At 47.9% G+C, this 72,089-nt stretch overlaps 1 protein-coding gene across 1 annotated transcript; it reads left to right on the top strand.

Annotated features, from left to right (window-relative positions):
• The first annotated feature begins 12,713 nt into the window (after nucleotides 1–12,713).
• LOC149336771 (salivary peroxidase/catechol oxidase-like) lies at nucleotides 12,714–63,438 on the top strand. Its single transcript, XM_089554770.1, has 15 exons — nucleotides 12,714–13,177; nucleotides 31,708–31,862; nucleotides 34,031–34,187; nucleotides 37,099–37,322; nucleotides 40,842–41,039; nucleotides 44,591–44,743; nucleotides 46,152–46,253; nucleotides 46,863–46,973; nucleotides 47,732–47,867; nucleotides 48,158–48,361; nucleotides 49,275–49,406; nucleotides 50,937–51,155; nucleotides 56,853–57,022; nucleotides 59,597–59,705; nucleotides 61,378–63,438. The coding sequence occupies exons 1-15, from the start codon at nucleotides 13,170–13,172 to the stop codon at nucleotides 61,439–61,441; spliced, it is 2,142 nt and encodes a 713-aa protein (XP_089410896.1). The 5' UTR covers nucleotides 12,714–13,169; the 3' UTR covers nucleotides 61,442–63,438.
• The last annotated feature ends 8,651 nt before the right edge of the window (nucleotides 63,439–72,089 follow it).

Genomic DNA, 72,089 nt, shown 5'->3' with positions numbered 1-72,089 from the left:
GCTGAAGGAATCTAGGGACACTAAAGCTTGGTCTATTCTCAATTGACACCAGCCCAGCTAGCGTTGAAGGCGATCTTAAAACCCTTCAAGCCTTTTCAGCGAGTGTTTTAAACCACTGGACTTAAACACGAGCTATCGACTGAGCATACAAGCGAAGGGAAAAGAGGCGCTCGTTATGGCATACATGACGGAAGACAACAGCCATCGAAACCAAGTGTTGGTTTCCGTCATAACGAGCACCTATTTTTCTCTTCACTTGTGTGCTTAATAGTTCAGCGAGGGCCTGAAATCCAACAGCCTTGATGCCGTAGGTAGCATAAGGGGTTTCTCACACAGCTTCCACCCTCGCCGTTCGATCGCGTTCCTACGTGGGACTTCGCGGTAGTAGAGGAAGTACCACGTCCGCCGCTATGTACGCGGGTGGCGCTGGTGAGCACTCTCAAGGTTCGCTACACTACACATAAATACCCGCAAAAGCAGCAGATTAGACAGCCGTCGCTCTAGGCTCAGTTGGTAGAGCACCGGACGCGAAATTCGGAGGTCATGGGTTCGCGTCCCACCGGTGGCATGTGGTTGATTTTTCTTATGCTTTTATTAATTTCCCACTGATGAAAAACTACAAATAAAAAAAGCATCCCCTATGGTACTTCGTTTCGGTGGTTGTTGGATTCCGTCATGTGAGCTATCAGCTGAGAGTAGATTAAAATGTTCGGATTTAGTGTTAATATTTTCGGAAAGCCATGTGAGTCAGTGCTACCAACTGCCAGCTAACAAACCGCTTCTTTCGTCCCATTCAAAGCCTGCGAAGAGGGATATAGCAAAAATGGACTTCGCCAACGCATGCCGTTTGACCTTAACTAGCAAGCGAATCGGCTTATTTCGGCGGAACACCTTAGCAGATACTCGTTTCATTTGCGGAAGGCTCATTAAAAGAGATCCGCAGGATCGATTCCAAGCAGTCCAGAGAAAGAAAACGGAACACAGCGGTGATACTACTCGATATGCAAGATACAGCTCAAGAGGCCTGCCAGTAGAGTCACTCTGAAATTGGCTTTTTCTGCCCAGACAAGATGTAAAGGGTTGCGCAAGATGACGAACCCGTTCTGCAGCAGTTCGTGGGGGTATAAGAAGGAACATCAGGAACTGCTGAATGCGCGCAAGGAGTGGCGTGAAGGATTCCATTCACATGTGGCAATGCATACATTGCACAAACCGGAAAATGGCTGATGAAAGGCTCAAATAAGCGTAAATTGAACAAGCTATAAATGGTCACGTGTCCGCGCACTTTGCGAGCAAATCCTGCAAGCCGTTGTTTAGAAAGTGCGCAGACGAAGCTACATCTTAAACATAAATTAGCCTGTATAGGTGTAGAAAGGGAGTAACCTATCTTCTAGCCCCCTCTATCTTAGGGGCCCAAGCGCTGATGTAGATATTCATCAGTATAAATACGGAATACTTACGGTTGGCAGCGAAAAGCAAAATTTGCAAGGACACTTTGGCAATTTAAGTGTTGAGAGGCGAAAGCCGAGGACACTATGCCGTGATGACTTCCGGTGGATGTGACGTCACACCGTTCCCGTGGCTATATCGATACCCACATTGTATATCTTTCGGGGATCGTAAGTGTTAATTACGCTTAATTACACAATTGACGCAATGACACAAATCCGGCGTTTTTCCCACCATTCTGTGAAAATTTTCACTATGCCGTGACGACTTCCGGACGTGATGTGGATGTGACGTCACACCATTCCCATTGCTATATCGACCTCCACACTATTTCGACGCAATTTCAATATTCTTGCCTATAGTTAATTAACTAATTAATCTACAGCCATCAAACTTGGCTTCTAGGTTCATGCTTTACTCCTCTATCTGAAGCAACCATTGCTTTTCTTCTATCTTTCTTAGTTTCCGAGTTAAACGCGTGTGACAGGCTTTGTTAACGAACGACCGTATGAGCCATTAAAGAGTTTCGCTTTAAAATTCACTCACGTGAATTTCTAGCCCTTACGAAGATACTAACCGATGTTTCAGTCTCATCAGGCTGTTTGCCAATCTCCAAACCTCCGGTGTGGCGTTTAAAAGTCTCCTCCCATTGCTACCTGCATCCATTTACTATGCTTAGCAGTGGGAATATGCATCCATTGCTAAGAGTAAGCATTACGTATAGCTACTGATTGAAATCTGCTCCGGGACTTGCGCAGCACACCCTGCCCCTAAAATGAGAGCACTAAAGGCATAGAGTTTCTTACCTAGAGGGAAAGCTGGCGGCGCTGCATTTCAGCCACCATGGACGCTCAAAGCATCATGGGGCGGTGAGCTACTTCTTGCGAGACAGTCGTAGTTTTTCAGGAACACGGAGTGGCACTACTAAGACGTTTCATTCCGAAAACGTTGTTTGTGTGTGCGCAGACGACTTTCGCGCGAACGCAGTGTGCAAAAACTATAGTAGTAAAAACGCATAGACACACGACACCAATAAAAGGTTTCACTTTTCCGAAATGCCATTAAAAAAACTCTTAAAGTATCTAAGCAATAACATTTTTTTTAAACATATTTACTTTTAAAAATGCGCCTGTTAATTACAAAATATTAGCTTTTGTAGTGTTCATTACCTGGCCAATAGGAAAGCTAGCAATCTCATATTTTCGGCAAACTTTGCATTTACATGCTTTTCTGCTCGTTTGTTGCAATCTATAGGCAGGATATTGAACGTTAGGACATTCGTATTTATCGAACAGCTTTATTTTAGCATTATTTTTTGGCCAAAAGTTGCAGTTCCGCAACAAGTAGCTCACCGCCCCATGATGCTTTGAGCGCCCATGGTGGCTGAAGTGGTCTCGAGGGGTCTCCATGCAAACTCCCATAGACGGGGTGTCAGCTTTCCCTCTAGGTAATAGTAAGAAACTCTATGCACTAAAGGAGAGCTTACTCTCTTTTTAATCCAATATAAGCTAATCCATGTTTAGAGCGCAGGAACAGGGATCACGACACCCGCGAGAATATAGAGGCACGTCGGGTACACAAGAGTGGAGGGCATCAGTGCGGCATAGTTAATCTTTTGCACAAAATAAAATCGTTCCGATATGAAATTAGGAGGCGCATGCGTTGTCTTTTTCTTTATGTGCTCGCTTCTGCATATGATATGCTGCCATGCTATGAATAAAATTCAAATGGCAGTTAGAGCTATTCTGGGTCCCAGGCCACGCAGGCGTAGCGGGGAACGAAAGAGCAGACAGCCTAGCTCGAGGGCTTACATACCGAGCAGGCATGTCAGATGTTCTGGAGCTTCAGCTACTAGCATGCGAGGGGGGATACACAGAGACATTACAACTATACAGGGGGACTAGATTCAAGTACCCACCACCACACAAAGCCCTCACGAGGGAGGAAGCAGTCGGCTGGCGTAGGCTACAAACAAACTCCTTCCCCAACTTGTACATCTATAACAAGATGTCACCAACACAATACAGAGCAAACTGCCCCTGGTGCGGCGACACACCCACACTATACCACATCACATGGGAGTGCGAACGAAATAAAGCATTCCACCAACACGAATTCCCGAGTGCGGAGCAATGGGAGAGCCGGCTCACCAGCAGCGAGCTCGAGGCCCAAAGGGCCTTAGTGCGGCACGCTACTGATGCAGCGCGACTCAGTGGAGCCCTGGACTAGGGGCCCAACCTTGCTGAAGAGAAGCCTCAAGTCGCCGGCGCCACGAAAGACGACGGAGGCTTCGAATCCGCGAATCTCTTAAAAGATCTCAATAAAAGTTTTCTACTACTACTACTACTACTAGAGCTATCTCCAAGAGAGGAATAAGCCGGGATAGTTTGTACATTCTTTGCATAAAAACAGCGCAGCAGACGGGACCAAAAAAAGAAGACACAAACACAGGCGCTATCTGTTGTCCCAAACTCATATTCTCGTCGTTTCGTGCTATAAAACCTTGGGCAATATCGCAAACCAACTGGCTCAAAAATTTGGTTCTGTCGCACCCCATCAGGTTCCCGGTTAGCTTGAGGCGTAGAACTTCGGCGACAAGGTGCGAACTAAGAACTAACACCGCCGCAATGGTTCAGTGGCGATGGCGTTCGTTACAGGACAGGAGTTCAAAGGTACGATGCCGTCCTTGGTGCCCGAATTTCGATACAGGCGAAATTCGAAAACACATTTGTCTAGCGATTCTTCTAAAGTATCCAAGTTAGGCGAGATTAACCTTGCGTCCTTCTTTGCGACATGTCCCACACCCTGGAGTGTTGTTTTTCACACCTAGACATTAATTAGACATTAATCAATAGCCATGACAACCTGTAAAGTTGCGGTGTGGCTGATGCGTAGCGTTTACCCTGCCTCAGAAGACTTCACTCTTGGATGAAAAACTAGTTCTGGGGGAGCAAAAAATGAAAACTCTCCGGATAATACATACTGGCGACTATAGAGGAAAACAAAGCGGGCCACTTAGTGCGCGAAGTCCCTCTTGTGAGTGCCGATCGTTGTAAAACCCACTTCGCAGGCGTGTGCGCGCAAAATGAATGAAGGAGAAAGACTCGGTTACCACCTCGGCCACGACGGCTTCGAAACGGTCAGGGCATCCTGATGAATCCAACTTGCCGGGGTGAAAGACATCTCGTAGAATGAAGTCTAAGCCGAGCGGGAACGTGTATCACCACTTCTCCGTCTTAGACCTCTCTGTTTTAAAATTAGTCGCGCAGGAAAAACTGCCTCCTAAGAAGCTGTTCCTGAAGAAAAAGATCGAGTGGTGAGCAAGCCGGAACGGCACCGTTTCGGACGGTCCATTGCTCCGTTGCGTTTTGTCTATTCCGAACAGGATCTCAGTCCGGCGAGGTCTGGAGAACGACAAATTGCCGTAGCTTACATAGCCCGGTTGTTAGTCACCTCCTGGACACTTCGCTTTTTCTGCAGTGGCTCGCAGTGAAGGAAATGTGATGTTTACATCAAAGGTAAGTTTGCAACACGGAGGGCCACGCATGCGACGCTTAACGAGCATTTATCTTCCAAGCGTAGCTTGAGGCATCACACACGTGGCGCAGACCACGCCACCGGGAAGAGAAGGGAAGGGTGGTGCAGGTTTAATTAACGTCTGCACCATTTCTGCGCCTGCATTGTTGCGCAGTCCCCTGAAGGCATGACCACAGCCCTGTCGCCAAGGCCGTGGAATCTGCCGCTTCATCTGGAAAGCCAGTGGCGAGCTCATCGTTGCGTTGCATGGCAATGAAGGCAGGCGCTCGCTCCGCGATGCAGATCACAGCCGACAGACGTCTTGCCCTTTCCTTGGCTTGCGCGATCGCCGCCGCCGTCCCGAAGCCCGATGTCCCTGTAGACGCCTGAAGTGCTCCTCAGTATCGCTTAGCTGGACGATATAGTCAGTCTCGGTTAGCTATCTTCGCGAGAAGGTGCTAAGCCTAACAATGTCTACGACGTGACGGATACTGAGCGGGAGAGCGTCCAAGCGTCTGCAGAGTTCGCAGCAGACGTACTCAGTGAATTCTAAAAATATCTTGTCGCTGTCATTTCACCCTGACTACGTACTGCGCTGGTCTTCCAGAGAATCCTGCTTACCCTACGTCTTCTGCAGCGCGAAAGCTTCGACGGTGGCTTAGAACGGCATCGGATATGACGCGACCTCAGTGCTTTGTTAAAGGGTTCTACCATTGTGGCCATCGTGGACCTCTTGTCAGGTCATCGTTGGAGTCCGTCCTCACTATCGAACTCTGCAGTAAGCGGTGGGAAACGAGAAGTCATCGTGATTCCCTGGACTCCCTGGACAGACTGCAGCGTACGCATCGTGGACGCTGGTTTTAAGCGTCCGATAAAAAGTGACTGCGACTGGAGAAATCTCGTTTTAATTTCAAGTTTCTGAGTTGTCGGAGGTTCGGCACGTTCGTCAGCTAGATTTCCTCACAAGGTTTTATGGAGCGACTTCTATATGTCCTTGGGAAAGATGCTTTTTCTTCGCTGGGAAAGCCCTGAACATATTAAAACACTCCACTACAATCAGCCCTCGTGGCTGCGTTTTCTACTGTTGCAGCGATCAAGTGTGAATCAAATTTGGCTACAAGGGACTTTGGAATGCTGCTTCAATTCGGATACACAGCATGAATGAACTTCTCAGTGAGAGAACGCATGGTTTGCAATGCCACACTCAAAGCCGGTCCGTCGGTCTCACAATCCTATCAAAGGCAAACAGATGGATCAAGACGAAGGGAAACATCGTGTCAATCGTGCGAAGGAAGCGTTTCTCTCTATTGGTTTATTAAACCGGCCTTAGTCATGTTGGAATCCTGATGTAGCACCGAAACTCGTTTACAATAATAAGGGCCGTTATAATAAGGGCGACAGAGAAAACCCCGAATATAGTGGACAGGAAAGAGATACCAGACGTAGGCAGAGCTCATGCTCTCTTCGGGCACGCTGATTGACAAAAAGTTCACTGCCCTCAAGTGAACACGAATCCCAGCTAAGCACAAGCAGAAGTAGCAGGTAATTTTCTGCAACACGTGTATATAGTGCAGTCGCACACGCAGCACGTCGTAGATATAGAAGATATCGCGCGCCCCGCCGAACATTATAAAATGAGTATTTTCCTATCGCATTGGGGCCTTTCGAATAGCATTTTAACGGCTTGCAGGTGTCACCAATGGCCGTATGTTTTCTTTTTCTAAAAATTCGCTGTTTCACCCGCGGTCTGTAGTTCATCAGTTAAATTTAGCTGATAGGGGTATATTTTCAGCAATGTAATCTGATTCTTTAAAGCTAGCTTCCCTGCTTCTGCCTTGGGATGAGTTATGCCGTCAGTGGCCCCACTGCAACTCCAATCAAATTACAGTTCTCCAGTTTTCTACCATCAAATTACAGAAATTTCCTCCTGGGTCCGTAGGAAGCAGCCACTGGCAAGTGGTCTCAGGTTTCCAACGTGCGTGTCGTCGTAGGTGACTGCGCTCTCAGGTACCAGAGGAACCACCAGCTCTGGCGACTGTACTGTCGGGCAAAACTGGCCGGGACGCGGAAAAGGAGATTTAGATCCCCAGTTGTCAATCAAGCCTGCCAACGTACATCAGCTTTCACATCAGCACCACACTGGAGCACATGATTGTTGCTTCCTCTCGTTGGGCTTTAATCAACTGCCTAATAACGGGGCTATCGGCCTTTGTTGCCGTGTATGCGTACTGGAGAGTTTTGTCACCAGTAGTGCACCACGCCAAGATATGCTTTTAGAGCACCTTCTTTTTTTGTAAATGCTGCGAACAGTGTAGTAGGCATGAATATTTTATCAGAAAGAGCAAAAATAAATTACCGCGGGCATTGTGACTGAATCACTGAACGGTGGTCGCTTGAACTATACCGGGGAAAAAAAGAGTAGGGAACATGCAGAAACGATGTGGGACGATGAGATAGCATATGTAAAGTTTCCATTGTGCAAAAAATAGATAAAGTTCCATCTATTACGTACACACGCCTAAAATATGCAGGGTAGTTCATTGTGTACACAGCGTTACCAATTATTTTTTCAAGAGAAATAACGAATTCTGGTAACATACTATTTATGAAAGTTATTACGGTTAATGCCCTTAGAGAGAAAGAATGCTTATTATTTATTTCGTGCGTTGAATTTACACTGTTAGACCACTGATTAGTGCCTAATTATAACACAATGAATATGTGTAAGCACATCAAATATCATTGTTATAATGACCATACACCAACTGAAAGGAAAACTAATGGGCAAACCGTATTGCGATCCGACACCAGACGTTATCCACTGCGTTTAGGACGCTCGGTAACAGAAGTACGAATTTATAAATTATGAAAAAACCTGACCCTTCTTTCTTAATTCTTTATAGTTAATTAACACTGATTAAGGGTTATGGATGCCAAATAATTACAGCATATTCGAATAATGAGCGACTAGGGCCTTTGCACGCTATAGACTGTGACGTAAGTCTGTGACGTAAGTATGTGGCGTAAGTCTGTGACGTAAGCAAAATGCGATGGCGCTGCACTCGTGTAACGGGGGTTACGCCCCTTGAAACGCGTGCAAACAAAAGTTTTCAAAGTATTTTTTTTTCTTTCACATTGAACCTGCGAGATCGTCCTCTCATGAACAACAACCAAGTACATCGCATAATAGATTGTGAAAGTGTGAAACGAGATTTGAAAGGCGATGTATTTTTAAAACATTCGCGATATGTGCGCGTGCGAGTCGCCCCCGCCGGGGGTATGGGACGGCAGCGCGAATAATAGATACATCTAAATATTTTTCTCGTTTCACAGAGCACTCATGGAGTGGACCGTTCGTTTCTGGTTGGCGAGTACTTTCAAGAAAATTGTGACAAATTGTGCATTGTCATTTTGAAGATTTGTAAAACGCCACGGTAAATATATGCCACGAAGCCGAGCATACACCCCCCTCCCCAAGAGGTGTGTCTTCTTCGTCTCCACAACAATTAACCAGAGCCTGCAAATCTTTCTGGCTATCTGGTAACAGTGCAATAACATCCGCATACATTAATCCCGGGAGCCGTTGCTAAACGACCTTACCGTCTAATTTGTACGGCAGATAATAACCTAGATTACTTTCTTGTAGCCTTCTTTCCATTTTGATCATATGAAGCATGAACAGCAGCGGTTATAGAGGACAATCTTGCCTTATTCCTTTGTGTACCTCTAGAGTTGTACTTTTTATCTCTTCCCAAGTAATTTCACCTTTATTACCTTGGTAGATTTCCTGCAAAGAATCAATTATCTCATGACTGATACTTTCATCTTTGAGTATTGTCCACTGGAGCTCCCATTCACCCTGTTGGATACATCATTTATGTACAGAAAGGCTAAATACCGAGGTAATTTTTCGCCCTGGCTATTTCTATGCATTCGGTAAGCACGAAGAGGCAATCATTTAAGCTCCTGTCGCTTCTGAACACGTTCTGAAGTTCTGCGAGTATCCTATTACCTTCTCCCATGACTACACTTTTAGTTTCACCGCCTGCATTGCCAGCCTACACATAACAGATGTTATCGTAATCTCTTTTCTGTCCATAAATAAAATTCATTTTACTCTGCCGCCAGCTGTCCGGAATCTGATTATTTGTTTCGACTTTTTCAAATGCTTTCAACAAAGTTTCCTTGCTTTTTGGACCAAGTTCATTAATCAGCTTGATTTCAATTTTGTCTATCCCTGCGAATGTGCATTTGGGAATATTTTTTTCTGCCTTTTCCCACTCAAGATTGGTCACTTCTAAGTTCCTCTCTGTTATGCTGTCCTGTGTTGCGCACTCATTCAGGGAGATTGCCCGGTCCTCTCTCCTAAATGACTCAGTTATAACTGATGTAAAGCATTTCAGAGTGTCGCCTCCTTCTAAACATTCTCCCTCGGCATCTTGAATCCATTCCTTCTTTCTTTGATTCGTTTTTTTTTTATGCAGACAGCTTATACGGTTCCAGAATTTTCATGGCTCTCCTTTAGTTGCATCGTGTACATACTTCAGCCATCTAGCGATCAGCGGACGGCTTTATTGTTCCTGGACGAGGAACTGTTCTTTAAGTTTTTTTTTATTTTTCCACTACGATTCACATTTTTGGCCTATTTCTTCTTTAAATAACTGCGCCTTCTTTACCTCTCGTAATCTCTCGAAGCCACCCGTCGTTGTTCGATGGCCTCCTTAATTTACTTATTAATGATGGTGATGATGATGATTATGTCCTCAGTCTTAATGGCAAATACCCACGGCGGGGGATTGGTCAGGGTGCATAGCGGATACAAACGCACTCGTGTACAATGAACTTCCTTATTCCACCAGCTACTTGGCTTTCTATTTCTTTTCTAGCTGTTTACTCCTTTCACTTGTTTCATTTTCGTACTGATAAGCAGTTCTAACAGGTTATAATCCCACTTTTTCATGGGGCGTTTCTCGATTGCTTCCTCAATGCTTGCTGCCATTAGCGCTATTCGTTGTCAAGTTTTTCGTTCCCTTTTTGTGTTTTCTGCACTCGCTTTTGATCAGGGCTCTTAACTGCAGACTAGTACGTGTATGATAACTTCCCAAACTGTACTCCCCCTCCTCGTCTATTTACATCTCTGCGAGCTTTTTCCACAAGCGCCTCCTATGTTTGTAAACACGGCGTTATTCGATACACGCACACCAGGTGTAGAGGACTTCGAAGAGCACTTTTTAAAAAAGCCATTTACGAAGGAAATTCGCTGCAACAGCATCAATGTGTTTCTTCTAGAATGAAGTTATTCATTGAAATAGGGCATTTGTAGTGTTAACTCAGAGAGCAAGTGTCGTTAACATAGCACGCAAGATCATTTTTCTTGTGCGTGATTCTCATAAAGATGGTCTTTCTGAAAATTAATGGACTTCGCCACTGGCCCCACAAACAATCACTCTGAATTTTTAAATCACAGCGGTTTTTTTTTTTCAGTATCCCGAAACATCCTTCTTGATTCACCCTACCGCGTACAAGCCCACAGTAAACTTACACTGAGCGTGCACCAACCGTCTGACCTCCGCCCTCAAGTAAATGCGCCGCCATTGAGTTTGAAGCAGTTTAAAGCCAAGAAGCTCGAATCGTGCGTGTCTCCACGGCGCTCAGGAGAAATCAGCGTCGTTGCTCAAAACGTGCGCTTTGCACGCGGACGCTTGCACCAAGGCGCATCATCTCCATACAGCCTTCGCTTTACCTGTTATCGTGCGCAGTCAAGGCACGTCCAGTTACAGCTATGCATCCACTGAAGACGCCATCCTGTCGCCTAAACCACCGTGATCTAGCCACACGCGTCGTCTGCCGGGCGTCGACGATGTACGGCTCTTTCCACATTAGACACACATTAGACACAACCATTCGACACACTACTTTTAAGGCGAAAGCCTTTAATGGCTCATACTGTCGTCCGTTAGCAGAAGGTGTAACACCTTTGCCACCATTTAACTCGTGTTAACTTGGTAATTAAAATAGATAGGAGAAAACGAATGGTTGTTTTAGATAGAGGAAGAAAAAATGAACCTAGAAGCCAAGTTTGATGACTGTAGATTAGTTAGTTAAGTAATTATAGGCAAAAATGTTGAAATTGCGTTGAAATAGCGCGGACGTCGTTATATCCACGGGAACGGTGTGACGTCACATCCACCGGAAGTCGTCACGGCTTAGTGAAAATTGCCACAGAATGATCGGAAAAACTTCGGATCTGTGTCAAATTATACGAAAAACTGTGTAATTAAGCGTAGTTAATACTTAAGATCCTCGAAAGATGTATAATTTGGGTATCGATGTAGCCATGGGAACGGTGTGACGTCACATCCACCGGAAGTCGCCACGGCATAGTGTCCTCGGCTTTCGTCTCTCAACACTTTAGTTGCCAAAGTGTTCTTGCCATTCTTTCTCTAGACTATGGCTTCGTGGTTTCACCTTAAGACATTTTGCCGGAAAATTAACTCTAGTCAGCTAGCCTCAGATAGTTTACTAACCTCAGAGTCCATCTATAAGAATTATTTCGCACTTGCTTTCGTCTGCACCAGCTGTAATCAACTCCCCTGTACTGTACACTTCGGTGTAGTGAAGTCGTTTCACTGCCCCGCTGTTCGGGTTCCTGTTGTCATCCTATCGGCGCACCCGATTTGCGTTATAGCAAAGCACTGGGATGACAAAACTTTTGAAGCGGATTTTTTCTCGTTGAAAGCAAAAGTTTCTACGCAGCAAATGACCACCTTTCGCCTTACTCAGCGAATAATGCGTTATCGCCCACTGCGCTTTCTTGCCCGTTATTTCCAGTACACATGCGACGAGTCTGTTGGTACGAACGGGGGTAAACGCATCTCAGATGACGATCATGCATGGCCACCCGCCAGAACTCAGCTGAGAAATGTACAAAGTAAAAAAAAAGTTCGCCTAGTAACTGTAAGACGCAAGGAGGATTGAGAGATACCTAAATACCAGGTCCACTACCTTCGTAAGCACGAAACAGTTTTGCAGGCGTTGCTTGTGACTACATGCCATGTTGTGCTACCAGGATGTCAAAGAGGCCTTAATATGCATGCGTTTGTATAGAACGAATGATGTACACAACAGAATTAAAAATAACATTTTGGCGAAATTCGAAAAAACACAAAATTTATCCTTCACTCCGGCCATGAAGAGGCGTTGTGAATGATGCTTTGGCAAAGTTTCATCGTCGTGACTTAGCAATGAGAGATGCGGACTTAATTCTATTGGAATGCATATCACAACCGCGCAACCAATAGGGACGCAGAAAATAACAAGGCCCACGCCCTGTCCTGTCTCTGTTTTTCCGTGTTCCTTGTGCTTGAGAAGTTTTAATTGGAGTCATGGTTTATACGGGACGCTTATGAGCGGCTAACATCTCCCTGCCTTTTCTGCCGAGCACACTGTTGCCCAGATTCTTCGCGAAGTCTCTTCAAGCAGTTAACGACCTTGACTGGAAATAATTCTAGCACCAATCCAAAGAGGATAACTGTGGAAATACAACTGGGAAATTGAGATTATAAATGGACAACCCTTCCTCCTCTCACCGATTCTCTTGTAGTGTCACAGTACTTTCGAGAACGACCGGCCAGTCATCTTCCTAGGAACAGCTCTTACAAGCTGTTGCAGCGGAATCGGTTAACACCTTCAGGATAATCCTCGAGAGGAGTCACGGTTTGTTAACTGTTCTACACAGGCGACCTCAACAGGTTGTACGGACGGAAGCTACGGCCGACTGCACTCTGTTGGTATGTAGCCCCGTGTCCGGACTTCCTGGCCACAGCGTTGACGCTAGAAGGGCAGCAGGCCTCCAACGTCCGCTACCTCTTCGAGACTGCGCCCTCTCCCCCCTCAGGTCTCCTCACGTGCGAGGGAGGAGGCCGCGTTTCCGACAGGACGAGGTCGGCGACGACAAGCAGGACTGTGGCGACGAGGAGGTGTCCGCGAGCACGTCGGCGGCGGTCGATGACGTCCGCAGCGTCGGCGTAAGCACTACGTGGCGGAGAGGCGCCCTCCTCGTCCGTCGCGGCGCTCTTTAAGCCCAGCGGCGAAGGCCAGGGTCAAGGCTGGGAGAGGCGCTGTGCATCCTCCGACTCGCCGCGCCAGTCTGCCCGCTGGCCGCCGCCGATCCGCACCTCGACACACGCCGTCCACACGCTGCCATGAACAGGTGAGCTTTCGCCTCTTGCATCCTTCAAGCACGGACGCACACCTCCCCGCTGCTGGACTTGGACCTTCGGAATACAGTCTTAGCGCAAAAGGGTCCCAGGCCGATTTACCACGCGGATTCATCGGTGCATCCTGTTGGCTCTTGGACTTTGCCTTTCGGAGTTAGTCGGGAGGTTGCCTGCGGATAACGGTTTTGTTAGCTACTACGGCGACGGGACTTCGTCCGGATGCAAAGAGGGTCTACGCCGCGGGCTCAACTCGCGTCTCTTCTCCGACGGGGACGTATGCAGTCGTACGTGACTGCTCGCTGATGCTGCCGGTGAAGTGTGATCTACTGTGATTTTGGCAGTGAGACATCGCGCGAGAATTAGAGCTAGGGGCACAGGGACCCGTGGGGTTGTGCGTCATGATCCGTGGCTAACGGTGCACTAAATGAAATATTGTGGATCAAATGCCCGTCTACAGCAAGGTCTAGGAAAACAGAAGTTATGAGAGATCCTATATCTAGGGTTCTTGTCCCGGCTCTAGGAAAAGCGTCAGGTTACATAACGCGAACTCCGAATGGACTTTGGTAGCGTTCACATACTCTCTGACTTTAACAGTTGATATTTCGAATTCATGATTTCGTAGTGCATTTATCCATGCATTTCTTAAGGAACGGAGTGGAAGGTAAAACATCCAAACATGTACAAATACTCGTATCTTTATTGCACCTAAAAGAAAAAAAAATGCAAACGTTCCTAATCCGGGCATCACGTACATAACTTTTCTTTGCAAAGGCAGCTTTTGTGTGGTTGGATCCGTCAGAGATAACGGTTGTCAACCGCTGTTGCGATGGAAACGAAAATCACTCGTTTTTTTTTTTTGCTTGCTTTGAGATAATTCAGCCAGCAGGCCAAGTTACGCGCGGAAGTCGGGCAGCTGGTGTGCCGTCGAAAGCGCGTCCCTAACAGGTTCTGGCCATCAGTTCAATCTGCAGCCGGCCGTTACAACATTTTTTCTCCTTTTTTTTCCTCTCTGCCTCTCTCCGTTGCTTTTATTACTCTTCAAAGCCCTACCGCCGTAACTGTTTATCTCAACCGCCCCTAGAACTGCCGTTGTTAGAAGGACCAGCCTAAGCCACCCCAAAAAATAAATGCACCGCGCAGTAGCACACAAAGCCACGCACCATCTGCATATCTGAAAATCGCAGCCGCTGCTACGCGAATCTGGGCTGCTGTCATCTTGCAGGAAACGAGTGGGACGGTAGAGACCGTACAGACGGCCATTAGTTGATGGACTCTTTCAGGCATCGATTAGTGGCGCGTTCGACCGCCCAATGGACGATCAGAAAGCAAGGTTACGGCATAGTCATCAATGACGACTAGCCAGTCTACGTCGGACGCACAGTTATCGATGCCAACGGACACCCGACAAGCGCTCCAGATGCCGAGATGATGTCGCCCATGTGGCCGTGACCTTCGATTAGCGTTAGAGACGCCTGTCTGACGAGTTGATGGCGGCCTAAACTCGCATCAAACGCACTGTTCTGTGTCCTCGCATACAACGGCGGCCCAACACTTGACGTGCCTTGCCATACCATGCTTATTCCCTGCATTTTCGTACAGTCATATATCCTGGAGGTGCAAGCCCTTACAAAATTGGTGTATGGGCATCTATGGACAAACTTTATTGTAAGCCATGTCCGTCTATGGCCTTTAATGATCATCTCTACGTTCCCAAAGAAGTTCTTATTCTTACGGCCAGCTATTAAAAAGTCTATGCCACTAAAGCTCTCGTTTATGGTTTGGTTTGGTTTATAGGGGTTTAACTTCCCAAAGCGGCTCAGGCTATGAGAGACGCCGTAGTGAAGGGCTCGGGAATTTCGACCCCCTGGGGTTCTTTAACGTGCACTGACATCGCACAATACACGGGCCTCTAGAATTTCGCCTCCATCGAAATTCAACCGCCGCAGCCGGGATCGAACCCGCGTCTTTCGGGTCAGCAGCCAAGCACCATAAACACTGACCAACCCCGGCGGCTTATCGTTTATGAACAATACAGCTATGGACGATACATCTATTTTAGCTGTCTATTGAAAAGTATGCTCGCCTGAAACTACTGCTAAAGACGGCAATCGGAAAGGTTATAGCTATTTGGGCTAATTACCTACAGCCGGCTATAGTATATATTTGTATGGGAACATCCGGCAGCATTCTTATGTATGTACACAGTCATTCACGCTTTAGATTCGTCGTTCGAGGGCGTAAACGACCCATACGACAGAGTGTATACTTCTCAAACATGACCCGCCAGGCCAGTGCAAGAGAAGGAAGGCACTGTACTAACCCATAAGAGCTAACGTTGTGTACCGTTCTGGCTTCGACGGAGCGTGCGCTCGCCTTGCTCGAGACCAAAACAGCGCGGCGCCCATCATCACCTGGCACACACCGGATCTTCCGCGGCCGAGTGATCTGGCCGCTCTTTTTCCTTTGCGTAACGCGAGGAGCGAGAGTGCTTTGCGGCGACACATTTTCTCAGCCGGGATATAAGCGGAGATAGAAGCTGTTTTCCCCCTCCGCCATAAATCTCCGCCCCTTCCAACGCTTACGCGAATCGTGGCCATAAAACCTCCATTCTGCATACCTTCGTCTCCGCGTGCCTGTCTCTCTCTTCTTTTCTTACCCTTTTTCTTATCTTTTTCCTCTTCTTTTCTCTTTCTCGATTCCCCTTTAACTTTCCTTCTCGTCGATCTGCCTCGGAGCCGGCGGTTGATAACATACCAGATTCAGCGATGGCTGCTTCTTGCTTTTTTCTTTACTCTTTTTTGCTAGAGCCAGTGATTCCCATGATGAGGAGGGTAAAAAAAGCGGGGGAGGGGGGGGGAGCGGGCGCTAAATGGTGCATGCAGTATTTGCCGTTCCTGTGCATGAACAGTGCGGTAGGATCTTAGAGAAAAAGAATTCCCATTAAGGAAATCCTTCTCGGCTTCTCATACCATCGCTCAGAAAAAAAAGATTAAGAGAAAGAGAGACTAATCCGTCTGGAGTGGTGGTCATGCCTGCCTTTTTTCTTTCTTTCTTCTTTTCTTATCTTTATTTTTTTTCTCTTACTCGGTTTTCATGTTCTCGCGGCAATCGCATTTGTATTCGCGGTGATCAAAACCGCCCTCCAGCTCCGACAAGATGTTCCCGTCACTAGCGCTAAGATACAGGGTGATGAGCGTAACGTAGCTGCGGAAACAAAAAAAAAAAACAAACTCCGCGGATGCAAAGAACGTTCGATATGCCGGGTATTTGGAGCGTGCACGGTCTTTACGGCCGAGAGTCATTGTTGTACGATAATTGCTATTGCAAAATGGTGCGTTAAAGCGGAACGATCTGGCCCGCTATTTACCGTGAGCTGATGCTCTTTTGACCGAAAAGGAATGCTTCGCCAGGCTCATGCTTGTTCCTTCAATTTCTTTTTTTGTCGTCTGGAATCAGAAGCGCGTAGAAAAAGGAAAAAGAAAGCTTGAGCGCGTCGTTTTTTGTGCGGACCAGAACCGTCGTATTCAGGCGTGATACGGCCGGCGGGAAAAAATGCGTTCCGGCAATGGTCAGCCTGTATTAGTGCACAGACCACATTATCGGAACGAGTCAGTAGTAACACACTATCGAAGCCAACACAAAGGAAGAGACTTAGAACGACGTCTTTTACGTTAACCTATACAGCTTCGTATTTGAAGGCTAGAATTGAGAACAAAAATTGAAAGTTTAATTCAAGCAGTCGATATGAATGCGAGTACAAAATCTCTCCGTGTAGCAGACACTACCCATTCATGACTCACTTGCCTTAATGATAATCAGTAGCAATCAAACAGTCTTGAGTGCATATCTATTTGATTAGCTTGATGGCCTGTTCGTCCCTTCCTCGAAAGAAAAATGTAAAATAATAGAAAATTTTAAAGCGTTACAGTGTAAAAGAAAGCTTAATGGGTTCAGTGTTAGATGCACGTGTAAAGTGGTACCATTATGAACGTTCAATTATTCACCTACGTCGAGCAAACATTTTCGCACGACGCCAGTTATGTTCATTCGTTCACTATTCAGGATCCGTTCTGAGGAGGCAACTGAATTTTCCTACTGAAAGAAAATAATACAAGTAATAAGTGAGATGTACACAGGGGCGCCTCAGGAGATAACGTGTTACCTCAGTCGATCACGCAGTTGTGTCGACACTGTTCTGTCGAACACTGATGGACTGCCATTGCTGCCACGCATTTTAGAACCTCCCCACCTGCGGAGTCAACTTTTCTTCTTTTTTTTTTCGTATTGTCAGCATGACGACAAACCCGACATACGGCTTATTTTTTTTTTTTTTTCAGTTACAGGATAATAGGAGACAGATTATAGGGTTACAGGCTAGGCACAAAATTGGTGATGCTGACTTAATGCCTTGATTTTATTGGCGTTAGGACGGCGTGGCTAAAGAATGTCTTGGCTAACATGTGTAGATTTCACAAGGCGTGATCAGGGACCCGCCGACACTGAGGATCGAACAGCCCCTCCACTGAGTGAGACGCGTTTGCTGAAAGCACTAGGGCACCGCTGCGGTCAGCCGCACACACGTTCGCGACCTAAGGCGTTCATTCCAGGTCAGTGCCAAAGGTCGACAAACGCAAGCTGCTCTGTATGAGTGACGCCTACTAACAAGGGGTTCGCTTTGTTTGTTTATTAGGCGTCGAGAAAATGACTGTACCGGTTAAATTGTATCCACTGTATTTGGCTGAGTGTCCTGCGGCTGTGTCGCGTTTGTTGATACAAGTACTCCGAGTGTGAAATGTCATGTCATGGGGAATGACAGTGTCAGTTATGTGTTAACACTTTAGAGATGCACGATCCAGAACCCATATGGGTATACTTGACTGCAGTCACCTCAGTTCAGTTTCTCTTAGTTGTCAACAAAACTGTATGAAGTCAAAGACAAAACACTGACCTTCAACAAAAATTTACAGTTGCTTCTTCTTATTCAGTAATGGGCCATATGAGTGGAATTAAGCACGCCTGCATTCATGGCTATAACGCGCAAATGTTACACTATAGCACGCGCGAATGCTCCACTCCGTCAGTTATACGATTCTGGCTTCGCATTTATGAGCACACACTTAGGCCAATGAACGGAGTTCCGATAACAGGCTAGGTCGAATAGTTGGGACAGTAGGTTCTCCCGTTAAACCGGTTGCTTTCAGCCCAAGCAAGTGGTCTTGAAGAATATTTTCCTTGCCTCGGAAGTAAAGATTGGTCCCAGAGTTGAAACATTTCGAGACCATTGCCTAGTACCTGCTAGTCACATGTCATGTCGCATTAGCAGGTGTAAGGTTACTGAACGTGACGTCATGACAACAGGCAGACTCCATTGGCTGGAGGCCATCCGTTGAGGGGCCTTTGCCACTTCGTTCTTGAGTTTTATCCTACCGCAGCTCATTTCACCGACACGCTGACAAACCTCAACTCTGAGCCATGAGCATGGAGTAGCCGGGTTCAAAGCCAACCGCGGCGGCCGCGTTTCGATGCAGGCGAAACGCAAAAGGCGCCGTGTGCTGTGCGATGCCAGTGCACGTTAAAGATCCCCAGGTGGTCGAAATTATTCCGGAGGCCTCCACTACGGCACCTCTTTCTCTCTTTCTTCTTTCACTCCCATCTTCCTCCCTTCCCTTACGGCGTGGTTCAGGTGTCCACAGAGATATGCGAGACAGTTACTGCGTCAATTCATTTCCTCAAAACTAATTTTCCTTTATTTTTTCATGAGCGTGGCAGTTAAGGACTAGCATAGCCTAACCTGAATGGTCTTGAACAGCCATCGGGTTATTTTTCATCACTGGTTAGCCTTGAAGCGGTGTAAAAACTTTTAGAATCAAAACCTAACTTTGTCATGTTTGACTAACAAGTTTCTAAACGCAGGAACATCGGCAATAATTATTCGGCGAGAAAACTGCAATAATCGGTGAACTGAACAAGCAGCAGGAATAATCCTTTGTTCGTGGTCACCACTATATTACATTTTTGCCCCTTGTGCCCAGGGCACTGCAGGGTTTTTGAGTGTGTAAGGTATAGAAAGCTAAGGTTTGAGAGCACAGGAATCGTTGTACGTGTTTATTTCTATTCTGCCAACTCAGGGAGGAAAAGCCAGCTCTCCCAAAGGCGCAGACATAAAACATCTTATTAAAGGAAATAAAAAGCATAGGCAGTTTTCTTTTGGAGGTCTTTTCAAATTTTTTTGACAAGCCTCTATTTTTATTATCTTCCCAGAGCTTCTACGATGAACTTAATATTTACGGATGCGTCATCAAATTTACATCATTCTGCGACCCATAAAGGTGTTTGGGCTGAACTTCGTCAGGATCTGGTGGGAAAGAAGCATAAAACAATCAGTTAACCTACTCACTATAAAATGACTTGAAATTATATAGGTTGTGCTTTTTTAGATAATTTATTTTTGCATAGAATCCCTATCACTTCCACTTTACTGTATACCCACTTTACTGTATATTCCACTTTACTGTATACCCACTGTCAAAACTTTATGAAACGCAACTGTGGCGAGGAAACTTAAATTTCTTTGCATTCAGAACGCCAACTCTTACCGCCGCGATGGCCCAGTGGTTTGATTATCCTGCGGAGTGCGGGGTTACGATCCCACTGTCTCCTGGTATCCACCGGTGGTTCAGTGGGTGCAAGCGTTTTCCTGGCCTGGTGCTCGGGGTGAAAATTCCTGAAAATTGGGTCTTGGAACCCACCTTGCGTATAAGAAAAATATATGCAGTCGAACCTCGCTATAACGAAACAGTTTATAACGATATAACGGAGGAATGACGATTCCCCTTGGAAGCTCGCTCAACACGGGCTATAACCAAGCTATGGCTACAACGAATTAATCGTCGGGCCCCTTCAACTTCGTTATACGAGGTTTAATTGTTGTGCCATAGTGCTCTATCGCCAAGCTGCCTTTGCTCTATTAAAATCCGCCATCATCATTATCATCACCCTAACTGTTAAAGGTTTATTAGTGTATTGAGTATTTCGTATAGCTATAATCAGCTGAATGCATCGATTACAGCCCGCATGCTGAACGGTGACGAAATTAGCTTTCTTTTTCTCATGAATAGTGTTTTGCATAGTTCATTTCATTACAGGTGTACTTGCTAATTTTCGTGTACATTTTTTATATTTTCCCAAATATTAACACACAAGGTTTCTCAGAGCATCATCCAAGACCACGGGGCAGGTGGATAGAAAGAACCACGCCCGCTTAAATAATATCCAGCCAAAGGAACACCACTACGTCTCGGTTCATTATAGTTCCCCTTATTTTTCTTCTTTCTTTAATGCACTGTACGTTGCTACCCATAACCAGTTTCACACAGACAGAGCAGTCTGTCTCCGGAGAAAACTATTGTCCCCCAGCGGAGACACCCGGTTAATTTCCAGGGGCAGTAGAGCATTCGTAGCCTGTACGCCGCGTTTAAGGCTGGCGGCCAGTGCGGCGCGGACTTCGTCGCTCGGCCCCGCCAGCTCTGGCCATATCCACGTGTGCAGTGAGACGGTCGGCGCGGTCGGCATACTGATGGCGTGCTTTTCTCCGCACCGCTATATGCCCGAGGCGAACCGTAATCCAAGCACGAGTAAGAATAACAAAAAGCATGAGGATAAGACCAGGAATGCGAAGAGAAAGTGGGGAGCATACGAATACAGAACAGGTTACCCATTTCTGTCCTTTGCGATCGCTGCTTTTTTTTTCTCTATTTCTTTGCAGTTAGCTTCGCATATGGGGCTGTACGCGCGCCGGATTTGCACAGCTTTTCTTTTTTCGCATTTTTTTTTATTAATTCACTTAGCTCCCGTCGAAGCAAACAAAATATAAGCAGTCCCAGAAGGGAAGGCTGGGCTGTATATAGCTGTTCTGCCAGCAAAACGTGGCCGAAGCCGTAACGGAAAGTCTGCGGGTGCTACACTCTAAACATAAAGGCGTAACAAGGGAGTAAATCCTCTACAGCACTCCCTTTCATGAAAGAGAGTACGCTAGAAGACAGCTTATTCCCTTTTTACTACCATACAAGGCGTATTTGGCTTTAGAGTGTAGCGAGTGGGCTGAAAGTGCAGAATTAACGCGGCCAGCGTAATACGAGAAAGGGTGAAATGAATTGAGCCGCCGATATCTGGCCGGATTAAGCGTTTTTGAGGCCTGAGTGCTTTGCGGCCGCCGGCGAAATACTCCTTTCCTTCTCTCCATCCCACCGTCAATACGTCACAGTTTAGAACAACGCTGTGCAGCGCCTTTACGCAACCTTCGGATATGTGTCGTCTGCTTGCTTCGTCTGCGACGCTCGGCAGACGATTGCGTAATCGTTGCGCATGCGAATTACCGCTTTTGAAGGTTCTGCGCAACCGCGATGGCGCCGAGCCCGATTCGGTGCAGAATTTTCACTCGGTTGTAAATATTTATCACCTTTTCTGAATACGTGAGAAGACGTTCAAGGCTGTCGCCATGATTTCAAAGCTGTCAAATGCAGGGAGAGGCAATATGCGCCCCTGTTCGCTCATGTTTATGCGCATAAAGGACGATGGAGTTAAAGTGACACTCAGGACTACATCTAATTTTAGTTGTCAGTAAGGAATCTAACTATATGTATCTTTCTTGGTACGTTGTTGCTTGTCCGACAGAAAACGACGCATTTGTTGCCGATAAATTTTCACTGTAAAAATGTTCCCGCCGCTCAATTTATAGTCGCGACGTCCACACCGTTTGAAATGAATGGCGCGTAGCCAAGCACCTTGAATACGCGCAAGAAAAAAGCTTTGTCGACGCGCCCAGTTTAGTTGCGAAATCTGCCGGTGATGGCGACACTTGTCGTTCATTTTTTTTTTATTTCAGCTGCGCGAATTTTCCATAAAAGTAGCGCGTTTATCATTGGAATTCGGTAATCAATCGATACAGGCCAACTGCAATTTTCCGTCAGTGTTCCTTTAAGGGAAAAGAGTTACCGTGCTGCAGATGTTGCCTCTTAAGTGCAGAGAAGCGTTTTTTATCATTATTGTTTTACTGTGATATATTAATCAGGTATAGCCTTCTGCAGAGCACATTTATGCTGTCAATAGCGAAGCTCTTCATCGGGCCTACGTTTCAAATTCCAGCTCGCTGACTGATCCAGTATTTGGCCGTTAGCTGATTGTCGCCATAATTATGGCATTCAAAAAAACTGCGGGTTCATAGGGTTCATAGGGTTCCAGGGTGCCAGTGATAGCCTGCAACACCGCTCATAGGTGACGCCTTCGTCTGATGTCCTTTTCTTTAGGGCTTTCGTGAGAGCTCAAGCGCAGAACTTCGTATTTCGTTAAAGACAGGATCCTGTCTTATTGCAAAAGTCTGATCGTTTGAGTGCAATAGAAGATATATGTGGTGCAAAGCGTGACTCCACTTCGCCTTGCAATTATAGTTTTTGCTGTGTCACACCGCTGTTGCTATGGCCAATGAGGAATTGTTGATTGAGCCCTCGCGTGATGCACCGAAACCCGCAGAAAAGTTAGGGGCGCGTTCCTGCATTGTGCGGTATAATCAACAGATGTCCTTGGAGAGCTATCGCTTAGCCCTGATGCAATTTCAAAATGCATCACTCTGCAGACTCAGCACTGTGCTGGGTTAGTCACGCCAGTCTTTGATGACGTCAGAAAGATGTTCCTGGTGCTCAGGTCTCTTTCAAAGCCTTCCTTATTACGCGCACTCTTCAAACATTCCTGGAGACAACAAAATCAACAAGGGAATTCTGCGCAGCTTGCTATCAACGTGTTCCGTCAAGTCAGTCCCCTTGTTTCTTATGTGAACTGGTTAACAAATACCCGTGGTCGTGCGCTAGTCGTACAGGAACGCACTGTGACGTGATACTAGAGCCGGATCTTGCCTCGTCTCGCTTAACAAAGACCTGTTGCTGCCATCCTTGCAAAACGATGGAAAGTCGAACGAGCTGGATGTCATTCGACGCCCATGCACGCTTCTTACTGTTGTTCGCTATCTTGTCGAACAAGAGTAGAGCAAGAGTGAGCTGCTTGAGGGCGCGCAGTGCTTCGTCTCTGCTACCTGTAGCCGCCCGAACACTTCATCATGCCCACGGCCTAAGAGGGCGGAGGCGTTCCGAGCGCGCTGCTTTCGACAGTTGAAGCTACCTGTGTAGTCGGTGGTTGTACGTCTTGTTCTGTCAAATCATTCATTCCGGCTCGCTACCGTCTTGCGCATTCAACGACACCTTGCAACTTCTTTACTCCGCAAGCATACTCGTACGAGAGAAAAACAGAAGCCATTTCTCACACATAGATACGTCCGAGGGCGTGCCCATAGAACGTGCCCGCCCTGGGGGGTCGGTTTTAATGGCAATGTCCCGGAAACTATGTCTCCGTTCTGTTTGCATATATAGCAGAACGCGTCATTGATATATCCTTTTCTCCTTAGAGCGCCGCTCGTTACTTATTACTCATAAAGGTTAGTCTAGGCTTAGGTTTATGGGGTTTAACTTCTCATAGCGACTCGGGCTATGAGGGACGCCGTAGTGAAGAACTCCGGAAATTTCGACCACCTGGGGTTCTTTAACGTGCACTGACATCGCACAGTACACGGGCCTCTAGAATTTCGTCGCCATCGAAATTCGGCCGCCGCGGCCTGGATCGAACCCGCATCTTTCGGGTCAGCACCAGAGCACCATAACCCCTGAGCCACTGCGTTGTCCACAAAGACTAGTAACGTTGCAAAGTATTACAAGGTGTTGCCGTTTCTCTCAAGCCTAATTTGTACTTAGCGCCCTGTTAAGCTACGCCTGTGTCGTTAGACGAAGTTCACATTTAAGAAGTGCAGTATTTTGCGGAACTAAACCGGATGAAGTGCATTTCTGCAGCGTTTTGTCACCTCGCTAGAGATGTAGCCACTGCCACTGATGACACCTGGAGTTTGCTACTAGTGCTATAACTTTAAAAAATTCTCTTCGTCCTAAAAGAGTAAAAAAAAGACTACTTTTTTCTTCCGCTGTCCTCCGGACCGAAGAAGCTGCAGGAAAAGCTTCCGCTCTCCCTCCCTCCCTCCCTCCTCCACCTTTTCAAGCGGGGATCGTGCCCATCCTCTTCTCAATAGAGCGCCCACCCACTCAAAGGCCATGCCTGCCCGGAGACGTAACCATATAGGAGATATTCTCACCACTACTCGGCTCACCTGAATAATAGACTCATAGCACACCGAGTGAACGTGCCACTTTTCAAAACATCGCAATGCATTGTATGGAGTACCGCGCCAACATCACGCCACCTCGCCCCAGGTGCATTCTTTGCCCTGCACCACTAGAGGTATACAAGTACACGGCACTGCATTCACCTCCCAAAATAGCAATGCCAGTGCCGCCTGTTCGCAGCCGAAGGAGCTAAAAGGCGGCTCGCCCTCAGAATTCTTGCCTTATCGAAGCTCGCATCTGTCACGCCAGGGTGCGGCCTGAAAGGAAAAAGACAAAAGCGCAGAGAACAGAGAGGCTTAACGTCTCTCATCCTCTGTGTCTGGCTTGTGTCTGCAAACGTCGAACTGCTGCATTAACAAAGAGGCGCTGTTTGCTGGAGCCTTGTGGAAACTTTGTTTCTTCGCAGAACACAAGCAATGAGAAGATCGCGACCGTCTCGTTCAGTAAATTTTTTACATATGCTGCAGCCAAACTTAGCCTCTAGAAGGAGTGTAGAGAAAAATTACCAATGATTATAAAAGAGAAATGCCTAAGAAACCATGAGTCAAACAACCTAAACGGCTAAGTTAGCGAATCGAAACAAACTGCGGAATCAAAAGGAGGTGTATACGTATATATGCATAACATTCAATGCGAGGAAGTCAACGATGTAATAAAACTCCCTCGTAATATCCGGGTAAACAGCGGGATCTCTAGGTAAATGAATGCAAGAGGTCAGCTGTGACTGCAGCCCATGAAAGCCAATGTTATTTGTAATGGCTAAGTGAAATGGTAACGATTAGGTGTTGACTCACTCGGACCACGGATGAATTTATAGACGACCGCATTCACGCCCACACGTACAAATACAACGTACAACTACACGTACAATTACAACGGGCTTCAGTTATACGATCCACCTTTAGGGTGAGCTCCTAGTAACGGCTCTCGTAATAAAAGAGAGAGAGAGAGATCTGCTGTCACTTGTCATCAGCAACACCCACGTATGAAATTGTAAGGCAAAGTCCTCACACAACGCTCCCTGCCTTCTGGTGTCCCAGTATGCATAATCCATTCCTTGCCTTTAGAATGGCATTCCGTCAGCACCGCTAGTTGGTTATCTGCGTTCTTATAATTTTAATTCGAACATTTGGCTCCTGTACACTATGTACTTCATGATATTGCTGCCCTTCAGCCCACCCTTTTGGTCAACAACTGTGGGGGTCTAGTGTCCTGCCAAATACCAATTAAATTTCTTGTTTGGCTACAAGTTTGTCATGATGTTATTGCAATGCTGATATACTATATCGTCGTTCTCTCTATAGGTCTCATCTCACCAAACTCGTTTGTATTCTAAAATGCATCACAAGAGTAATTTCCTACTTCTTCCTAGATCTCCGTACTTAGGACAAGTCAACGATGCGCACAAAACATATACAACACGTCTTTCACTACCCCTCCGCCCACATCGCAGGAGCTACGGTACAGGTCCTGAATTTGTATTATGTTCACTCGGTTATACTGGACCGTGTTCGAGAAGTGTCAGGCTGACGGCCGATGCATGGTATGGTGCGAAACGTGTTATAAACTAGCTTGCGTTTTTGTACTGCAAGCGTAATTGTGAAGGCTTAGCATTTCCCTCGCTTTAGAACGCCGCAGCCTTAAACTGAGGTTGTGCACGCATCAGTCAGCTGTTCTTGAACCTGGAGCCCTTCATGGCGACCGTAAAGGTCTACGAGGCTACGAGGCTCTAGAGGCTCGCATTAGTGTTCTGTGGACACACCTGATCCACAGCTAGCATGAGAGAGCCTGGACACGAGCTGCCCACGGCGCAGTGCTGCCGACAAGAACATCCACTAGCACCGCCAAATGGGCGCTTAAACTTTCTTGGACGTCCTGGGGACGTTCGAGATGTCCTGCGGACGTCCAGTGAAGTTTCAGTGCCCACTGGGCGTCGTAATGCTCCGAACTAGAAAGAGCTTTTCAACCCGTCTCCGACACTTGCAAACCCTCTTTCCACCAGCACTAGGAGAAGAATAAACGTCTATTCAAGGATTTTCATAGTGGTCTGTGACCCAAGTCCATGGCTCCGTTGTATCCTGCCGCCTGTATGGCCCTGGATATCAGCTGTGGTCGTGTTTTCCAGGCCAGGCTTGGTCAGCGTGTCCCCCCCCCCCCCCCCGCCCTGCTAAGGTCGTCTATCTTGGCGATGTTCCGGTTCTTTTGGCACGCCCATACCATGTGGTGCTAATCACCATGTTCATGGCAGCACTTGCTTATCACCTGACCTTGAACAAGGAAAGAAAGCCTCCTGACTGGAAAGCTGTCTACGTTTCGAAGCAGGGGCTAAAGCTCTGCTGGCCTGCTTTGATTTGGCCTGATGAGCCCGAGAAGGCACAGCCTGCTTGATAGAAAATCCTCTTTCTCTCCTTTCTTTTATTTTTGACGTGATTCGAGGTGAGCTTGCGAATCGGCTGCAAAAAAGGGGGTATGGGGATCGGACACATGCGTAAACATCATCCTATAAACAGGCGATTAGTTACAAGCGGGTAACCAGAGCTCGTAGGTAACAGTAGGTATGGAACTCAGCTTCAATACCTGGCTATTCCCCGTGTGCACTTGCACTCGTTAGTAGATTCACTGGAAAGCTTTTCCAGTGACTCTACATGTTAGTAGATGGAGGCGCCAGCTAGGGGCGGCTTCTGAAAACTGTCGCTGTGTGTCGTCGTTAACTTCACAAGCCCTAAACTGCATTTATTGTCGTCGGTTTTCATTCATCTCTCGCACTGTCACACCTATGCATTTTTGTTACGCCACCTGTTTCAGAGATTTTGTTGCCAGCGCGATAATCAGTCATCTCGGAGTCCGGAGCTTTTCACATGTGGTGTAGTAAAGAACTCTGAAGCCATCGCTCTTTCTAGGACAATACCTCTAGACAGCATTTCACTTTTCAGTAGGAAAATAAATGTCAAATGAACCGAGTCTCATTCAGTTGAAAGGAGTTGTAGCGACTCGAAAGGCTATATTGGTGGTATCATCATCATCAGCCTGTCTACGCACACTGCAGGATAAAGGCCTCCCTCATGTCTATCCTATTAACCCGGTCCTGTAACAGTGGCGGCCTTATCTCTGCAAACTTCTTAATTTCGTCCGCCTATCTTTCTGCCGCCTCCTGCTATGCTTGCTCGTAGCCACATTATTCCACGAATACTTAACAATGGATACGGAACAAAAGAGAAGCACATAACAGAAGGCCGCATGCGCAAATTCTTGTTTCGTCCCACTGCGCTCTTAGGTATTAGCTACGGCTCATCCTATACACAGTTCAACCATTGAAAAGTTGAAAAGCGATGTCGTCGAAAAGTCTCTGGTTTGCGCGACCGCTCCTGTGTACTAACGACTGCGGCAACTTACGCCGCCACAGTCCTGGCAGGTAATTCAGTTCGCATAAAAATTGTTCGCGGTCTTCGATGACGTCTCGCCTGATTTATTATGCCTCCGCACAACAGCGCGGCCGCCCGCGCGCGCACACACACACACACACAGACACACGCGCTTAAGCACACAGGAGTTTGCGGCGAAACGTGACCGCCGCGTCAAGCCGCGTCGTATTACGTCACCAGAAATACCGGAACTCACATACCCCGCCGCGGCCTCTAAAGCGACGGGTTCAAGGAGAGACGCGCAACTACAGCCGGCTGCATAGACGGGCAACGATGTCGCCGCCTCCAAACCAGGAAGCGATGGCGGCGAGATCGAACAATTGGTTCGAGGCCGTCATTACCGTCTGCCACCCACAGATGACGCCGACGACGACCAGGAAGGGGGCCGAACGATGGGCTGACCCATTAAACCTCCCCTCGCACCCTCTCTTCCGTCCTTTAACGTCTTTCGCCAAATTCTGCCGATCGACGAAATCACCGGTTGCTTAACGCCCGGACCCAATCAGCTGCGCCTCGATAAAGAGGTCGACCCCGGAGTAGCACGAAGCAACCGGCGTACGCATCATCTTCAACTTATTTTCCTTCCTCCTTCATATTTATGCTCTTTTTCTCTGAACATTTTGGCTGCCCCCCCCCCCCCCCCCCCCTTTTATGTGGTTGTGCACGTGCACCTTTCGAAATACTCCTGGGGTGTCCTTTCGGGAAACCACGTGGCATCATTTACTGGCCCCTTTCGTTATGTCATCCCCGGGCGGCATGCGTATGACGTCAGGTCACGTGACACGCATCAAACGCGAAAAAGGAACAATGTGCAACAAGCGGTTTCTATTACCCTTTTTTTTCTTTTTTGTTATGATTCTTCCAGTAGTCTCGATTGCGTTTCATCACTTCGCTTGCGTCCGGTGGGAGGAGAGAGGAGGTGGGGGGGTATGAGGAACGGAATTCTGAGGAGATGCAGAGCTCCGTTCGAGAAAATGACTTCAAGATGGTGATGCAACGCACCGCCAGAGTCGTCTAACCCTTACCCAGCAAAAGGATGAGAAGGTCGTGTCGCGTCTGCGAGCTTCGGAAAGCGGCCGTCCCACCGAAAAACCATAAATCAGACGCGGACCTGAGAGGCAGCCGTCAATTTGGCGTCGTCTCGGGTCCCAGACAGAGCAGCAATTATAGTGCGGTCAGCGAAGTTTCCACAGCTCTTGGCCTGGTCTGCCCGACTCGAAAAGGAAACCGTTGCTTCGCGATTACCACATCGGCCGCTTTCAATCCTCCGTGCCCTCAGGCGAGGCCGCCGGCGGAAGCTCGACTTATCCGCTCGTCGCAGGAGGGCGCTACGAGTATCTTCTCCGCATAAAAAAAAAGGCGCCAAACATGAAGGCGACGGGACAGCGAAAAGTAAAGGCAGAGGAGTATGCCGTCGTAGACATCTCGCGCGGCGTTGCGCTCTGTATTTTTTTTTTTTATGCCGTCGCCTCTTTTCTGCGACACTAACCCTGTCCTGTCAGGGCGTATGGAACGGCAACGCACTTGTCAGTGTCAGGAAACCATTACCGTAGATTGCTCGTGCACCAGAATGAAGCTTTGAGAGAGTACGCAGGCGAGGTTATCAGCGTCGAGTGAAAGGCGCAGGAAGAACTGACACGGTGGTTCCGTGGTCTACTTATGTTCTGGGCAGTGTTCGGTGGCGGCAACGCTCCTGTCACGGGGGCACTTCAATTGCCTTGAGGATTTGGTCCTTTCATTCAGAGACATGATTCGCCGCTATACGGTAGCAAGTTACGCCTTTGTTGCGATGGACCTTGGGAAAAAGAGAGGGTGGAGGAGGGGGGGGGGGGGGGCTGTAGCGGCTGTCTGAAACCGTTGAAGCCCAACGGAACTGCCTTAGAAACTCGACATTTTTGTGATAAGTGGATCCCTTGATGTAAACGCATTTGAAAAGGGTCCTATGTCAGGGGTGTATTAGACTGCAATGCTTCCATGCTGGCGCTTACTTAAACCAATGGCGACATAGGGCAACTAGGTCATATAAATCCTCAAGGAGTTAAGGAAGTAAATTATTGGGGCGGCGGAACAATTTCAGCAGAGTTATAAAAAGGTATAGCAGCGACTGTATCTTAAAGCAACCTCAACCTCTAAAACCGCCGAGCTCGCAGTTGACTGTGGTGGCATGCAGTCATCTGGACAGCATAGGGCCGGTTGAACCCTTCACAAGCTCAAGGACACCTCTCGACCTTAATAAACGTACCTTCTCCTCAGCCTATGTGAAACGCAAGAGGCCGTATATGCCTGACAGTCTCGATGGTTTTTCGAAAACAAAAGTCAAAACTACGGGACCTCGCGGCTATGTGCGGCGTTCCTTACGTAATATCCTCGCGAATTCTTCGCGAATGTCAGACCTGACAAGCGTGAATCTGCAATAAAGAGCGAGGTTATCAGAGTGGCCAGGTAGTAGAGGCATCTATGGTGTCCAAAGTTATCGGTGCAATGCCGGCAAATCCACGGAGGTACTGTGTTTCTGGCGCTCATCAAACTGGAGTACGCTGACCCTCTTCAGGTACCGACTTAAAAGTAAAAGTCCGTGTCCCGTCTACTCACCAAGAAATACTTGTGTCAGGCTCTCCAACATTCAGGAAACCAAAGCAATCGCTCGGCCAGGACGTTGCTCATTTATGGTGTCTTGAGTGTTTGTGCGTATCAGGTATAGCTCCAACAACGTGGCATTTGCGAGACACCCACCGCGGTGGCTCAAGGTGGCCCATGCTTCCCTGAGGTTTTTTTCGTGGATTTTTCGTTCACGATCAACGACGTCGACGACGCCAGCGGCAACGCTGTTTTTTTTTTTTTTTGTGACACAAGCTCCTTAAAGCTATCGGGTTAAAATTCTTTTGTGATGTTCGATGTTAGGGTACGGTAAAGAAGCTAGGTGGTCTAAATTAGTCCGGAGCCCTGTACTAAGGCAACTCTTTCTGTCCCTGCTTCCTTTCACCACCTCATTGGGCCGCACATATTGCGACAATTACTAAGCCTTTCCTTTCTTTATAAGACGATGGGCCACCACATTCATTACAACATCGGCCCGACCTAGGCCTTAGCTGCAAGAAAGCTCGGCCAGTGACTGAGCGCTATGCGCAGAGCTATCCTGATACTGAATTCGCTTTATCCGAACTGCTCTAATTTCAAAGCGCTCCTCTGCATTTGGACAGATACACGCGCGCACGCACCCACGCGCGCACGCACACACACACACACACACACACACACACACACACACACACACACACACACACACGCACGCACGCACGCGCGCACGCACGCGCGCACACACACACACACACACACACTGCCCATGTGCGTGTACATGTGCCTGGCAACATGCACGTCATCATCATAATCATCATCAGCCTGACTACGCCATTGCAGGGCAAAGGCCTCTCCCATGTCTCTCCAATTAACCCGGTCCTTTGTCAGTTGCGGCCACCGTATTCCCGCAAACTTCTTAATCTCATCCACCCACCCAACTTTCTGCCGTCCCCTGCTACGTTTGCCCTCTCCCACTCCGTTACCCTTAAGGACCAGCGGTTATCTTGCCTGAACTAACCATAAACAAGTTCCAACACCACTTCTGAGTATCATTCTAAGCATGTTTACAGTCCTCAACTGTACACCCAATGGTGATTTTGTAAGTTGCCACTTCTGCGAAATAACAGAAATAAGGACCACTTTGGCTCCAGAATTTTAACCGCGCGTTCCCCTTTATTGACACTGGAGCGGAATGTCCGTGTCCTTACTGCCGGTAAACCCTCGCATTCAGCACCAACACGCTGCTTCACAGGGCGCCCTCTCCCCTCTCAACGCACTGCCCTTCCCTCTCCCCCGTGCACGCAGGTGGCTGCTGCTGCTCATGATCGCCGAGGTGGCGGTCGTGCGGTGGGCCGGGACCGACCGCTCCTCGGACGCCCGGATGCTGCGCGAGATGGCGCAGGAGGCGGCCAGAAAGATCCACAAGAGGGCAGCCTCCACGCCGCCACCACGACATCCAGGTAGTACATGTGGCGCACCGTTGTGCGCATGCGCACACTGATACGCAGCTCTAAGGGTGCTAACAGCACATCCCCGCCCTTTGTTACGATACTTCGTTCCGATTAATTAATTCCCTTGCTTCTCCCATCAGAGTTAGTCCATTAGCTATATCAGCTCGTAGCTAGTAACTATAGCTACTAGATTAACAGGCAATGGGGACCGGCTGGAGGGGAGAAAAGAGAGTATAAACAGATCACAAGATATGGTCTACTGTTCCCAACGTTTTTGGATCCCTTTCAGTTTGCAAGCACCCCCGGGCCGCGCCCGGGAAAGCGGCCCCCGTCCGCTTCCTCTCACCACGCGGCGCTGCTGTCGCTATCGGCCCGGAGCCGCCGGAGCGCTCGCGCTTGGCAGTTGCTGTGACAGCCCGTTCTCATCCGCGATAACATTGGGAACGAACACGTCGAACTCAAATTTGCTGTACTTCTGGAGCTGTCACATTGAAACTTCAGTCTCATGGTTAAAGAAATGTTTCGCCTGGCTAGTAAGGCTGCGATAAAGAGCAGGCTGATGCCAGTTCGCAAAAAAAAACAATTGTTTGCATTGCGCTTTATCGCATCGCGTTTGCGATGTTTAGCGCTGATGACATGCGTCTGTTGGAGTAAAGCTATCAATAGCTCTTCGGGAGAATGCACGAAACATTAATGAAAGGTTAAAACTAGCGATGTTCCGCTTCTAGATCAGTCACGAAATTCCGCGCTATGTTATCAACGATGCACCACAGAAACGAGCAGCATTTGGCACGTTCTTTAGAATGCCAATTTCAGTGAACACAAGTATAAATGCAGACACACTTAGCTGGTTGCAGGAAGGGAATAACCTATAGAAGAGCTTTTTATTTGCAATGATCGCACAGACGGGAGCAGCGTCCTGCACTTTCATTTTTAGAATGTTAATTTCGTTGAACACAGACAAGCATTAAATGCCGACACACTAAGTCGGAAGCACGGAGGGAATGGCTACAGAAGGCGAGCTTTTTTATTTGCAATGACAACCTTTTCTCTGTTCTCCAGCCGACCGCTCACGTCTCTCGCATAGAAGTGCATGCGTGTCACTATGACAAAATGCAGCACTTGGCACGTAAAAGTGGCCATATGCTCTGCACATCCAAGCCGAGCAACGTTTTGCAATTCCAGCTCGTCTACACCTCTCAAAAAACGTCCCCAAAAACGGGACCTTCTTTCAAAGAAATCGAGATTGCTTTGTTTACAATGTTGGTAAACTCTAGTATCTTTTTGGTGGGATGCTTTAAGCACCCTTGCTTGAAGCTTTTGTATACTGTAAGATAAGCGTCACTGCCAACAACTGGAACAGGGGAGCTGATATCTTCCATGCTGATATCTGCTGGCTGCTCTAAATCAGGCGGCGGCGACGATGGCGTAGACGCGAAGGGCCACTCTGGTCGGCCAAACAGCGTGGCGAGCGCCACCGCGCAGCAGGAAACGGAAAGGCGACAATCCGCGCACCGCAGCTTTCAAACTGAAAGGGATCTAAAAACGTTGACTGTTCCCATACGTACTTCAAGAGGGCTTTTTGGCGGGCTAGTTGGGGCATGAAGTCAAGGCAAGGAAACAGCGCAAAAGACAAGAATGTGACATGATACGACAGGCGCTGAACTAATGCGCTGAAGTTGTTCGTTCAGCGCCTGTCGTATTATGTCACGTCCTTGTCTTTTGCGCTGCTTCCTTCACTTGACTCCAATACGTAGGTACATACGTGAACTACCATTGGACCATACTATTGTACTGACGTCGTACTCAAACGCAGTTCGGACACCGGTGTCTCTGGCGACATGTTGTGAGAGTGTACCACTGCCTAACCATAAGTCTTTCAAGATTTAGAAACTTTATGCGATGTGCTATGGTTCCTGGCCTTAGGTATTTTAATCGCGTTAGTGCTCACGCAGCTAGGAGCGACGTTTATCCCATAGTTTCTTGTTATTTAGCATAGTATTATAGTAAACGTAGGTATTGTTGACGACGGTTCAGCAATGCTGCCTTCCGCTTTCGTGCTTGGAATGTGTCAGGTTTTTTTAACCAAATCCCTATACCTGTTCTACGCGCAATTAAGTCGTTTATAAAGTGCAGGGCACATACATTAAGTGGTTCCCCTCCCCACATAACCGCAGTGCAAATGAGGGGAGGCTCGTACAAGGGCTCGCCGCCTGCCGGCTGCCCTGGGGCCCACATGCGTCACGTGACCAGCCGGGGACCGACGGACACCTCTCGGCGCAAGGCCCGTGCCGCCACGCTCTTCGAGGAGACCACCCGGCTGCTGCTACCCAGGCAAGCTGGCCTAGTTTTCTCGTGCTGCAGACGCCTATGGACTACATAGACCACAGAGCATACTGCTGTTACATTAATGGCGATGGCGATGACGATGTCATGCCCTCTGTAGTTGGTTCACAAGCGTATGAAATCCCAGCCACGTTATAAAAGCAAAGCGAGCTAAAAACAAACAGGAGAAAAGATAAAAGGTTTGGCTTGGTTTATGGGGGTTTAACGTCCCAAAGCGACTCAGGCTATGAGGGACGCCGTAGTGAAGGACTCCGGAAATTTCGACCACCTGGGGTTCCTTAACGTGCACTGATGTGAAGAACCCCAGGTGGTCGAAATTTCCGGAGCCCTTCACTACGGCGTCCCTCGTAGCCTGAGTTGCTTTGGAACGTTAAACCCCATAAACCAAACCAAACTTTTCATCTTTTCTCCTGGTGGTTTTTAGCTCGGAAAGAAAGAAGATGTAAAAAAAGCCAACTCGACTAACGATGACTAAATCCTTAGCATTCATGGAACTTTTCAGATTAACCCCTCTGGACGCAGTCACACGAGCACTTGGCTGTGGCAGCTGCAATCCTATTGGAGAGTTTGACAGAACCAGCGTACTGCGCATGCGCGACACAGTTCGAATGCACGTGCGCCCAATCGATAACAACGAAAAGACGTGTAGTTATACTCCCGGAGGTGCAACTAGAACGAAACTGTAGGATAGGTTAGGATTAGGCGACACCAGAGAAGTGTTCGACACCTGGCCCGCCTTTACACGTAGCTTGTAGTGGGAGAGAGCATGGGTTATAAAGTGTCGCAATCTCGGAGGAGCAGCAAGCACGCCCTCTTTCATATTTTCTCTGGTGGCTCGCTTCCATGTCACCGAGGTCGTTGTCCTCTGCTGTCCAAATGTCATTCATCCCTCTTATTCTCTTGCATTATTATAGCTTCAGCCTCGAGCATTCCTCCTTCGACAACTCTCTCCTCTCTATCGATGATATACACCGTACCTCAGTCAAAGTAAGGCCGGAATGAAACGCGAACAGTGTCTGTTAAGAAGACAAAATATTTTAACTGCGTACTTTCAGCTGCAGAATGCAACTAGCGTGATTAATGTTTCTGGGTTAAAGGTATTCCGTAGTGCAAATTCATAGACCTGTTGTAAGAAGTGTCTCGCTGCGAAGTATAAAAGTGTGGCATACGCGTGTTCGCGTTTCATTCCGGCCCGACTGTACCTCCACTATAATAGGATACAAGTCAAGAACGCAGCGGCGAATACCTATCAAAGGAAGCCCTTCAGCCAATGGCGTCGACCGACTGTCATGACGTCATGGTTAATCATATTTCACGGAGGCACATGCAAGTCACCTGCAATCACCCGCTTGATGGTTTGTTTATTTATTTGGTTAGTGTCAGGGCCGTTGAGCCGCAACAGATAGGAGTGGTAAGTAACTGTACGCAACCAATACAATAAGAGGAGTTTCACGCGATAGAGTATGCTGCTCGTTGGGTCGAAAAGCCGGCGCTGTGACCTAGGATTAAACCGTTTTCGCATACCGCAGACGTATTAGCGGAGACATATACCGGTTTACCGGACGCTGGCCGGCTGCCCTTACCAATATCACAGCGCGTGCGCATTAGACGTCCCGTAAATCGGTATTCGTCTCCGCTAATACGTCTGCGGTATGCGAAAAACGTCTGTTGAGAGGAAGGCCTCAGAAACATGACGGAAATATTCCCAGAAATTTCAAATGAAGAATGAAACTTCAGGTTGAGAAACTTGAGGTATTGAGGTTCGAACCCAGGCCCTCTGCGTGCCAGGCGGACACGCAACGCATATGGTCGTTGGCTTAAGTGTGTCAGAGGGGCACCAAGTGAATGCGTGAATGCGGGCACCAAGTGAATGAAATCTGCTTGAAATTCTACTCCATGTTGCAAGGGTAGCAGAAGGAGTGACAAAAACACACCAATTGTCTTGTTAAGCAACGTATTATTCTCCTGAAGGCCACAGAAATCATTACATCAGAAATTGTGGTGAAATAGATTGCTCTTCGTCATCATCCTATATCCCCTAAATGACAAAGGCCTCTTCCATTGGCCTCCAAATTTCTAATCTCGGACGCCTACCTGACTTTCTGTCATGCATGGTTAGGGAACAGCGCAGGGACAAGACACAAGGAACGTTCAGACACACACGAGCGCTGACTATCAACTTACTATCACGCCCGGCTGGGCTTACCTCTCCTTGGAACTTACTCCGTTGACTTGAGTTACCATCGGTTATCTTGCCTTCGCATTACAGCCCTGTCTCGTAGTTGTAGTGATTTTTATTTTGCATTGATTATGGAAGGTCAAAGAATTTTTGCTGCCCCGGCATCTGCTATCGCTGCTGGAAGCACCTGAGCTGGGGCAGCGGAAATAAAGGATAGCAGGCAGTGTGTAGGAGTGAAAATAAAGAGGCGAGGGGATAGTAGAAAGGACAGGGGGAGGAGTACACTGACAATGAATCTATTTACATATATACATGATAAATATAAATATATACAGGTCGCACGCGCGTGAAGGTCTGGTAGAACACAGTACAAACACACGCGCACGACACAAAGCACAAAACAACTGGAGTGGGGGCGTCCAGCTGTTCATCGTTCAAGGTAGCGCACACGGAGCGTTCGGTCACTGCAAGTAACTACCTGGCGGAGAAGCCCTGTCTATGCCATGTCCATTTCTTTTCCTTCATTTCAACTAGGAAATCATCAACTCGCGTTTGTTCCCTGACCACTTCTGCTGTCTTCCTTTCTCTAAACGATATGTTTTCCTTTCCGTAGCTCAGTGAGTTGTGCTCAATTTCATCTAAGACCTTTTCCCTAGCCTCCAAGTTTCTGCCCAGATCAGGAGCGATAGAAACAAAGCGAGGTCTCTGCCGTGCATGCAGGGTGGCGGGCGGCCTGGACGGTCTGCAGTCCCTCCAGCCCCTGGTGGGCAGGGACCCCCTGCTGTTGGCGGCTCAGCGGGACTGCTCCACCCCCGCGGTGGGCTCCTGCGACCCCACGACGCCCTACCGGCGCTCGGACGGCGCCTGCAACAACCTGGCCAACCCGAGGTGGGGCATGGCCTTCTCCTGCATGACCCGACTCCTTCCTGCGGCCTACAGTGACGGTACGCTTACTTCGTATACACCCTTAGACACTTCAATCCATTAAGGCGAAAGCCTTTAACGCACCATCATTGTGGACAGAAGGTTGTCGACAGAGGTGTCACGCTTTTCGGTTGGTCAAAATGGTTATGACGTCAGAGTGCGCGGATTCGAAGTAATGAGGCCACCCACGGATGCCTAACGCCCCCTTTTGGAGCAGACGGCAACTAATAAAATAGTTGTCGTCCGCTCCGACAGGGGGCGTAAGGTGTCCGTGGGTGGCCACATTACACACCTCATCACTGCGAACAGAGCCATGGATGCAACCGAACTCATCGAAGCAGAGAGATAGAGTCGTGCAGAAGCAGTCAAAGTCGGCAGTCAAAGTGTGTAGTTGTAATGTGTAGTCAGTGTGTTGTCAAATAAAGCACTTGTACAGCACAAACAGTCTCGCAGTTAATTCCAAACACTGCACCTGAAAGGCTTTTGTCTTGCACCACTTTAGAGAGCCAAAGTGCCCCCTGAATTTTTTTAACCGGTCCTTGTTCTTCTTGAACTCTTATTCATTTCCCTTTATGTGCAGTTGGCGATCACAAGATGCTCGCGATCGTCCTCTTGTTCTGTGTGTTGTAGCAAAGCAGAAGGTTTGGACTAGTTGGTGAAAGAAACAGAGATCAAACTAAACGGGACAAACAAGAGGAGGAAGACATCACATGCGGGGACTAGCCACATGTTTAATGAAACACGATGGAATATATGCGGAGAAACAACCGGAAACTGAGCATATCACGACCACGTGTAGAGAGCTTCAAAAACGAGGCATAAGAAAGAATGCGCGCACAAAAATTTACCCCTCAGGAGCAGAGGATAGCCGGTTATCTAAGCAATGAAATGACTTAGATAACCGACTACCCTCTGCACCTCAGTGGCATCTTTGTGTGCGCATCCTTTCGGTTTGGTTTGGTCAATGAAATGACTTAGATAACCGACTACCCTCTGCACCTCAGTGGCATCTTTGTGTGCGCATCCTTTCGGTTTGGTTTGGTCAATGAAATGACTTAGATAACCGACTACCCTCTGCACCTCAGTCGCATCTTTGTGTGCGCATCCTTTCGGTTTGGTTTGGTCAATGAAATGACTTAGATAACCGACTACCCTCTGCACCTCAGTGGCATCTTTGTGCGCGCATCCTTTCGGTTTGGTTTGGTCAATGAAATGACTTAGATAACCGACTACCCTCTGCACCTCAGTCGCATCTTTGTGTGCGCATCCTTTCGGTTTGGTTTGGTCAATGAAATGACTTAGATAACCGACTACCCTCTGCACCTCAGTCGCATCTTTGTGTGCGCATCCTTTCGGGTTGGTTTGGTTTGGTTTGGTTAATCAAACCAAACCGAAAGGATACGCACACAAAGATGCCACTGAGGTGCAGAGGGTAGTCGGTTATCTAAGTCATTTCATTGCTTAGATAACCGACTACCCTGTGCACCTCAGTGGTATCTTTGCATGCGCATCGTTTCTTAGGCCTCGCTTTTGAAACTGACTCCACGCGGTCGTGATATTGCAGTTTCCAATAGTTTCTCGGCGTATATTCCTTCGCCGCCTCATGAAATCTTCATTTGCGAGTCAGCGCGTGTGTGGTGACTTCCTCCCCTTGTTTGTCCCGTCTAGTTCGAGCTCTGTGTGTATTTTTTTAATATGCCTTTGTGTTCTCCATGTTGCGTCTTAGACTAATTAAGCATGCAGTACCAGCTATAGCCTGGCAACATACAATACAATTCGTTTCTTGTTTAGATAGATACAAAGTGGTAGAGGAGGTGAGAAAGAAAGTTAAGATCGCTTGACTAAGTTCTCAGCTCGTTTACAGCAGGCGGTGGCAGGGTAAAATAAATTTCACATATCCAACCAAATCAAATGAAGGAAAAAACGGGGTCATACTCACTCGATTTCAAGGTTATCGCTTTCGTTTCGGACTAAAGGGACCAATATATTTTTCACGGCTTGTCTGCCACTTCATCTGCAATATAATGACGATGCAGGATAGGGGAGGCCTTCTTCTATCTAAGCACGTGTATTCCATTCAGCCTTCTTGGGCAGATAAACCACATTAGAGCAGTTTAGTCCGAGCTGGTTAAGCCTGAAGTGAGCACCTTCATACCGCTGCTTACTGGGGCAGCAAGAGTTTATGGGATGCGGGTGAGCGGACAGGAATTTATTTCGGCACAGACCCCGCAAGCGAATTTCCTGAAAGGCCTACTACGATCATGAGGGGACGTGCATGTTCCACCTGCTGGCATCAATACCTGACGACTTGGTCGCCGCGCAGCGCTACAGTAATTTGCTCGAGAGAAGACGTATGCAGTAAACTTTTGCTGACGACTCGAAACTCGTGCAGCGATACCGAGAAAGAATATGCCGCGAGAAATGCACGTTGTCTGTCGGCAGCACAAAATGGGAAGCGCTACAAAAGCTTCGAGGAATCAAAAAAGAAGTAATGATTAGCGTTAGGCTGCAACTGGGGTGAGGGTGTGCTTTACTAAAAGAAATGGTGTCTACTGAGCAGCGGCGACCATTGGCTGAGTATAGCCGGTATAAATCTGAGATTAGTTTACAATATCCCGACACTGGGCATGACAGAGAGAAATCGTCCGAACAAAGAGCTTGTCAAGCACACTTCGTGCTTTCGTAGGAGTAACCTGTCTCCTGATGACGATGCCAAAGAATGAGGTCACCTTCTGTGCCAAAGTGTTTGTTCTGATTTTTAATGCAATAGTGTTAGAATTTACGTCTGCGGCTAAATACACCATCCGATGTCACGAAATTCGCTGACCGGTCAATACAGGTCACGTGACCTTGAGACTTCCTCACAACCTGATTACCGGTTTGTGAGCAGCCTGCCCACTTTGGCAGGTGGCAATTAAATTAATGATTGGTAGAGAGAGGTCGCGCGACCTTGTGACGTCATTACACCCTGCACACCGGGTTGTGAGCAACGCAGTTTCTAGATAGCAACCTAGATAGCATTAGTGTTCTCTTCAGGAGCAACCCGGTGCCATCCAGTGTCACGAAATTCGCTGATTGGTGGGGAGAGGTATGACGAAACAGTCGTGGAAATCAAAAATCAGAAAAAAAAAGTTGGTATATGGAAACGTCAGCACCACCACAGCATCATCATCATCAGCCTGACTACGCCCACTGCAGGGCAAAGGCCTCTCCCATGTCTCTCCAATTAACCCTGTCCTTCGCCAGTAGCGGCCACCGTATTCCCGTATATCTTTTACTGCAGCTAGCAGTTCGAATATGGTAGTTAATGGAGAGACAATTGAAATAAAACTGACGCAAACATGAACAGAATCAGGAACAGGAGCTGGGACAAATTTTAAATCTAATGCTGTAGCATTCCAATCTTATTCCGATCTTAAGGGTGACTTAGACGCCACTAGTCTTGTTGTCTGTGCTCATGACCTCTTCAAATATGTCGAGTGAAACTGAATGAAATGGAACTCCTTACACATCTCCCTCTTTCTCGGGGCGGGGCGCAGGCGTGAGCAGCCCCCGTCTGGCCAAGAGTGGCCAGGAGTTGCCCAACGCGCGGCTCATCTCGTCGCTGGTGCACCCGGACAGGCGGCTGCCCAGTCCGCACTTCTCGCACATGCTCATGCAGCTCGGACAGTTCATCGACCACGACCTGGCGCTGGCGCCGCTGGAGTCAGACCCCGGGGAGATCCGCAACCTGGGAAGTGAGTATACAGCTTCTGAAATGCCCTCCGTTCGTTACTCCATCTACACCAAGCGCTTGACTCACGGGTCGGCCATTACAGTTGAAACTCTTATAACGAAGTTGAACGGGACCGGCAATTGCTTCGTTATAGCCGTAGCTTCGTTATAGCCCGTGTTGACCTAGGTTCCAAAAAGAATCATCATTCCTTCGTCATATTCATTACTTTGTTATAAACCGTTTCATTATAATGACTGTACATCCGTTTGTCAAAGAGTCTATCAGGCAGGCAGTCGAATGATGACCAAGCTGGGTCGTAAACAGGACATTCGGTGATCAATTCTGAGAAAATAGCTTCAGGAAGAGAAAGGAGGCATACACGGATCCTGTATCTTTGCGCAGAAGAGAATGCTCAATATTCCGAGTGGTTCACCAGGCTTTAAAGAGAGATAAAGAGAGATTTAACGAAGGAAAGCCTTTGCGGCCGGCCTGATCAGTTGAAGTCTGGCCTGCTTGCTAGCATTAGCAATAGGAAAAGTAGGAATTAAGAGAATGCTGATGGAGCAATGCAGCTCGTCAACGAAGGTACTCAATCAACTTACAGCGTATAATTTTTTTCTTTTTGGGGCGTGCTTACTGTAGGAGCAAACAAAACGGTTCAGATACACCTCAGCTTAAAACCTGATAAACTGGGACTACATGGAGCTCCTAGCTCAAAAAGAAACGGGTAACCTGTTCGAAGACCATGAGCAATTATCACCTTGCAGTTAATCCATGATGTAGTAAAGGTGGGCCTTTCAAGGGACTTAAAGGGGCACCAGGACTAGTCCCCAATGGCAGAGGTTTATGTCTGCTTATGTGAAATTAACTTTTGTTTCTGCTAATGGGCGGTGAGATAGATGCCTTGAAGTCTCTAGGTACAATGTAATGGCTGGCATTGCTCATGCTGCTCCCCAGGTAGACTGCGAACAGTCCGTGCCACCCCCCCCCCCCCCCCCCCCCCGTCCCCCGTAGTGCGCATCGATAATATGCAGACACCAGTGAAAGCTTAAGCGCGTGGGCGCGAAGGTCTTGGAGGTCATGACGTCATATCGTACTAAGCTGTCGGATGCCACGCAAAGCTTCGAGTATCCCTCTAGCAACTTTCGCTGCAAAACAAAAGAAAAAAAATAACATTCTCGAGGTTCATTTTGTATCTAGCATTGTTCATTTGACAAGTCGCTATGCTGTTAGTATTCATAATACTTTTTTTTTGCTACTTCAGCTTGAACACGACTACCAATCTCACCGTCTACATTCAGCACTGATTCAGGTCAAGGTGTGCAAGAAAGTCTGGGCTTTCCTATCCGTTCGCGTTCTACGCTACAGGGAGCGTTATAGGAGTGTATCTGCGTAGAAAAAGATAGAAGAAAATAGACGCAACAATAGGACAGAGCGCAACTGAGAGAACGCAGTGCACTCGGTCCTGTCGTAACGTCTATTTCCTTCCACCTTATTTTTACGCAACTATATTCCTTTAGCGGCAAAACGAACCAACTCGCCAAAACAAAAGTGCTTAATGCTACAGTAAGATGGGCAGTTTACGAATTTGCGCAACAGATGACGTCAGCGCAAAACAACGGCTCTTACAGACACACTGAAGGCCTTTCGCGCACGCATCCTTGTGGATGTTGAAGTGTAGGCTCCCAAAAGGCTGCTAGATGGACAGCCAGCGACGATCTTATCGCGCACGCACACACTAGATCGGCTAGCTTTACTCACACGGAAGCCCAGTGTTCTCGGGAGCAAATTATGGGCCAGATTCCGCCTTGTTGGGAAGCAAAAGCAAAGCACGAGAAGGCGAAGCCAGAGCCAAGCCCTAATTTAATTGAGGCGCCCGACGTTTCGGAGCCGGGCTCAGATTTTCCTTGCCGCTGCTGGCCCCTAGAGACTTGATGGGCGAAAGAGCAAAGCGGAGCAGTCATATGGCCTGCGCGCCCGTCAGAGTCCTCCAAGATATAGCCCCTCGTGGAAGATTCCCCGGGGGGCTTTCACTCCTTATTCAATTAGGGTCGCAGCTTTGCACAACTTGATTTTTCTGGGGAGGCTCCATGCATGCGTAAGGCTGAGCAGGATTGCTTGTTGTACAATGAGCTTGCGGCGTTACGAATGCATATAATTCATTTTCGTGTGCAAATATGGAAGCCATAATTTGAGTGCCTTTCTAAGGATACTCAAGCTGTCTACCGCTAAATTGAAACAATGTGAAATTTGCTTCGCACAGATAAACAGGCTTTAGGACACTCTGCGTGTATTCGAGATGTGATAGGCATGACACGCTTGTGTATGGTAATCATCATCATCATTAAAGTCATGACAACGGTCAGGATGCATTATCGCGGTGTCCTAGACACTGACACATCCTGTTCTAGGTACTAGTGCTCCCGAGGGCTACACAATAACTTAGTAACCGGTCTCACACCAGTCATGTCGCACAGAAAGTAAGTACTAAGTTATCCGGATAGAAGTTTTCAGTGATTTCGCTTTCTTCCATAGCTCTCTAACACAGCGCAGGACTCATATCGATGGCCCTGTAAACTAAAAAGAAAAACAGGCAAAAACGAGTGAACTGATCATAGCATTAAATAGCTCAGTACAAACATCGCAACGTGGAGAGGCGGTTGTGCTCTTCTCCGTCAAGAGGGCAGCGGCGTCACACGGTTCTCGTTAGCACCATGTTAACTGACAGCTTTCGCATAACGTGTACATTACCGGCATACGGGGAGTGCACCCACCGCCAGTGCGCTCACGCTGATTGGTCCTGATGCGGCAGGAGGACGCGCAACTGCCGGGCACCTAGCGCCATCTGGCGCCGCCAAGGCAATAAGCACATGCGCACTGACAACTATAGTCCGATACAACTTAAGTCTGCAGTGAAGCTCCGCCCACATTCGGCCTTGGCGCACAGAATTCGTCCATGAAGAAAAAGTAGTCCGCTGCTTAAACGTTTCTTGTTACGTAAACAAGAAGTTGATAACAAGAAGACAAATTATAAGCTCTAGGATTTTGACACGTGGATTGTTTGATATCGTCAAGCATTAAAAAGCTGATTTCGTTTACAGTTGCGATTGGCCAGCGGAGTAATACAGGACGCCGCGGACCGCGGCCTAGTGTTAGCAACTGCTGTTTTTTTTTTTTTTAAGTTGTATCCTACCTTAGCGGGTTGCTGACACTCCGGTAACGGTAACAAGGGAGACTTCCAGTTTCCTTTTAAAATTCCTTCCAGACACAGACCTTGTCTACACACACTGCCAGTTGGAGACTACTGTGAGTGTTTGCGTGTTTAATAACATAGACCTGCTACCTCACAGAACTCTGCCGCACGCTGCCATCTTTAATCACTGTTTAAGCCTCGCTGTGGCGCAGCAGTCGCTGGCAGTATTGCGCGAGGCTAGTCCCACCTGTGCCTCACAACAACCTCACTGCCACCAGTAAACGTGTGTAAACAGTCAGCGATTTTGCGACGCCACGAGAGTGCGCGGGAGGGTCTGTTGAAAGCCAGCGTGCACCCAAGACGTCTTCCTTCGCCCGCAGACCCGAACAACCCAATCGACTGCTGCAGCCCCGAACGCTACGTGCTGCCCGAGTGCTACTCCATCCCCGTGCCAGAGGGAGACACCTTCTTCGGCCGCCTGGGACAAACCTGCATCAATGTGCCGCGCTCGGCGCCCTGCTCCTGCCAGCTGGGTGAGTTCCGCAGTGAGACTCTCGTATAAGACGGCATATTGAAGTCCGAGACGACGAACATCCTGTCCTGGACTGTTCACTACGTAATACTAGCCGCTTGCTCGACAACCACGGTACCAATTCTAGCTTCACCGGATCTGTTAGACAAGCAAGCGAGCTGAGCCTTTCCTTTCTTTCTCTCTTTCTTTCTTTCTTTCTTTCTTTCTTTCTTTCTTTCTTTCTTTCTTTCTTTTTTTCTTTCTTTCTTTCTTTCTTTCCTTCTTTCTTTCTTCCTTTCTTTCCTTCTTTCTTTCTTTCTTTCTTCCTTTCGTTCTATCTTTATTTCTTTATTCAATACTTCAAATCTTCTGCAGGTCCAAGCAGGATGTTAAGGCATTCGTGATGACAAAATGAGACTTTTGAAGCTAGATATTCGAATACCGCAACGCATCGCAAAATGAAAACCGTTTTACCGAAGCCAGCTCACAGACAGTTATTGGGAAAGAGTTGGTTCAGACTTAGCATAGGACGTAGAAAAAATCTAGTTTGCCCTCGCCACTTCCGTTTTCTTTTTCTGTTTATTTGTTTGAAACTGGGAAATAACCGATTGCATTTAACCCGATGGAGAAAATATCTTTCAAAACCTACTAGTCTCGTGTATCGAACTAGCGTGAAACAATCGTAAGACTTCGTTTCGTTTTTTTTTTCTACAGGAGTGTGCGAATATCCAAAAAATGTCGAATTCGAATCAGTTGTCCCACTCTGAATATTCGTATTCTATTTGAGAGCGCATTGTCTCAGGAACTTCGAATTTTCGACACAAATCGATTACCCAAAAGTGTAGTCACAAGCATTTGTTTGTTTGTTTGTTTTGTTTGTTTTTTTTTTCGTTAACGGCTAAGAGAGTTTCACTGCCAGCTGCCAGCTACGTGAAAGCTCTGTGGCACACTCCTGTCGGCATTAAATTCGATATGACAGGACATTTTTGTAGCACACGATGTTATTACCTGGCAGCGCGTGATATTTGATGCCCTTTTCTCTCAAGATAAGTTCAGAGTTATTATTGTGAGCATAATTAGCGCGCTCCTACTTGGACAGTTATTCCGGCACTGCCTCCATAAGGCCCTTTTGAGATTACAAAAAAGATAATCGTGCTTTTTTTCCTACAACTGCACATCCAAAACATCTCACCGCGCCTTTTAGCGATCGAAAGTTAGCCTATAGACATTTCCAATGAACACTCCCTGGGCGCCACCATATTTCTCTCTGAACTGTTGTCACCAGGCGCCAGCGCGGTCGAAACCGCAATGCTAACTCTTTGCACCTGTTCACAACAGTCGAAGAGCAGGTGCTTTGTCATCTGCCTCTATACCGTTTCCCGTTTCCTGCTACCCGCAACCACTCACATGATGCCTCTCTCGTCCGGCAGGACCTAGGGAACAGCAGGACTCGCTGACATCATACCTGGACGGATCGCACATCTACGGAAGCAGCGACGTAGACACCGCCCGCCTCAGGCTCTTCCAGTACGGTCAGTGCCCTCCTGTACGGTCTGTTCCACTTCCTGGCGGCGCACACGTCTAAGCTTAGACGTATATGTAAGAATTCCTGTACTGTTCTACCTCTTCCGGTGGGGAGAAGTGACAGTGATTAGCTGCGTCACCCCCCTCCTCCCTCAGGCAGGCATACATATTCACTCCACCAGAAAGCTCATTCCAATGTCCCGTGGGTAATCTGACTGATGATTCATGTCTGCACAATCATGACTATGTATTCATAGGCGCATACTGCCGAGCCAGTCTGCACATGCTGAGTACCAGATGGTGAACACTAGAGCTTTAAATCCGGACATACTACGACTCCGAAGACTATTAACCCGGTAGGAAAGAGGGGGAGGGAAAAAAAGAGTGGCAAGGAGGCTTACCAGGCACAACAAGTCCAATAGGCCACCATGCATGGAGGGGGTAAATGACCACGGAGAAAGTGGCCTGTACAGCTGTAACCATAAGTTTATTGAATGCCACACACTGCACCATCGCCTGGAGACGAACACGTTACTATTCCTACATGGTTCGCTATGGCTTAGCAAGGGGTGCTTCGTCACTGTGTTTAACTGTGTTCCGTGGCCTTATTCCCGCAGGTCTTCTGAAGACGCAGTCCCTGGAGGGCGAAGAGCTGCTGCCGCAGAGTTTCTACCCGGCTGAGGACCGCTGCAGCAACTTGGAGACTGGAGAGATCTGCTTCCGAGGCGGTGAGCAGAGTTCATTTCGATTTTTCTTCCGCATATACGTCTCCACAAGACCGTCGAAGCTCAATGCTACGAGACAGCGTACTCGAGTAAACACTAAGAAAAAACAAAGGAAGCTGCCTTGATAAAACTGCGCAAAACCAGGTGCTGAGACACGACACGTCTCAGAACTTAGCTCTCGATTCCAGCGCAGTACATCACAAGAACTCTATACACGCCACCAAAGAAGGTACTGCTGGTAGCCATCATAGTTTAATTTAATATCCGCTTAGCATAGCCTAGCTGCTACTAAGAAAAATTCTGCAACATATGCTCTTCAGTTGTAGTTGTATAGAAGTACAGCCCTTGCATGACATTCATCTTATTTAGCGGAAATTATAGGACAACAGGAATGCCCCAGCGCCTCCGCGTACCCACCGGTGACACAATGGGTACAAGCTTTCCCTTGGCCTGGTGCTCGGATTCTTTAGGGTGAAACACTTGGGAGATGGGTCTTTGAACCCACCTTCAGCAAACGAAAATACCTTGTGACATGGCGCTGTTAGGCCACAAATGCCCTTGCGCCATAAAAGATTATGATCATCATCATCATCAGGACAACGGGCAGACGAACATGGACGCGTTTTTCGTCTTCTTTTCTGTTGTCCTGTCCTTCACGCTAGATAAGGTGAATGTGATGTTAAAATACCAACTATCCCAACAGTTGACTCTTTTAAAGCCCTCGCAGTGAGCAACAAGGGACTTACCGTGACCATGCGCAGGTGACGAACGTGTCAACGAGCATCCCGCTCTCACCAGTATGCACACAGTGTGGTTGCGGCAGCACAACCGCGTAGCCCGCCGCCTGCAGCAGCTCAACTCGCACTGGGACGACGAGAGGCTCTTCCAGGAGACACGGTACGGACTTCCACAGTCAGCCTACGTCAATGCAATGCTGTATAGACTCTTATGTGCCCATGTAAGAGGGCCCAGAAGGCCCGCGTTCAAGGCAGGTCTCGGAGGCAGTGTCCCAAAATCATATACAAAGTAAACACACAATGACATCGTAATACAAGCTGGAATAAACATCCAACAGAGTTCTCAAGCATATTCTGCGTGCACAGAGGAAGGACACTTCTGTACCATGCAAGCAAAGTAGTCCAACCAAATGAGCTAAAGCATAACAGCGAAAATAATGCGACTCGCAGGCGTTTCGTGAATGCCCAGTGGCAGCACATCGTGTACGCGGAGTGGCTGCCACCCATCATGGGCCCCGAAGCCATGGTGCGATACCAGCTGGTGCCCACGGGCCGTAGCCGGTACGCGCCCGACGTGGACGCCACCATCCTCAACGAGTTCGCCGCGGCCGCCTTCCGTCTCGGACACACGCTCATCGACGGCGTCTTCCAGAGGTACGTGCGTCGTCCCTGTGACGTCCCATCACCGCATGCCTCATTGCGCTTGGACATCGTCACTTTCCTCTCATACTGCCTTTTTACCTATCGAATAGACATCAGGGAACAGCAAAGAAAGGCGGCTATTCGTATCAAGCCGTTCTTCATATCGCTATGTTTGTTGTATCCCTTGCCGTTGGGGAACTGGCAACGTTGTATCCCTTGTCATGCCCGGCCCGACTACCCGGAGCAGTCGGAGAACCCGAAGTCAAGCACCCGCCACGTACTTCCATCAACTCTCTTTATTCCCCAATTCGTGATGGATCTATATAAAAATGCATGTGTGAGATGACATGATAAGGTGCGTGCCTAGCGCCACTTAGGTAATATAAACAGAACTTCTGAATACCACACTGTCTTCCACAGGAACCCCCAGCGTCAAATGAGACGCGAACAGAACTGAAACGCACGCACTAACAACCTAAAATATTAGGGCCTGACGAGGAAGTTCAGGCATGACCTATTCACAGTTGTAAAGAGAGGTCTTTAAGCGTACGATGCGAAAACCAACCACTCTCGTATTCTGACTCCCTAGTGTAATATCTTCCAGTTTTGTAGTTCCCGTTTCAATCCTCTTGTTCGCGTTTCATTAGACGCTGGTAGTACACCGTCTACATGCTTCAGCGGTATGCGAAACAGCGTCGACGATGTCTCTCTTGAAGCCTTTCCAACGTACAGTACAGGTCTCACGCTCGCAAGGGGAAAACTGATTGGGAGCGTTTCTAGAGTCCCGTTTCTGTGCGCTTAAGTCCTGTCTGTAGTCAACAGCCACACCGGACCATAGTCGTGGTGGCGTTCTTGATTTGTAATCAAGTGTATGTCCAGTGGTACCCTCTTACCCGACACTCGCCCCTTCTCCTTATCCGCCCAGGATCGACATTGACGGCCAGCGCAGTCCGTTCGAGCTGCAGGACTTCTATTTCTTCCCCTTCTACCTCTACCACGGGGACATGGACAACATCATCCGGGGACTGCTGCGCCACCCGGGACAGCACTACGACAGGTATGACACTGGAAGCTTTCAACTGCCTCGCGGGTGCAAACCTCGACGTTCATTGTGCCCTCATTCGCTATACTCCATTCCATACATAGCAGGCAACGCTGCCAAAGCTAGCGCGCCTGTTCGCGCAGGATAAGTCCGCACGCAAAAAAGTAGTGCGCCATACAACCAAAGCGAACATAAACATATTTGGCAGTGACAAATCTTAAGTGCCGTGACTTGCACCTCCTGGACTTCGTTTTGCCTCTTGCCACATTTTCGTCCTGCGACTCGTCGAGATTTCGAGAAGCAAAAAGTACACGTGGCAGTATGATACGCGGTTGGTAGGGCGAATCGCTTCTACTAAATCCGCGGCAAAAAGTAGTTCACGCTCCGTGAAAATTAAGGCCAGAGAGCACGAACAATGAGCGCCTCATAGCTTCGACCGTGATTTTCAATGCTACCATATCGTTTTATACCGCTCTTTGTATTCGTCCAAACAGTGACCGGAGTTTCGAGAAGAACGAATGATACGTGGCGGAGTAATATAGTTTCGCGGACGCACTACTTCAACAACCCCCGCAGTGTTGCCTGCTATGTATGAAACGTAGTGTAGACGTTTGCTACGCGGGAAGAACAGCCAACCTAACGATGCGACCGGTTGACCTTTCTTCTTTCCTTCCTTATTTGCCTCTCCTTTCGGGAGAGGGCTTAACAATAGCCACGTCTGGATGCATCTTTCTCACTTGCGTGCAGTGATAGGTGTGACAGAAGGCTCTCTTTCAGATGACAGGCAGAGTTTTCCGAGACACGAACACCTCATGGAACGAAGCGATCACCTATTTTATCATGCGGGGACTTGAAATTGACGGGCAGCAATCAAGCCTGCTCCTACGCTATAATGCCGGCAGCGCCCGCGTGTAAAAGAGTTGAACGAGGATTGTGAACAGAGTGTTAGAGTGTCGCCCAGCAAAAACGAGAACTCATAATCTAAACACCCAGGCGCTAACTTGCTACCAACTGCCTGTTTACCCTCGTCCTACGTAGGGATATGTAGCTCTATCTGGCAGCCACAACTTGCGTGGTTACATTTTCCAGCGTGAAAGGATGACAACATCCGCTTCTTGAATCACATGAAAAGTGCGACTGCTATCTGTCTTTTTGCAGTTCCTTTCCGTAAAGATTTATTTATTTATTTATTTATTTATCGATTGATTGATTGATTGATTGATTGATTGATTGATTGATTGATTGATTGATTGATTTATTGATTGATTGATTGATTGATTGATTGATCGATCGATCGAACGATCGATCGAGTGAGTGAGTGAGTGAATGTGCGAGTGTGTGTAGTGAATGAGTGAGTGTGTGAAGTGAGTGAGTGTGTGAAGTGAGTGAGTGAGTGAGTGAGTGAAGTGAGTGAGTGAGTGAGTGAGTGAGTGAGTGAGTGAGTGAGTGAGTGAGTGAGTGAGTGAGTGGGACACCGTTTTCGAAATGAGCTTTCTTTAATGCGCACTCACAAGACTTTTATGATGACACCTCCCGCTCTCGCAGCTTCATCACGGAGGGCGTGACCCACCACCTCTACCGGTTGCGCAACGACTCGTACGGCCTGGACCTGATCGCGCTCAATCTGCAGCGTGGCCGTGAACACGGCCTGCGTCCCTACGTGGACTACCTGCAGTACTGCACCGGTTTCCAGGCGACCACCTTCGAGGACCTGCTCCAGTACATCCCCGCTCACATCGTGCAGCTCTACAGCACGCTCTACGAGTGAGTGTGCCACCCCTCTCCTCCTTCTCTGCCTTCTTCGTTTCAGCCAGTTAATTGGATTATATCGGTAAAATAATAGGCAACGGCAGAACATTGTACGTGCCGTTTTTACCAATACGCTTCTGGTGTTAGCTTGTGGTTAAGCGTTTGGTTTAGCTCGTGCCGCCTCCCTGGCCGGCACGACGCCGTCATGAGCTGTGAAGCCCAGCGCCTGTGCGAGGATGGTGCCCTCTGGGTGCGTAGGCGACAGGCGGCAGTGGCGCGGCGCCATCTGTTGGAGCGCAGCCGAAGCGGTTGCTAGGCAACGGCGACTCAAGGTCGTTTGGTAGCCGCACCACCACGAGCATAAGCGACGAGCTGAGCTGGGCTTCAGTAGTGTTGCTTTCGCAACAATAAGAAGAAACTTTACCTCTGGCTTTACTAACTACTGCCATCAACAGCTATGTCATGCCTGACTTTAATTCACTCCATCTGCAATCAAGAAACACCTTCTCACTACTCTCATATCATTCGTGTGCACACGACGCCCTCTATTTCTTGTCCTATGCTCACGTGCGCTGCAGATGTTTTGCCGTTAGGACTAAATAACGCAAGAGCGAAGAAATGTTTCCATTTGTAAACTGCTGCGTAAATTTTCGCCAGACGTGTTGCTTTTATAATAGTTGGCTTAGCACAACTGGGCGATGGGAGCCTAATTCTTATTTAGGACTTCCAACTTTTGTATAAAGTATTTGACGAAATCTACAAAGTTTTGTATTCCTGAGACATCATGTTTCAGAATTCATGGAATTACGTAAAAATAGTTTTAAAATTCTCGCAGGCTCTACATTCGACACTTTGAAGTCGATAAAACTGACAAGCAATGTTTCACTCTGTGTCATAGCGTTATTTGGCATCCGATTTAAGCACCTTAAGTTTAAGCACCTCTTTCTTTATTACATGGTGGCCCTTAAACTAGTAAGGGTGTTTATAATCGAAGCGAGTATGCATTTAGTATTTCACTCCTTTTTTTTTTCTTTCTGAAGTATTCCTGTCAGAAGGTGGGTAGTCCTGAGAACCGGGAGCCGCTAAATTTCTCGTTGATGTGATCAAGAACATCGTTTGCTTATTTCTGGAGCCTAACGTAATACGTACTGTACACTGTGATTTAAGGTGTCCGCATTAGAGGATTCAACGAGGATTTTTAGAACTACAAAATTTGATTTTTATGTAAAAGTTGTGAGGTGAAATGGTTTTTTGACAATTCGAGGTTATTCGAGAATTCTAATCTATGAAGCTTCTTGGTAATGCGTGCAAAGTAATTTTACGCTAGCATTTAGAATGGCGACGCAATCACCAATTAAAACCACGACGATTTTCAGGCTTCTCCTCACTGCGTTGGATAACTGAGGGGAAACTCGTGGTGACGTTAAAACTGCCAAAATTTCAGATGTCCACTGCCTTCGTCTACATGCTGCCATACGTCTTCCGATTCCGTCAAACAATGCTTCTTTCGCTTCACCTTCGACGGCATTCGTTTTCCATTCTTGAAACAACCGCTTCTTCGCTGGAAACTTAGCACCGCCGTACGTGACGTCATCACTGGGGCCTCTGCCTGTCGCTGTGCGCTGCAGAAAAGCTTGAACATCGATACCCCTTTAGTCGGCGGTTACATCATCATTTCAAATCCTAGCGCAAAAAAAAAAATCGCCTGCTTTACCTGCAAGTTTCAAGCATTCGGCTGGGCTAAAATTATCGAATTCTAAAAATTCTTCAGTTGCCCTTTAAGGTTAGCGCCAAACGTTTCTCAGATCTTGTCATTCATAGCCGTTTTATTTTACGAGAGTTCCCTCAACGAAAAGTTAAGCATCTGCCGCCAGGTGAAGTCAAACATTAGCTCTCAGAAAACCGTTTAAATTGCGTTTGTTTACTTTTCTCTTTTTGCATTGGTTGCATTAACGCAGCACTGTGCGTCTGGCGTTTATTAGAACAAAGATATTTTAGTAGAACACAAGGAGCACAAAACCTGTCCCTCTACAAGCCCCATACCCCTACTCTTTTTTTCTCAACCAAAGGTCAGAGCACCCCCCTGCCTACATGCCTTTTCTAAAGAATAAATTGATTCTTTCATTCAATCGGGTCGATTTCGCGGGCCGCGTGATTTGAAAAATGCGTAGACTTCGCTGCAGGCTTGCAGTGCATTGCAGCAAAGCAGCACTCAAACATTTTCGCGACTGCCAAGCTGCTGCTTCTGCATACGCTCCCTCCTTTTGTGAATGTTTGTATGCACCTGCAAAGAGTGTGTATAGCGCTCCCTCCGTTTATGCGGCCCTATACTTAGTGTTGCGAGCTGAGGCAAAATAATTTTCGTTCTTTCAAAGCATCACAATATATTTCTGTTCTGTTTACTCCCGCCGGCCGCAGCTGGGGTGCTTAAAATAGCCGATGGCTGTTGCCGCCGTCGGCACCGCTCTCTTCCTTCCATTGTTTATTTTTATTTTTTAATAAACCACTAACAACAACTCCCTGCAATGCTAAACAGGAGTTTCTGTACGCTTTCCGGAAACTATGTCGATTTTTGATTGCGGCAAGATCACAGCACGTTCAACGCATCCGTTGGGCATAGGCACTGAATCGGGCCGGTATAAAAATGAGAACAGTTCAAACAGCCCTGAACACACACACACTTCCCCATCTCTATTTATCGATGTACGTGTGCACAGAAGTTCTCGAAACACGCAAATAACAAAAAAGAAACTTAATTGCGCGGCAGCATAAGCATGCAGCCGAGAACCGAGGAACGTTTACACTTTCCTGCTTAACCTCCAAAATGGATCCCTCAATGCCCTGCTGAAGATCCAGGCAGCGAGGAAATTTAGCTCTTGCGTGGTTTCGGTGTTCCAAAGGCTTTTTCGGGTACCTGCACCTGCACTTATGGCGTTCACCACTCTGGGAGGCCAGCGCGATTCACGAGTTGCGACGTGGAAGATAATTATTATGCGCATCACTGTATTTTAAATTTCATTATATATAATATTGTCACGGGCGCCGGTAGAACGTTCTATCCCTGGCAGAACAGTACCTGGCGAGCACACTGGCCAGAGCGCAGCCGGCCGACCCTAGCACCGAGCAGAAGAGAACGAAGTCCGGCACGCGACAAAGGTCGAAGACAGACCGCACGGGGGCGCAGGTAGAGTGGTGTCTGAACTAAGTGCGGCATTGCCCCTCCCCTCTGGAAAGGCATCGACTCGATGCCTGAAAGTGAGGGGGAGCCACGTGTGGGCGTTGACAGAGTCCCAGGCACTGCACGTGGTGAGAGTTGTCCTAGCGAGCATGGCATGGCGTGAGTCTTGCGACGTGCACAATTTCGGATGTCGGCGGGCGTCTGGAAGAACGAACACTCCCTTGCGGGCGCACTTCATACGTAACGTCGCTGAGTTTGCGGAGTACCTCGTAGGGGCCGAAGTAACGGCACAAAAGCTTCTCGGAGGGACCGCGCAGACGGATGGGGCTCCAAACCCACACTTCATCGCCAGGCTGGAAAATGACTTCGCGATGACGAAGGTTATAGCAGTGAGCATCGACTTCTTGCCGCACACAGGATCGTTGCCGAGCCAGCCGGCGGGCAGCCTCTGCATGGCGAACGAATGCATCAGCGTCGGCAACGGATGGGTGCGCAATATCGGGCAACAACATTGTATCCAACATAGTCACGACTTCACGACCGTGTACCAAACGAAATGGCGTGAACCCCGTCGACTCTTGAAGGGTAGTATTGTAGGCAAACGTGACGGACGGAAGTATTTCGTCCCAGTTCTTATGGTCATCGTCGACGTACATAGAAATCATGTCAGCGATAGTCTTATTGAGGCGCTCGGTTAGGCCGTTGGTTTGAGGATGGTAAGCTGTGGTCTTACGATGACTTGAGCCACTGAGCCGCATAACTTCCTGAGTAAGCGTGGACGTGAACGCTGTGCCTCGGTCAGTTAAAACAACATAAGGGGCGCCATGGCGGAGGACTATGCTGATGATGAAAAAGTCAGCAATTTCAGCAGCAGTGCCGCGGGGAAGGGCTTTCGTCTCACAATACCGGGTGAGGTAGTCGGAGGCAACCACAATATACCGGTTATCCAATGATGATAGCGTTAACGGCCCCGTTACGCAGAAACGGCCCCGTTGTCGCCGTTACCGGCGTTGTCGGCGTCACCTTTGTCGCCGTGGGCTTCGTCGACGTTGAGAGAGAGAAAAATTGCGAGGACACTTTGGCAACTAAAGTGTTGTGAGGCGAAAGCCGAGGACACTATGCCGTGACGACTTCCGGTGGATGTGACGTCACATCGTTCCCGTGGCTATATCGACGTCCTCGCTATTTCGACGCAATGTCGACATTTTTGCCTATAACTAATTAACTAATTAATCTGCAGTCATCAAACTTGGCTTCTAGGTTCATTTTTTTCCTCCTCTATCTGATGCAACCATTGGTTTTTTTCTGCCTTTTTTAGTTTTTAGTTCCCGAGTTAATTAAACGCGTGTGACACCCTAGTTAACGGACGACAGTATGAACCATTAAAGGCTTTCGCCTTAATATAGGATGGCCCAGGTGGCCGCACACCGGAAAAGCAATCCAGATGGGCAAGATAAGTCACGTGACCTTGTGAGGTCTGCGAACAATAGGGTGGTGTAGGACGACCCATGTGGCAACCCGCCGTAGAAGCAACCTATGCGGGCTACCTAGGTCTCATGACCTTGTGACGCCATCACGACCTGCCCTCCGGATTGTCAGCAAACTAACCACAGTGGCAGGTGGCAGTTAAATTAATGGTTCATCGCGAGAGGTTGCTCGGGATACGCAACCTCGTTCTCACAAGACGCCCCCCCCCCCCCCCCCCCCCCCCCCCCCCGCCTCGGTAGCAGCGCCACCTATCTCAGGGCCGTGGCGCATCGCTTAACCACTGCACCGCTGCGCCAGAAGTGGCTATGAGGACTCCCAGGGAACTATGAGCGTAGAGTTGAGAATGACAGATTCCACATATATGGGTATTAATTCATTAATGCTATCACGTCATACCCTTAAGGCGGAGCTTAAGTGTGCCTTCTAATTTGGAGATAAATAATATACACGCATAGTTTTGTGATGCTGTAGAGTAGGAAGCAGGTTGCGTGTACATTTCACCCAAAATTTTTGGTTTCTTCATTTTTGAGCTTAGCGTGTTTTTTTATTGCACGCGCTGCAGTTTTCATGTACTATCAGTTTCTCAAGTGGAGAACGTAATGTGCCATGTTCGTCTGTTTTCCACCCTTGCGAGGACAGGGGCAAGAACCTCGCCTGGTCGGGCCGGTACATGACGAATAGAAGGCGCCGACCAAAAGAAAGGATGGGATAACGTCTCGGCTCCCCCACGGGAGCCTTGTTCACAACGTCATCCCATCCTTTCTTTTGGTCGGCGCCTTCTATTTTCGTCAGTAGCAGCTTTATGTTCTGCCCATAGTAAGTCTTTTCGTTCCACTTTGTAGGAGGAAAAGAATGCTGAACGAAGGCTAAAGAATGAATTAAGGAAGCGAATGAACTCAGTTCGTATCGATTCCACACGGCATCACGGAGTGGAACAACGAATGTAGTTGATTCTTGCGCTCGATTTGCTTCTCACAATGGTACACCTGATTTATGCGGGTGACAACCCTTATTCACATCGCTCCGTGGGTTATGCGTCGTTCTAGTGACGTCACGGACATCGACCTCTTCACGGGTGGCATCACGGAGACGAACGTCCAAGGCGGTCTGGTGGGACCCACGTTCGCCTGCATACTGGGAACGACCTTCCGGAGGCTCAAGTTCGGTGACCGCTTCTACTACGAGCACGAGGGGCAGGCCGGATCCTTCGCGCCAGGTAATTTCAGTCACATCAATAACCTAATACAGGCTTTGTCACACAAATGTCAGATATTTCTATATTATTGAAAGAATGAAAGAATGTATGACATTATTATGACATTTGTACGATAATTGCATGACATTTGTATAAGAAACATGTATGAAGTTATTAGCCGCAGCGGTGGTTCAATAGTTATGATACTCGGCTGCTGACCAGAAAAGCGCGGCTTCGATCCCGGCCGCGGCGGTCGAATTTAGATGGAGGCAAGATTCTAGAGGCCCGTGTACTGTGCGATGTCAGTGCAGGTTGAAGAACCCCAGATGGTCGAAATTTCCGGAGCCCTTCACTGCGGCGTCCCTCATGGCCTGAGTCGCTTTGCGACGTTAAACCCCAATAAACCAACCAATAAACCTGTATGAAGTTATTGCATCATACAAGTTTTTTTCCATTGCGGGAGGGGGGGGGGGGGGGGTGGGGGGGGGGGCGTGTTCATAAAATATATAGAATACGTTGTCAAATATTTTACAACACAAAACAAAGAAAATTAAAACAGCGACAAAAATTACAAACAAACAGTCAAAGCAAGAAAAGTACAAATGAAACGGTCTAGCACTTCATCGCTTTAAGAGTGAAGGCAAATCGAGTAACGGCCACAGTATTACGAAGCGTTCCTCGGCTGTCTAACACCTGCCACGCGTTACGTAATTTAGGAAGTACCTTACACATATTAGCACACGCCGCTGGTGCGGTAGCGCATTAACACAGGAAACCATAATTGGTTCTCCATTTTACGCGTAAGAAATTTTCGAAAATTGAGGCGTGGTCTGTAATATTTTGGCCACACCTACAAGCATATTCTAATGTTCAAGGTGACACAGTGCTAGATCTTAGAATTTGGCGAAATTACATTCTCTAACAAGTGAGTGCGGCAAATCGTTCCATTTTTAACTGTTTTAGGAAAAAATGGTTTAATAAAGCAGAAGGTTGTCCTTGCAGGCGATGTATACTCACCTCATTCACATCATTGAATAAACGACGCGTCTTACATGCTCGGGGGAGAAGAGAGTGGCATGTGTGGGCGAAGTTGTGGAATAACTTGTGGAACAGGCATCAGGCATAGTCGTGACATTTTGCACCGATCAATCTGGGAAGATTGAATGATGGTTTTATACTGATGATGCTTATTTTACAGTCATACTTTGAAGACTTAAAACGACCCACGCGGTTCCGGACAGACTACAATGCACTGATTAAATAAGACTGATGCAGGCATAAAACTGCAGAAGCGTATTCAAGTTTGGTTCGAACAAAAGTTTCATATGCCAGCTTACGGATGGAAGGGGGGTGACAACGACAACGTTCTTCAGCCTAGTATTTTCGACATGTCAGAGACTAGATTCGTGATAAGTTTGGACAAGGTATTGGGATTAGGCTACTTGGGATTAGTTCATCGAGTTAACGGTAAGTTTTGCACTTGTGACATTTCGACTGGGTTTAATGAATACGCATAGGTGATGCTAATGAGCATGTTTCCGAGAAACTTGCCTTGCTCTGCATTGTGGGCTTTAAAGCCCGAAAGCAACCCAGGCTGTGAGGGACGCCGTAGTGGAGGGCTCCGGAAATTTCGACCACCTGGGGTTCTTTAACGTGCACTGACATCGCACAGTACACGGGCCTCTAGCATTTCGCCTTCATCGAAATTCGACTACCAAGGCCGGGATCGAACTCGTGTCTTCCGGGTCTGCGGCCGACCATATCGTAACCACTGAGCCACTGCGGCGGCGGAAACTTTCATAAACGTGCATTTAGAGATACTGAACTGCATCGACCCACTTCCTACCCCAGCTGTCTACTAGAAGCATAATGATGGTTCAACAGCGCAAACACACACAGACCAAGAAGGAGACAAGACACACACAGCAGCGTATATTATGACGTGCTTCTTCCTAATAAAAAATCAGTTGTTCAGCGCTGGTGTGTGTGTGTCTTGTCTCCTTCTTGGTCTGTGTGTGTTTGCGCTGTTGAACCATCATTATGAATCTACACCAACTAGCCCAATCTGCAGTTCTTCTACAATCTATTAGAAGTAAGTCGTTCCGAAGAATTATGTGTCACCTTGAGAAGCAATTCGGTGGCAAAGGACACAATCGTCCGCAAATAGACTTAATGATGGTGAAATACCACAGGAAAGGTTACTGATACAGATAAGAAAAAGAAATGAACCGAGATCTGGTCTTTGTGGAATTCCGGAAATTGCCTTATTTCAGTCTGGCGGACGTCCTCCAGAAACGACGCACCGAAAGCGGTCGATAAGGAGGCACTTAATCCAATACAAACTTAATGCATCGAGTCTGCTAAGCATCAAATGAAAAAAGCATAAGACAGAAAAGTATCAAAAGGAAAACCATCATCCTAAAAGCGCATTCTGCTTGCGCAGTGCATCGCATCAGACCATCTGAATCTTATTTCTGTTATTGACTGACTGATTGATTGATTGATTGATTGATTGATTGATTGATTGATTGATTGATTGATTGATTGATTTATTGATTGATTGGCTGACATTATCTTCGGCCGTCCTATTTTCAGAGCAAATTCAGGAGCTCCGGAAGACTACGCTGGCACAAGTCCTGTGTGACAACTGCTACTCGCTCACCTCGGTCCAGACCAGGACTATGTTCCGCCCAGACCTCTCAGAGTGAGTGTGCGCGCTTCCGCCGCGCTCCTTTCTTTCTTCATTTTTTACTCGTGACAATTTCTGTATCTATGTCAGAGAAGTCCGCGAGCCGGTAAGAGACCAAGATATTTTGGTGCGTTCTTTGCAATAACGAACGTGCGATCGCCGACTATGTAAGGATCGCAGCAGAATAATGCGTGGAAGAAAGTGCTGATTTAAAAACGACAAGCAAGCTTTCCAGCATAATTTTAAACATTGCAGAGAAACACGCTTTACAAAACACATCGAAAAAAAACTATTACTTTTGTTTTGTTTTTTATTGTTTTGTTTCAACCATTCTGCGTGAAATATCCAAATCGTCAGGCACGATCACGTTTGAGATTACGCGTTACAAAAGTTGGCTCACATTTCTGATATTACTGATTGACGTTGAGAGGAGCTTCACGATACATCGCTACCGACGCAACGTACACACTCGCTCCATGTGCGTGACCGTTGTCTTGAAAAAGTTAATAGTGGAGCGTTTGATGGCCCGATTAATCGCCGACTAATTAGACAAGACTGATGGGAACAATTTATCTACATATTTAAATATTAAAAGCTTTTTTTTATTACTTCACCCTTGCGACGTCGATCAGTACTTTCTTGTGTTGCTTCTTCAGTGCGCAAAGCCTCTGAGCTGGGCCTTACTACTATGAGTATTGCGACCCATTTTTCGAATGACAGAACGCCCCTAGCTTCCGTGCTCTTCACCCATCTCCATCTTGCTCTGCTATTGGTCTCAGGAGGCAAGAAGAGACGAAGACGTTTTCAATCGACATCAATCCTATCTTAGACGCCGAGGTGGCTCACTGGTTATGGTACTCGGCCGCCGAACCGAACGACGCAGGCTCGATCCCAGCCGCTGTGAACGCACTTCGACAAAGCCGAAATGCTAGCTACCGGTGTATTTTGCAATGTCAGCGCACGTCACAGAACTCCTAGTGGTCGAAATTATCCGGAGCCCGCCACTACGGCATCCCTCATAGCCTGAGCCGCTTCGGGACGCTAAACCCTCATAAACCAAACCACCAAACCAAACCACTTCCTCCTAGCTTGTTTCTATGAACATAGCCTGCATGTGTTTTGTTCATGTGTGGTAGTCAGCAGCATGTGTGGTAGTGAAATAAGGTGGTCGTTAACAGGACATGGCACATAAGCGCTTCGATAGGTTTTCGCCTGTCCTGGGAAGTTTCTTCCTCGATAGAAGATTCATTTGCCACTTTCCTGAATGTGGATACGTGCCGTAGGTCGTCATGATATGTACCATGAATCATGACTATGCTCATGTCTATTCATCGTTGTTGATCAAGCCTACTTCTACGCGTGAACTTGAAAAGGTTTGGTTTTGTTTATTAGGATTTAACGTCCCAAAGCTACTCTGGCTATGAGGGACGCCGTAGTGGAGGGCTCCGGAAATTTCGACCACCTGGGGTTCTTTAACGTGCACTGACATCGCACTGTACACGGGCATCCAGAATTTCGCCTCCATCGAAATTCGGCCGCCACGGCCGGGATCGAACCCGCGTCTTTCGGGTCAGCAGCTGAGCGCCGTAGCCACTGAGCCCCCGCGGCAGGGTAAACTTGAAAAGGTGCCGTCAAATAACTACGTGCATTGTTATTTTTTCTTTTTCCTTCTTCTTCGCCTCTGCAGCAACCCGGAGGTTCCCTGTACCAGCCTACCTCGACCGGACCTGTCTTATTGGCAGTACCCGTGACATCCTCCACCACAGCCGCGTTTCACAAACACCCGTCTAGTCATCCGGGCCATCGGTGTCTCGCGATTTTCCGGTCTTGCCGACCTTGCCGCACGCTGGGACACCCCGCTGGCAGACGTGGCGGCCAAGGAACCTTCCTAGGAGCTCCGACAAGGGCCGTCCTGAATAGTCGTCTGCACTCCAGTGCTGCTCCATCCTGCTTCCGCGAGCGCGTCGTGTTGTTAGGGGGTCACTGGTGTCGCGACGCGCCTGAATTCTCCTACCGCTGTATACAGCTCACTTTTTCCCCCTGTGCCATACTACGTGTGTAATGGGTACCCACGCATATTCATAAGCGATGTAAGCGGTGCAAACTATCGGGGGATCTTTAGTTGCCAATAATGTCGCGAGGTGGCGCCAAGGGGACAGACTATTCCTGATGGAAGGCGGCCAAGACCTGTCATAGAACACGAAGAGGCGGACACTGACGCCTGGTTCGCCGAGTTCTTCTGACAGGCAAAGCAAAGTGACCCCTGAGGTCGACCCAACTTGTTCGCTTTACGAGAGCTGCTCATCACTCATGTTTAGACGTCTCAAAAACGTAGATCACTCGCAAGTGTGAAATCAAAAAGAGCTTAGTCATGCATCTGTTAGAAGAACGGCATTGTATTGGACAAGGGTGGTATGGCATTTAATTTTATTTTTCCCCCCAAGACCCTCCCAGTGAACATCACACACAGAAATGCGAAGAAAAGAAAGCAGGATTGGCGGCTTCTTGAAAAAGCAGGTGTCTTCACATCGGTGGTTACCAATCTCTATAGACGTCCCTCTTCCGGTGAGAGCGATTCGAATCGAAGGCAACAGGTGGCGCTACACTCTAAACACAAAGGAGTAAAAAGGGAGTAAGACGTCCTCTGGCGCACTTGCTTCGCACTAGAGGACAACTTACTCCCTGTTGACTCCCATTAGGCGTATTTGAGTCCATTGTAGAGCGCGGGAATCAATCGCTTTCGCAGACATTTACGCAGCGCTTCGGCAAGACCGGAAACCCACGCAAACCCTCGCGAGGCAACTCGATTGCCGGAAGTTCGTTCAGGGAAAGCAGGATGACGAGAGCGTTCAGTGCGGAATCATCACCTCACATAGATTCTCTTTTTTTTTTTTTTGTTCTTTCATGTGAAGCCGATAACACATAGCGTCTGTGCGGCACGCCGCACACATTTCGTCGGGGACCAGGTGCCATATAACCGCTCATTCCAGGTAAAATAACTTCACAAGTCCTGACGTTCGTCGCCGAGTAAACCGCACGTGGGATGGATGGGCTCCGCTCAGCTAGCACCCTCTCGGTTGAAAGCCTCAGAGAACGCCCCGGAATCAATCAAATGATTTTACTATATTCACTACCGTGCGGTACGTTCAGCAAGTTGTACTGTCGTCATCAATCCTGAAAAAAAATAAATAAAACATCGCTCTCTTAAGCTACGACCGGAACACACGAATCCTTTACATATGTAGATGGCTAGCAACCGACGTCATAGCTGTCGCCATGTTGGAGACGAAAATCACGGCGAAAATCTGCATTTCCTAATCTGCTTGTCTCCACCCATTCCCGCTTATGCAATCCGTGAGTGGTGCTCCATCATGGCGCATGTGACGTGAAGAGCAACCATCTATTCAGAAACAGAAACGATTCAATGACATCTCAACACATTAGACATTCCCCCCCTTCCTGACGCCATCACAATCGTATCTTGGGATTGGCTCTTGCCTCCAGCTCCGTAATGAAACGTTGCCGACAATTACCGCAGGGAATCGACTATCATGCAATCAACGTCATGTCTTCCACCCACATCATTTTTTTTTCCTAGCAGTATTCGAAGACTGCACCATGACCGTTTTAGGACAGTGAAAAGAAAAATCGGCATGAGCTCTTTGAGGATTGTACAGCACTTTTTTTTTATTTTTATTGCATCATACATTCGCATAGGAACCGCGCGCTAGGCGTACATTTTTTTATGCTTTCAATACAGGCTAGTAGCTACGTTTTGAATACTCTTCACCTGTAGCCTCCTCTATTACAAGAAGGTCATGCTTCACCTCATCGCATGCGTGAAAATTGGTATATGTCTGAAGCAAGCACTCGGCACCAGACTTGTCTATAGATGTCTACATTCCGAGTCTGGGCTCGATAAACATTGATTTAGCGACAACTTCACGCGATTCAATTCTGCGCGACTGCAGCCTCTGCTTGACGCGTACAGTACGGTCCACTGTTAAAGGGAACATGCGATCGCGTGGCTTCCGCGCTTCACGAAGCGCTGCCGCCCAGAACGTGCGAAAATTGACAGCACAAGATGCATGCACAGTAAGCATGGAGGCTGGTCTTTTCGCGCATATGCCTAAGGCCACGGGATCGTATGTTCCCTTTAACAATAGACCATACTGTACACTTTGGCAGTGTACAACCTGCCGTGGTTAGCGCGCACAGACTGCGTGTCTAACTCGTTAGCAAGGTCATCTTACCGGCACCAGTCCATCGCAAATATTTGTGGCAGATGGTACGAAATCAAGCAAGCAAACCCAGTTCGCTCATGTAATCATTCCCCTCCTAATTCCTTCATTTAATTAGCCGAAGATGCCAATTTTTAGCAGTCCCCGCTATAGAATTCCGCACTGAGGAAACAAGATAGCTTGCCGATACTGGATTGGCCAATTTTGTCCTTGTCACAAAACAATTTTAGAAATAGGGCCAACAGCAGTGAGAGTGGAGATTTATAACAAGAAATATAGTTTGTATGCGTCTAATTATAAGAAAAAGATATTTATTGATCATAACACACGATTTATGAGAGGTAGCCGACACGTATGAACAGTGTGTTGCATGTGCCATGAGTAGAATTTGTGTCGTTTCAAAGGAAGCACATTTCGGTCTCTGCCAATGGAACTAGTGTACGTGATGGAATTGAGACCAGGCAGTTAGTGGCATTAGTAAAGGAGGCAGCGTTGAGCGATATGATAAGAAAAAAAAAGGCTAATGAGAACTGGATGTATCATGATCATCATAGAAGCCTGAATAAAGCCCATTCTGAAAGCTCATAAGCGTTTGTTGCACACATTACTTCAACTGTCCTTTTTGATTGATATGACATGCAAACCAAGCTAGTTTTCTCATACTCAACCCAGCCTACGGCTAAAGAAGTGAGAAAGGCATGGAGATTAAGGAAACGGTGTTGTGGTAGTACGGGCCCATATATTTATTCAGCTGAGAAAAAAAAATATTAAGGCGGAAGCCTTTTATGTCTCATCGTTGTAAGCAGCAGTTGTCGACAGAAAATGTCACGCTTTTCAATTGGTCGAAACGGTCGTGACGTCACAGTGCGGAAATTTCAAACGGGGCCAATTGTACTTTGGCTAGTAACCATGCAACCAATTGAAGGGATCGTATAGTGATGCTCCAAGTGGAACTGAGCTTAGTTAATTGCCTAATTATACAATTAGCCTAATTAGCTTTACTAGTCAGGCCATATAAATAAATAAAACCGATTAATAAATTGGTCGAGCTCAGGAATCGAACCCCGGTCTTCGACGCGAGAGACGAGCATGCTATCCACTCCGCCATGCCAGCTCGATAGTTTGGAATGAACAAAGGCGCGTCTAGTGAATACGGTGTCTTCACTCACTCTCATCCTCCTCCATTCCCTTCCGGCGAGGTTTAGGTGTCCACCAACAAATGAGAGACAGATACATTTCCTTTGCTCAAAAACCAATTTACCAACGAGCGAGGCGTAGAACCGAATGGGCGATGGCGTTCTATGGACTCCTTGGCAGCGTTGCAAGACGCTGTCGCGTTCCACTCTTAGGGGCGAAGCTTAACATCTTAACCTCACAGCCGCGGTGGCTCAGTGGCTATGGTGCTCGGCTGCTGTCCCGAAAGACGCGGGTTATATCCCGGCTGCGGCGGTTGAATTTCTTTGGAGGAGAAATTCGAGGCCCGTGTACTGTGCGATGTCAGTGCACGTTAAAGAACCCCAGGTGGTCGAAATTTCCGGAGCCCTCCACTACGGCGTCTCTCATAGCCTCAGTCGCTTTGGGACGTTAAACCCGATAAAACTAAAACCAAACACTTCAGTGACCACACTTTAGGTCAAAAAAGTGCCCCCCTGAATTTTGTGAGACAGTTACTGTGTAATTTCCTTTCCTCAAATACAATTTTCATTTTCTTCATTACGGCTCCTCTTTATCTATCTTCTTTCACTCCCACTTCCTCCCTTCCTCTACGGTGCGGTTCAGGTTTCCACCGAGATGACAGAGAATTACTGCGCCATTTCCTTTCCTCAAAAAGCGTTGCGTTCAAAGGGCAAGGCATCGCGCCGAACGGGTGGTGGCGTTCCGTGGACTCCCTGGCAGCGCTACAACGCGCTGTCGCGTTCCACTCCTAAAGGCGAAGCTTAAGCGTCATTAATTAGAAGTTAATTAGTATTCAGGCATTAATCAGCAATTAACCATTAATTCGTGATTTGTCATCACTTAGTAATTAGTACGCAATTATATGTGACGCCACCAGTGCCACAGAAACAGTGAAGGTGGTTCGGAAAACGCTTCCGCCTCTACCCACTTTAGACAGTCAAAGTGCCCCTGAATTTTTGGTCCAAACTTGTCGTGTTTCTAACCTGGCATAATACTGCCAGCAGTCGCCCGGCCATTGCTGTGAAACATCCTTGTCCTCTTGGTGATGTGCCCTTCCCAGAGTGTCAGCATACATACTATGCAGCAGCCTAATGAGCTAATACCAAGGTCATGCATTGCCCAAACGACCCTGTGACATCAATTATCGTACTTCTTTCAAACCAATAAAAAGTGGAGACGTCAGCCTAGACACGTGCTGCTCCGGATGATGAGACAAAGCGAAAAAGATCATGTGTCACACTCCTCAAACAAGGCTTTTTACAGCATGTAAGGAAAATCAGCATCACCTGTACCACATGAAAGGCCCCTCAGGTGTTCTTTGAACGCTAGCCACAATCCACTGCCCATGGTCCGTGAGTTGTGGTACAACAAAAGAAAAACGTAAAGCAGCCTTTAGAGAAAACAGGCAAGGTGAGAAGAGGCTGCAGTTGCCGACGTGACGAAGCACAGCCTACGCGGCATGTATATTGGATTGAGGTTCTTGCTGCTACGCCCTGTACCACCCCCACCTCCCTGCTCCTGAAACTCACACCAGCGGGCCGTTTCTACGTCCTCCGGATGCATTGTCCCTCGAGGTCCTCGCCATTGCGCATGCCCTCCAGTCATTTGCCCTTCTTCCCTCTCTTCAAGAGTACACAGTCTATTCAGACTCACAAGCCGTCATACACCACATACAGAAACTCACCCTAACCCCTTCTCTTCAACAGGAGGTCGAACGAGCGGTTTCCGCATTGCAGCCTTCCATCGTTTTCCTCCGCTGGGTCCCTGGGCATTCAGGTATAAACGGGAATGAGCTGGCTCATCAGCTCCCCGCGACAAACTTTTCCGGGCACCGTTGATCCGCTGATTTTCCGGGCCCTCGGAGGACGGCGGGAGACACCCTTCGCCGCACCATAAAAGAGGTCGACCTCGAGCTCCGCCTCGACAAACGCCTTTACCCTCCCCCTCATCCATCACTCACAGTGCCGGAGGCTCGCCTTCTTCGGCACGTTCAAATGAATGCAGTCATCACCCCGTCTCGCCTCTTTCTCTATCGCTATCGATCGGACCCTTCCTGTCTTAACTGCCCCTGTATCTATGCGGACCTTGCCCATTGCCTCTTCTATTGCCCGGCTTCTCAGCAGTCGGGTTCCTACCCCCCACCTTCTTTATCCATCACCACCTGGCTCGACTGGTTTGGCGCTGAAGGGGAGGAACAGCGACTTCTGGTCGCCCAGGCGGTCGACATCCTCGGCCTGTAAATTTTGTCCGAATAAAGGTCTTCTACTACTACTACACGACTAATGGGCACAAACACTCCTTGGGACGTCCTGGGGACGTTTGGAACGTCCCGTGGACGTCCAGTGCAGTTTCAATGCCCATCAGGCGGTGGTGCGTGCGAATTATTCGTTTTTTTTTTTGACCAGTGAGCACTAAACAGCCTATAACGTTACGAACGCCATGGTCACGCTTTTTAGGCTACGCGGCATACGAGAGCTATAATTATTGTATATTAACGCGATGCGGTTGAGGAGCTCGTGTCACAGAACATCCAGCGCCGTCGTCGGTGTCCTTGACCGTAAGCGACAAACCATAAGCGGCCACCTAGGCCACGTGATCTTGTAACGTCACGCGAAAGAAACAAGATACAGCAAAGAATAAAAATAAAACTCCTTCCGAAGGCGCGGGGAATTGAACCGAGGACAATCAGCTTGCAAGGTGAGCCCGAGACCCATGCATAGCCGCAATGAGAACTTCACAATAGTTTATTTTTTTAACATTTTGCGGCAAATTTTCTACCGCAATATTTTCTCATCTCTGAAACAGGGAAATAGATGAAGTGGTACAAGTGGACGCTGGAATGCATATCTGTCCAAACAAAACTATTTTATACGTCCGCTGCAGTATGCTCCGACACGAAACAAAGGCGCGCGCAGCTATCGTCGAAGATTCTTCGCCACCGTGAACCGCGCCGCTAGTTGACTTTCTCGCAAGCTTGGACATGTTTGCAGCTACCACATCCTCAAACAGGGAGGCCAGATGTAGCCGAACTCAAGGCGCGGCACAAGCAATAATAATAAAGTGTGAAATGCAGCACACTTCTTTTCAAGATATTCGCATCTCTCGCCGGGTGCGGGACGATAGCCCTCAATGCGGGACAGTCTCGCGAGTTGAGGGACAGGTGGTCACCCTAGCTGCATTCACCAATGGACAGGATGACAATGTTAGGATCAGAGAAAGACACTAGCATCACTCAACTCTAAATGCGTCGGTTAAGGAGAGCCGAGGATTCGTAGATCCGGTCCAGACGGACATGCGAATTTCCTTGGATACGTGTATAGGAGCACGACGTCGGCCCAGATGGCCCAAGTGCCCTCCCGTCCTGACGTCCTGAGTATAACCTCAGGATGTCCGCGTCAGGATGTTCAGATGTCCTCAGGTTTTCTCTAACTGGTCCCCGAGCAGTCAAACTGGGTCCATTTTTCCATCCGTTGCGCATACTCAGAATGTGTTGAGGATCACGTTTAGGCACCTTTTCAGTGCCACTTCAAGATTTGAATCAGGAGTTTATTTCTTTATGGGAGTGCGGTATTCAAAGCGAATGTAAGCGAAGGTAACCAGAAAAAGCAAAAAGGACGGGTTTACCAAGGGCCGCAGAGATGAGCTTTCTAAAGTTTAATTCTTCTGCCTTTATGGAAAAGATGAGTGGCCCAAAAATATAAACAGCACAACCCCATCCAAGCATGTGATGCATAAAAGATGTAAAAGCAAAAATATCTTAAGATATCTCCTCAAGAAATATAATTTTGGGGCTGCAATGGTTGCCTTCATTACATAACTACTTTACACGCATATCGTTTAATATACCTGCAATGTTTAATTAATGAGAGCCGAGTGCGAGAGATAAAGCTGGCTTGATCTCAGTTCGGTTCAACAGTATTATTCTGCGATAGGACGATTGTAGGAAATTTGAAGAATTTTCATTCTCGAGGACATCCTGATGAGGACATTAGCTATCGATGCACTCAAAAAGTACTAAAAATGTCCTGTTTGGGATTAGGACATTTTGATCGTTTCAGGACGTCCTTGGGGCGTTTGGTGTTGTCTGGAATTAGTAACCTTTCTTATAAGGGACTGAGAAGCTGAGCCAAGCCACAACATTGACAAAACAGCTAATTTTGGTCAAACATACAAAGCGAGCATTGAATAACAGCACTGAAAACTGAAAGTGTTTTTTAACGCCTCAACTGCCTAGTAAAATTTTTTTGTTTTGTGCACAGTTTTTGTGCAGACGAATTCTGAGCAACCTTTTCAAAGTTAAGCAGAGGCATCCAATAAAACGGTGTTCGCAGCACGCGCCGTTCTTTGTCTTCTGCTCAGCAGTTCAAAGCTCGCGGTGATCATCATCTGAAACAGCATCCTCGCTTTCCGCGTAACGTCATCTGATGTCACGGGCGCACGAGACAAAAGCAGAAGAAGAGCCGCATCCTGAGAAATGCAGTCACCGCAAATGTCCCTCAACGAACTTTCGCCCAGCACGACGCAATTTTCTCCAGCTGCAAGCCCATCACTACAGCCGACTCCGACGACCGTCCGGCGACATCGGGGCAAGTCTTTGTTCTGTTCACCGCGAGCACTTGCCGTCCATCTGGCTGTCGCGGTACTGGTCGCACTGCTGGCTGTCCTCCTGTGGGCTACGTATGGACACGACTGGCAGGCAAGGAGCGCCGTTGTAAAAACAGCGAAGCCATGCTGCGTGCGCGAGGTGAAGGAGCTTTACCACCACGTCAACGTTTCCATTAGCCCGTGTCATTCTCTTTACCACCACGTATGCGACCATTACGCAACGACGCCGGAACCTTTGGCTTTCAAGGACTTCAATTACTATTCCGACCAGGATTTCTACACAGCGCCAAACACCACAATCGGAAAAGCGTTGTACACCTTCTTCCAATCCTGTGTCAGCGCCACGGCGAACGTAGAGAGCCAAGGAAGCCCCACTGCTGCTGCATACTTGGACGTCCTACACCCAAAGATCGCTGAACTGAAAACTAAGCACGAGATCCTGGTCTTCCTCCTCCGCATGACCGTGTGGTACAACATACAGCCTGTTCCGACCTTGGCTCTTTTCGGTCGTGGAGGCTTCCCAATCGAGTTCTACATTTATCGCCTGGCAGAGCTTCGGAAGTCAGGGGTCTTGGCCATCATTATGCGGAAGACAAGACCACACATTGAAGACGTGATAGCGGACAGTTACGAACGACTCCGGCGAGACTGCTTGAAGACCATCAACGAGCGAATGAACCTCAACGCCACCCTGGAGGCTATGGAGAGCCTCGAAAGGGAATTAGATGTGCAAGATGATTCAAAATACACCGTTTCAAACTTCTCACTTGTAGCCAATCTCGTCAAGTCTCTCGCCGTAGAGGACTGGCGTCGCATTGTGCTCAACGTCAGCGATGCCAACGTACCAGAAAACCTTTACCATGGGAACCTGGAGTTGCTTTCAAAGACCTTCTCGATAGTGCTAAATGACATGCGGCAGCCAGATACCATCGTCTTCTTCATCTTCAAGGCTGCCTCAGAGTTTCTTCGTGCACATCTCAAGGAAAGCATGACAAGAAACAGCATGAATTACTTTTTTTTCTGCCAGCGAGTAATAAGTGAGTATTCACTCATGCGAGTAGTCAACGCCATCAGAAAAAACTCCAAAAGCCCTGAGCACGATGCTTCATTCCGCAACGTGTTCACAGAAATCGTGACAGTTATTGGGAGGCGAGCTAAGAGCATCTTCCCAACCGAGGACGAACCGCGACTGTCAAGTTACCTGAAAAGCCTCCGAATCTTGCTGCCCAGTGAGATATACCCGGTGAACAAGTGGGTGCCTCATCTGACCAGTGATTACGTCCGAAACCGCCTTGATCTGTTCACGTCCGATTGGTCCATTTGGACGTATGAGCCGCCTCCTAGCATCACGGAGGGCATGTCCGCAGCCGTCACTATGGGCAAAATTAACATATTCAACGGCAGCGTAATAATACCCATCGACGCCTACAGCGTCCTGTACTTCGGAAATGGCACAGAGCGGCTTCTCTTTTTGTCCGTGGTTGGAGTGCAACTCGCTGATGCCGTTTGGGGAGAGATCTTCCAAGTCGGACGAAAGTGGAGCACGGCGACTTCGAATCTCCTACGAGGCTACGAGGCGTGTCAAAAAGAGCTCGGCGTCATCGTGACGAACCGCTGGAAGCACTTCTCGCTGCCTCTTCTGGGCGTAGAAACAGCGATGGAACTGGCCAGGGATGTGCACTGGCTGCGCAGCTTTCAGGCAATTCCACTGTGGAGCACGTCGCGGTGCCAGTTGTTCTACCTCCTGTTCGTCTACCACCACTACTGTCCTGGTAACGATCGAGGGAAGCCAGACCTCGCCAAGGAGGCGCAGTATATTGCGTCAACCTCGGAAGACTTTCGAGCGGCGTTCAAGTGCCAGCAACCAGAGGTGCCGGTCCGTACTTGCACTCTGAACGCTGTGAGCTAAACGTGTGCCCTGCTGAACGCCTGTCGGGTTAGCGAACCGCCAATCATTGCAGAAAGCTATGAAGGGGGATAAATTACTTAATTTCTCAAAGTTGCTACTTTGAAAAGCGCGGACTCATTGTTTTCGATATGGCGTTGCCGTTCGGAGTTGAGTTTTTCTAGAAATGAGGTTTTGCTAAAGGTGGTTTACAGAGAAGACCGCCGATCTGTATTTGCTTCCTTAGTCATCTAATGCCTTGCTTTCAGCTATTACTCGTAGCAGATGTACTCGTACTTTATCGTTCGCCCTTGGTTGCAATTTCGTACTGTTATTTGCAACTATGGCGGCGCACCACCAGAGTCGTAAATAGCAGTACGAAATTGTAATAACAGTACGAGTTGTAATAACAGTACGAAATTATGCTTACGCAGCGCTATCTGCTACTTTCAGACTACTGAGGCTACGTAGTGAATGTTCCAGGGATTTAGA

This window comes from Amblyomma mixtum, chromosome 7 (genome assembly GCF_055824585.1).
Source record: "Amblyomma mixtum isolate Tamu chromosome 7, ASM5582458v1, whole genome shotgun sequence".
In the NCBI taxonomy this organism is placed as follows: domain Eukaryota; kingdom Metazoa; phylum Arthropoda; class Arachnida; order Ixodida; family Ixodidae; genus Amblyomma; species Amblyomma mixtum.
This window is presented reverse-complemented; position numbering and strand designations above follow the sequence as displayed.

Coding starts and splice junctions, on each gene's coding strand:
- LOC149336771 (XM_089554770.1), top strand. Junction 47,868..48,157: donor AGGCTCTTCCAGGAGACACG/GTACGGACTTCC, acceptor TGCGACTCGCAG/GCGTTTCGTGAATGCCCAGT. Junction 48,362..49,274: donor ATCGACGGCGTCTTCCAGAG/GTACGTGCGTCG, acceptor TTATCCGCCCAG/GATCGACATTGACGGCCAGC.